This window comes from Meleagris gallopavo, chromosome 5 (genome assembly GCF_000146605.3).
Source record: "Meleagris gallopavo isolate NT-WF06-2002-E0010 breed Aviagen turkey brand Nicholas breeding stock chromosome 5, Turkey_5.1, whole genome shotgun sequence".
Classification (NCBI taxonomy): Eukaryota; Metazoa; Chordata; class Aves; order Galliformes; family Phasianidae; genus Meleagris; species Meleagris gallopavo.
Window position 1 is genome coordinate 44,505,990 of NC_015015.2, and position 72,089 is coordinate 44,578,078.

At 41.7% G+C, this 72,089-nt stretch overlaps 2 protein-coding genes and 1 long non-coding RNA gene across 3 annotated transcripts; 2 read left to right on the forward strand and 1 right to left on the reverse strand.

Annotated features, from left to right (window-relative positions):
* The first annotated feature begins 19,925 nt into the window (after positions 1-19,925).
* On the forward strand, positions 19,926-25,374 carry FAM181A (family with sequence similarity 181 member A). The gene has a single exon (XM_031553660.1). It carries the CDS (start codon positions 23,933-23,935, stop codon positions 24,797-24,799), a length of 867 nt encoding a protein of 288 aa, XP_031409520.1. The 5' UTR covers positions 19,926-23,932; the 3' UTR covers positions 24,800-25,374.
* Positions 25,375-27,516: 2,142 nt separating this feature from the next.
* On the reverse strand, positions 27,517-55,797 carry ASB2 (ankyrin repeat and SOCS box containing 2). Its single transcript, XM_031553659.1, has 10 exons — positions 55,402-55,797; positions 49,759-50,036; positions 47,766-47,864; positions 44,265-44,431; positions 43,488-43,643; positions 42,235-42,480; positions 39,667-39,838; positions 35,155-35,716; positions 31,915-32,068; positions 27,517-31,137 (listed from the first exon to the last, which is right to left on the reverse strand). The coding sequence occupies exons 2-10, from the start codon at positions 50,001-50,003 to the stop codon at positions 31,001-31,003; spliced, it is 1,938 nt and encodes a 645-aa protein (XP_031409519.1). The 5' UTR covers positions 50,004-50,036; positions 55,402-55,797; the 3' UTR covers positions 27,517-31,000.
* A 9,811-nt stretch (positions 55,798-65,608) lies between these two features.
* Positions 65,609-69,171, forward strand: LOC104911224. Its single transcript, XR_793746.3, has 3 exons — positions 65,609-66,535; positions 66,645-66,740; positions 68,002-69,171. It is a non-coding gene; the product is annotated as an uncharacterized LOC104911224 (long non-coding RNA).
* The last annotated feature ends 2,918 nt before the right edge of the window (positions 69,172-72,089 follow it).

Here is a 72,089-nt window from a genome sequence, read left to right on the forward strand (position 1 = left end):
ACCTCTTGCTTTGTTAAGTGCCTGTGTATAAATCTTTCTTCCTTGGTGAGGTTACTAAGAACAACTGGCTGAAGCAGAACTGCTGTTAGTTGAGATTCTTGCTGTCCTACAAACCTGTCAGCCGAGTTACAAAAGAAAGCATAGGGAATCAATAGTGTGTTTGGCAAGGCTACTTTTCATGCTCTGCATGATCAAGGCCTATCTCTTCTAAGTCAGTGTGTGGTGGGATGCTGGAGATGGGTGGATGGTTAGACTAGACAATTCTAGTGATGTCTTCCAACCCTAGTGATTCTATGATTTTAAGTTGTGATCCCATTACAATCTTGTAGATTGTTCAGCATAGGTAGAAGAGCAAGAGATCCGTAGAGCTGTGTCTTCCCTAACTTCTGTGAGTTAAGGACAAGCCTTCAGACATTCAAAGGTATAGGTGGGATTGGGTGAAAAGGCCCTTCTCATTCCTTTCTGGATTTAGTCCAGAAGTACCATTCTATAATTGTGGACTGTAGTGCCAGGCTATTCTATAGACATGGAAAACCTTGAACTGGTAAAGGAGCTGGTTTGCTAAGATTCAACACAGGTGAAAATTGAGGGAATGATGATACTCTCTTTATGCTAATATTTACAAGGCAAGAAGTCATAACATTGTTTCTTCTTTCCCTCCTTACATTTCTATCGCTAACCTTAAAGACAGTAAATAATACTGCATTTAACTGATGATGCTTTGCAGGTCTTTTGAATGCTTGCTTTTTCTTAAATCAACGGTGTTCCAAAACGTGATGCACCTCTACAAGATCCCAGACAGAGGTTGGTAGAGAAGGTACTTTGTAATTATTATTACCAATGCTAAATGCCGCCTTGTAAAACAATCTCATAATTTAACTTCATTAAGGATACTTTGTTAAATATCTTTAATTCATTAACTTTGGTATTGTCGGCGTGTCGCCACAATCAAATCCAACTTGCTCCATATTGTGCAATGAGAGCTGAGGGCAGGTCTCCTACTGGGCTGTCTTCTAAATGCATGAGAAGCACTCGTTGAATGTAATGACACTCTGCTTTCAACTTTCAGTGTAGGCATTTAGCAGGGAGAAAGAATGAGTGCATTGGAAAAGAGCATATATATGTCCAGGTGCTCAGCTTGGCATACCCAGGCCATTAATCCCAGCTTCATCTGAACTTAAATACCTGACAGATTTCTGAAAGCCCAGACTGATTTCACCCTTGAGCTGCAGCTAAACATGAAGTCATCATGGGGATGTTTAAATTTTGCTTACTTTGATTCTGTTTTCAGAGGAGGAGAGATCTGACATATAGGCTTTTCACAACATCTGCTGTACTTTTCAAATTGCAGATAATGACTGGATAATGCAAAATGACATAATTTGCATCAGAAAGATAACTGAAAAGCCTCCTACACATACTAGGGGGCATAATTTAGCCCTTTGATATGAGAAAAAAAACAAAAGCATATTAAAGGCAAGTTCTGCTTTGTTCAAGATGTGATGACCAAATAGCTGAAGTCAATGACACCCTGCAGGTCTTTGCCACCATTTTCAGGTTGGCCTACTGCTGATGTGCTCCCAAAGTCCCTTGCAAATACACGTGATACAATGAGCCCTGCACCCACTGTTTGGAAAAGGCAATTTCCTGAATTTAGCTAGTCAAAAGATCTGCTAAAGTCAAAACACCCTCTCAACTGTTACAAAGGGAGGGAAAACAATAAAATACACCCTCAGAAAACTCTTCTCAAACAAGAGTAATTGAACTGTTCAAAGCTATCCTGAGCTATTTACTTCTGCCTTGCAGACTACTGACCCATTTACTGAAGGTGATGATTACTGTGATTTACCAGCAGAAGCTCAATCAAATCTCTGGATGTAGGATTTTCTTCCAGACTGGACAACGTATCAGTACTGCTGTTATTTTATGATGTGTTTTTGTGGGATTTCAGCTTACCAGATGACTTCTAGTTGGTCTTCCCTTCAGTAGTCAGGTCACCCCATACTCCAGCTGGACACACTGGCCGGTTCTGTTCCTAACTTTCTACCCATTTTGCCAATATTTCAACGTGTCATGTCAGAAGAGCTATCATTTCTTCTATTATCTAAGCATGGGAGATAGCAGGGTGAGAGGAAAAGGCTATGTCTTGAAGGCTGTTGTGTGTTAAAGCAAGATAAAGTCATTTGCTGCCATGCAGTCACACAGAAGAACAAAACACAACATTTTCACCTCCATAAATCATGTTTTTGGATTTAAACTCTGCACCTTCACCATATTTCAGAAAAATTATAAAAGATCACTGAGGTTTCCATCAGCTGTTAGTCTTTGAAGACAAAAGATTAATTCCCTTTAAAAAAATAAAAATGCTTTTGCGTTTGTTTAAAAAATAGCAATTTAAAGGTGGTAGATTTTTATAAATTGCTATGACGCTTAGAGGAATCAAGAAACCCTTCTGATACCTACGATAACTCTTTCAGAACTTAAGATTTTTATCTGGCTTCTTGACATTAATTTTTTTTTACTGCATCTGAACCAACATGCTCTGTTAATAACAAGTCCAATTGCCTTTTCTGGGTGGTACCCATCTGGCACTTCTTTATTGACTTTGTTTTATGCCTGGCCAGAGTTGTCCCTTGAACAATCCCTCTAAGTATGCTTTACATTTTAATTGCATAAATTAATATTCCAAACTGCCTATCAGCTCTCAAAATTTCACCTGGAGGCCTAATGATATTTTCTTACTAGTGATTTGCATTGGCTAATGGGAAACACCCACTAAATCAACAGGAGCAGAATCTGGCCATATAGGGTGTCTATATTCATACAGAGACCAATTCTTCTCTTACTTCATGTGTTTTTAACTCCTGAAATTATTATGGCTTGGTAAAAATCAATCTGGATTTACACCTGTGTGAATGAAAGGAAAACCAGTCTCCAGAGAGAAAGACACAGAGGCTACTAAGTGGATTTTCTTGAGAGGCATAAGGTACTACACACAGTATGGTGGTGTCATTTTTGTTAATGAAAATTTATATCTTCTATGGTTTCTTTGATTTTATTAATGGCTCTCAGCCATATGTATCAATATCTTGGTCCCATGTCTTAAAATATTAGAAACAAAAGGAAACTAGGAGTGACCAGGGGCTGTCCAACTCTGCTGCAATGCTATATGAGCCCAGGTACAGTTTTACGTGTGGTCTCTGAGCAACCTAGGAGTTTTCTCCTGGTGGTTTCACTGGAAGCCTTTTCCACAAAGGGAAATACCTTCTGTTCTCCAGGCCTCTTCCTGCACTGATGAATAACACAATGTTCTGCAAACAAAATCGTAGTTCTCATTTTTTAAGATGACTTATTCATCTCATACTGCTTATCCTCTCCATTTCTTGATCAGGAATAATAATTTATGCAGAGAAGGTAACATAAAATCAATACCTAGAGATACCTAGAGGTAGGTACTGTCTTTTACTACCATAGTTTGATAAAATGCAGGTAAATCACAGATAAATCTTGCAATTTGAACTTGGGATGGGTTTAAAATATAAGTTATTGAGGTGTCTTGCTTATTCATGCCTATGGTGTGCACTGTGACATTATCAGCTGAATGCTCCTGAAATGTCAGGCCCCTCTGCTATCTTAGTGCTTCATCTTGTGTGCTTTGATAGTTCTTTGCTAACTTGTCTCAAGTAACACTGCAGCATGACTGCAGTTCCAGGTCTGTGTAAAGGATTTCAGAGTTTGTTCAAAGCTTTTCTTTCTTGCAAGAGCAAATAGAGTTAATACATCTTGGAGTACAATAGATTTATCTTGGTGTGGCTTTTTTAGTCACCAGGAATATGAACTGACTTGCTCTGGTGACAAAATTCATCTCACTTACCAGATCACTTCATTGAAAAGTAACAGAGCTAAATGAATATTTGCAATGAGCTGAAGCAGCATTGTGAGCCCAGAGGTTCAGCAATTTGTGGAGCCATAGAGGGAAACAAATTGATTTATTCTTTATTTATTCTCCCCCGTATCCACCACTTTGGTTCGAGTGTTGGTTTGGGACAAGACAGTACTGAGGTGGTAGTTGCTATTCTATTGAATGATTAATAGCTATTTCTATGTTAGTTTACTTATTTATTTAACAAGAAAAAACACATCATCAAAACAAGAAATCTGATGAAAATTTACTGCTTTGGAGAAAACCTTCACTGGTGGAATATGTTACTGAATGTAATGAAAACAAATGCCTGAGTGCTTTGGAAGCAGAGTCTCTGGTATGTATGCAAGATTATTTACCTTTGTTCCCTTCTAACGTTCACACTGGAGAAATGGGTATGGCTGGAAAGGAACACAGCTACTGGTTTTGCTTAAATTTCTCAGAGACAGAGAAATGCAAGTAGGTCCTGGGGGGAGACACATAGCAAACATTTGCAGCACAGCTACAGGGCTTCAAAAATGGAATAATTGACCTGGGTTCAGTGCAAGCCAGCATTAAACACCTTGCATATTTCTCTGCAAATGCATAAACCAGGCAGACCTAGAGGCAATGGTGATCCTTTAAATTGGTTGTTTGTTTTTGTGAAGTGGCTTTCCACTGTTTTATGGAACAAAAAATGTACAGACTGCAGCTGTTCTCAGTCAGTGTTTCTGAGATCTGTAATGTGGCGTGTCTCACTGCTCCTATGGATTAATCAGGCCCCTGCACGTTTTTATTTTAAAGTTCCTACATATGTTTTGGTTTTAGTCTGGGAAAATCCTTTCCTGGTTTTACATTGTTTCTTTTCCTGATGTCATTTTGTGGAGCTAAACAATGAAATAATTGTTTCCCATGTCATTTCTGTGCACTTTGCATTGGAAATTATTCCATGCAGCTTTGTACTTGTTCAAGCAGAAATGCTTAAAGTCCTTGGTAAGGGGTTTTGTTGTCAGAGGATAATCACTCCCCCACAGATGCAGAGTACAAGGTGTAGATGAATACCTGGGACTCTGAGAGCCAGTGTTACTTGCCACAGCCATGCTCCCAGAGCTGTCTTAGAGGTATTGAGCAAGGTCTTGTTTTTCCACATAAATCATCTAAATAAATTACTGTTGTGGCTAGAAAGTGCTGATGGATACTAAAATGTCTTAAATGAAGATAGAAAGATAAATTTTACAAGCACTTACCATCATGCCATATTCCATTAGCCCTCATTTAATTATAGTAAAGGGGCAGTGGCAGGGAGAGGTTGCTTGAGACTTCCTATTTTGAATATGAGGCAACCACGGCATGGACTGAGGGTCAAAATGGCATCACTGCACATCCAGAAGAGGCAAAGGGTCCCAGCATACCCACCCCACTGCCTGTCCTGTTCTGTAGGCGTACTCAAGGTGGCTTCAACCCTCATATGAGAAAAATCTGCCTGCATGTATGGATGTGTATACAAGCCAGTTATGCTGCTGTTTTTCCAGGACCTGGTGCTGCCGTTGCTGACCTCCCAGCCTTACTCTCTTCACAGCACAGGGCAGGTGTCAGTCTCTGCCATGACAGAAAGTTATTGTCTGGATCCATCCACCTGTGAAGTAGATTGTGGTGCCTGACGTGCATGGTGACTTCAGTCTGTCTGTTGCTGAGAAATGTGCATGTTCTTTTTAACTTACAGAAAAACAGTACTCCTTTCTTCCTGTCCTCTATGTTGCTGATAGGACAAGGATTTGGAGAAGTCTCTGTAAAGGCTTATATGCTGCTGGTTTGGAAGAAGATCAGTAGGGCACGTGGGGAGGGAGACCTGCTGTTCTTGAGATGACATTTTTGAGCAGATTGTTGTTAAGGAAAACATCAAACTACAGGTAACATGGCTTAGATTGCTCAAAATGTTCTGAAGTCAGAATCTCCCAGGTGCGGACTTGCACAGAACTCAACACTTAGCACTCCTGGCAGTGACTCACAATTTACAGCTGATAAAATTAGAGAGGAAGGCATGTTCTGTGATTCATGCTCCATGCTGCATCCATTGTGCTTACTCTAGCAAAACAGCTGGAAGCTGTACGTGACTGGAAATGTCCTTGCTGACAGCAGTGTGCACAGACCCTGCTGATGCTGCTCTAGCGATGTTTCTGTCAGTTCCCAGTATGATGTCCCAGCACAGCAGAGAGCACAACAGCATTATCTACACTGGATTAGCTGCTGCACAAAAACAGTCACAAAAAGCTGTTGAAGTGCCAGTGGAGCTGATCAGCCCTGCTGGACCTGCTCAGGTGCATCTCACATAGACGTTTTACTCTATTCTGGAGCATCCCAGAAGGGAACATATGCTCTCTGGTCATTGACTGGCTGAGGTGGGAACAGTGCTAGCGTGTTGGAAATGTGGCCCGGGCGAGAAGGGGCTGAAGTGTGCTGGAGTGCCAAAGAAGATGTGAAGTAATGGTGAGACTCTGCCACTGACATATGGGGAAACTCCATTCAGCCTTTACAGGCTGCAACACGGAGACAAAGCTCTATATCACAGAGAGACCTGTGCTGCAAGCAGGGTGCACATAACATCCTGTGGTTGGGGTGTAGTGAATCTTGGCAACTTGCATTTATCAACATACACACAACCTTTAAGGCTTGAAAAAGTCATTGCTTTTCCCAATCTTCTGAAAAAGAGCCCTTCATTATCTATGCAAAATTGTCTAATTTTCATATCTCAGTTTACATAAGGTTGGTGGATGGATGAACAAAGAGTCCTAGATGCAGCTCACAGCCTCCTGCTCCTGGTATGCGGTTGCGGAGCCAGCTGGAGTTGGGCTGATGGGCAAAGTCCTGCATCAGGGCAGTGTGAGTGGGACCAGACTGATTCCAGCCACCTCCCTGTCTGATATGCAAAATGAAACAGGAGAGCTCAGGATTATGCGCAGAAAAATGATTTCTCCGTGCATTTAAATGAAAGAGGATGCATGAATTCATTATGATCTGAAAGCTCTTCAAACATTGCCTAAGTAGGTACCGCAGCCTCGAGTGAGCCTCAGGACTGGTTTCTAATGCGTGTACTTAAGAAAATTTCTCTGGATTTTGCACAGTGCCTACTTAGAGTTGCAGAGCTCCAGTTTGTAACACACAGCCAGGAAAAAGGAGGTACGTTAAAGGAAACCAAAAGCTGTAAAAAATATCCTTAACCTAATTTAACTCTCAGCTGTGTGCCTGCAATTCTCAGGGCTTCCCATTCACTCTATAGACAGGAAATAAACCATGCCACGGCATAGGGCTTACTGGTGATAAAGATTATAATAATAAGATGCTATAGCAATGAGCAGGTATCCTAATGTTGCATGGAAAATTAACTTTATAGAGCATAATTTTGAAGCTTAAACGATTTGCTATGATTATAAGATTGCTATCATCATCTCGTCTGACTCCCTGGTTTTATTTTACTTTTTGTATCTTTGTAAAAGAGAGTTTTATCTTGCTATGATCTTGACAAGGCTGCCAGCAACAATCTTGGAAAGGAATCAGAATCAAAACCCTGTCTTGTTGTGTATGCTCCCTTATCATAGCTGGAAAGTTAGATGAACATATACTATCTCCATGCACCAAGGTACAAAGAAAATGTAGAAAAAACAAACAAAGAGGTAGAGGTGTTCAAGCTTCAGAAGTATGGTGGAACCCACACTTGGGCCCAGCTGATCTCCTCCAGCCAGTATTTTTCCTGCAAGTACCAGCCTGGGCTGCAGGGTGCCTTACTGCTCAGGGGTACAGCTCTCGCCCCTCACAGCCAAGCAAGATGGAAAGCACTACTGCTTTCCCATGATCCCTCACATATAATTTCTGACACTGAATGTGCACACCCCCAACCTCTCTCCCTTTACAGGACAAATTCTTCTTCCCAGACCAAGTTCCTGAGAAGTCCTTTCAAGTCCTTTCAAGTTTTTAAGAGCAGCTCAGTTCACTGCACATCCCCAGATGCAGCTGGTATACATTTTAAAGACAGTCCTTCATTTCTAGGAGGAAAAGGTCATGAATATCAGTCACTCAAATTCAAAAGGCTGCTTCTACCTAATCAGGGAGACAAAATGTCACAGGCTGTTCTCTGTAGCTAGCACTTTGCTTTGGGGGTGTCCAAGATGCTTAGTGGCAAAATGCATACCCCAAGTTGAGACTAGGTCTAATACAAGAAGTCCCATGCCCAGAGAAGACTTGCTCATATCTGCAATGTGGTACAGAGCTGGAGAAGAAAGTCCAAGAGAGGTGGGTATAAGGGACCTACCTCAGACTCTGTCCCTTCCAACACTTAGCAGTAATCACTCCTGCCCCTGCTATGCTGACAGGGGCTGAGTTGCCTCAGTGGAGCAGTACAAAGTGAGGAAGAGCCAGAGAGGTTAAACTGTTCACACTCAAGGGTTGATGAAGACCCTGCACTTGGGTCTCCCATGTGTTTCAGAGCATTCTCTACTTGCAATGAATATTTGTATAGAATAAGTACTTGGTGGATATGATGTCCAACTGGATCAACTTCAAGTTTAAAATTCAGGCTTGTCCAATATTTTCTCATTCAGCTTCTTGCCCTTGTCTGTGGGGGGAATGACCATGGCTTTAGAAAGCACATGGCTGTGCTGGAGAGATGAAGGTAAAGCACAGTGGTAAAGATTGCTTTCAGAACCAATGTGGATGCACCAGTTAAAATGCAAATGTTAAAATGTAAATCTTAAGCCATGGAAATCTGTAAGGTGTCCTGAAATCTTCTGCTTGGTCTGCAGAGTGGCTGCCCTGGATGTGCTGCTGGTGGATGTGTCAGTTCACAGTGGTGCTGCTGTAATTTGAGGATGTGAATAAATTACTTCATTTGTCTTTCTTTAGCCCAACCTGAGCTGGGCAACTTGTGATAATCAGATAACAGGGATCTCATGTTTGAGAATATGTAGATCTGTGGCCAGGACACTCTTATAAGTGAGTTAGCTCTGCCAGGTGAATCATAGAATTGTAGAATGGCTTGGCTTGGAAGAGACCCCAAGGATCATTAAGTTCCAACCCCCCTGCCACAGGCAGGACCACCAACTTCCAGATCTGTTACTAGACCAGGTTGCCCAGGGCCCCATCCAACCTAGTCTTAGACATCTCCAGGGACAGAGGTGAAGGTTTCTGGAACAGCTAAAGTGCAGCAGAATAGGTTATCATTTCATGAGGGAAGAGTGCAATGAGTATGAAATGGGTCAGGAGAGGCATTCTTCTCTGGTCATAGTCCTAGATGCTGGGAACAGCAAACCCACCCAGGTGGTTTTCTAAAAGAAAAGAATGTGTGGGAAGGTACTGCTGCTGAAATGAAGTGGGAGTAAGATAATGGCTGTCTGGGCCAGGTTCCTCCACCAGCAGCAGTGAGAGGAGGCATCCCTCAATGCCCTGGTAATGCTCATCTCCCAGAGGGCTAAGGAGGCCCAGCAAGGCATCATGTGTGGTCTAATGTCCCTGAGCACTGGCAGAGGCAGGGTGCTGGCAAGGGAAACCCTCTCCTTCTGCCAACCACTGTTACATTTGTCTTTGCTGCTATAGTTGGAGCCAACTGCTCCTGCTGCTTTCGTGCTTCACCCTTCTGGGCAGCCATTAACCATCTCATTTGCATGATGTTTCCAGCTGAGAGAAGGCAGCATCCTCTGGAACTCACAGCTCCCAGATATCAAAACATCATGAAATCAAATGGATGAATAAAAGGGCGTGGAAAGGAAAGGAATTCTGTCTTTTATGAACTTTGGTTTCCAATGTGCAAGGATATACACCCTTCTTTTCATCTGGGCACAGGAAAGAACTGAATCACAAACCAGCAAATATCTTTCTGTACTGAATTTTTTGTTTGAATAAAACTCTGCAGCATCCTCAGTATAAGATGCTTTCAGACTTTTTGCATTTTCCAGGCACTTAAAGGCACTGTAAATTACAATGTAATTGAAAAATGAGCTTGTTTCTTAGAAATGAAATGTAACCAATAGCCATGGTCTGCTGAGTTAATAGAGAAGCTTAACATCATTATATCTTTATTAATAACAAGGCCAGTCAGCTATTAGCAAGAGGAGTTCATTCACTGTGTGTCTCTGACACTTTCCAGGTTGCTTTTTTTCATGGTAAATGGGTGTTGCTTGTGCTCATTTTCAAATAATTCCCATTAGTGAGATAAATGCATGGGTGAAAGATCCTACTTCTCTCTACCTCTGAATAGACACTGTTAACAAGCTGATGGTAGATGGTAGGTGGAGTATCAATCTGTGACATTAAAATAGGAAGATGAGAATGGCTCATAGAGAGATTAGTCCTGGTGTAATAGAGCAAACGGAGATAAGAAAGAGGGACCAGCAACCCTGACAAAGAGGGGTTCAAGCTTTATGTTACTCCACATTTAGCTAAAAGAGACTTGCTAATGGAGAGCAGTGCTGGAGGGGCTGGGACATGTGGAGACAGCTGAACTCCCTGGATGCTTGTTATGTTTAGCTTTATTGAAAGCTCTTGGCCAAATCAATATTAGATACATGTATTCCAGCTGGTCTTTCAATCTGCCCCACAGTCTTGTTTTTAATAAACATCTCAGCGTTTGAGAGACAAGTCAGACAATATGGATATATTTCATAGACCAGCTGCACATAATATAATCCTCCTGATAGAGCACTGTGAAGGATCCATTCTGTTTTCCTCATCCCCAGCAGATGTGCACTCAACAAGTTAGATAACCTGCCTCAGAAATTCAGAGGTCCATTGAGCTCTAGGCATTGCCAATAAAGAAAAGACATCGGTTTAGTAATGTAATATATGTCCTCAGGGGGTATCTGTTAGTGTGGGCTGCAGGACTTCCTTGTGTCTCCTCTTGCTCCATTCACCTCTCCACAGGTACCAGGCATCCTTTACTGGTCAGCACTGTTGCTTAATCAAATATAACTAAATTAAACTCAGTGTGAAGTGTGATGCCTGTTTTAGATCTAAAGAACAATTTGCATGTTCAAAAGCTTACTTGCTTTTTCCAGCTGTATCAATTCCACTGATGAAATACATTTCTGCAATGTTTTGCCTTGATTCTATCTATCTAAAGAACAGTGTGAAGTCTGGTAGTCCTTAAGGGAAAAAAGCTATTTGCTTTCTGATCTAGTAGTTGGCAACCCTGCTCACAGCGGGGGTTGGACCTAGATAATCTTTAAAGTCCCTTCCAACCCAAACAATTCTGGGATTCTCTGAAAAAGTGGATACATTCAACCAAAGTGCAGTGTGCTCTCATGTAAAATACACTGCAATAAGAACTTATTTTTCTTACAAGCCTCCCTGGAAATGGATTATCTAAATCATCCTCCGAAATCAACGTTCCCACTACCAAGCAATCTTTCCAGAGCCAACAAGTGTTCAGCCTCTTAATGCTCACTGCAATTTCTAAACACTAGGCAGATACTGCTTTTGTAGTGATGATTAGGGCTGCCTGTGCGTCAGACAGCGTTAGTAAATATTTGTGAAAAATGCTGCTGGATTCATCCCTGTTCCTCAATCATACACTAGTTATTATTTCAGATATTTTTAGAAAATATTCCCCCCTCCTTTATAATTAAGGAGAAATAAGTGTTCGTGACTGAAATTTACCCTGTACAGGTCCTGAAATGTTAAAGTTTCTGTGTACTGCAGCTGAAAAATACTGCTGACTGGTTGTTGGGCATGCTCATGCATTAAAATACAAAAACTATCTTATAAAAAAAATGTTTTTTTTTTAAATAAGTTTTACTAGATTAGCCTATACCTCTGTTTTTCTTTATTTTTAATTTTTTTTTATTTTATTTTTTTTTTGCTAACAGTTACTTTTGGGAAAGTAGTTCAGATAACAAAATTAGACAAATTCCATTGGTGATATTAGTTAATTTGAAAATTATTTAAGAGTGGCTTTTAAAAACAATAAAAGACAAACAGATAACCATGCACTTAAACTTTTTATTTCCAGAAGTAAACTTCATAAATGGAGACTGTTTCATTCAGAGCATTTGGATAGGTCTGCAAGGACATTTTCAAACTTGGTTTATCGCCTGTGCAGCTGGCGTGCAACATTCAGCCATGGTGGCTGGCTGCACTGGCCTGAATGTATTCTTGTTTTGTAGTCAGTCACACAGAAAATTGAGAATTACTCTACTGTACGATCAGGATATTCATTACTTGCTGCATCCTACCTTAAAGGTTTTGTTCACCCAATCAAGAAACAAAGGTGACACAGTGTGACACAGCTGAACTGACACAAAATGAATTAACCCAGGAGCTGGATCCTGGGCTACCAAAATCGTAGCTGGATAATTAGGGAATAGTTCTTAGAAGGAAAAAGAGCTTTATTTGGTCCCAATGAATTTTTGACAAGTAAGCTTGCATGAATACGAATTAAAAGAATAGCAAGAGGAGAAGGAAGACACTAATGCATCTGCAACAAGGCAGAGAGGATCCCATGACAGAATTCTGTGGTATTATTCAGCACAGTTTGTCCAAAAGGTGGCTGCAGTGAAAATGCTAAGTCATGGATTGAACCAGTGATTGAGCACCTGGTGGGAAGGCAGGGCCAACCCAGGGGAGCTCAGGTGCATGCAATGCGAGTGACAGTAAGGGATGAAGCCAGGATCCACCTCTTCCCAGACCTCATTTAAGGGTTGGCAGTGGAGGTGAGGGTGTCTCTTGCTGGAGATCCCTGTCTACTTTGGCTCTTCTGAAGGTAAGCAGTTTTTCTTCTTTTGTTTCTGTATCTGTGATTGCACTATTTGGGCTTGTTTTCATTTGCTGCAGCCTAGGATTGTGCTACTCTGCTATTACTGCTGTATTTTCTATCACATTTAAGTATTGTAGTGGTACATAGTATTATTAGTGTTGGAAAAGACTACTCAGACTGCCTAGTCCAACTATCAAACTATCCCCACCGTACTGCTAACTATATTTCTCCAAGTTGTATCCACACGTTTCTACACATCTGTACTCCAGAAGCAATTATATCACCATCTTCCTGGGTAGCTGGTTCCATTGCCTCACCACTCTTTTTGAGAAGAATTTTTTTTTTCTCATATCCAACCTAAACAACAAAAGTTGCTTGTGGACAGTTTAATCCCTAGATATTTTGGGATCACACCATGCTTATAGGCCTTCTCATAGATCTATCACATCTTCCCTCAACATGTGTTCAGTAGCATCCTCAGTCTCGCTCAGTGTATTACACTGATACAAACCCTGTATGGGGAACTGGCCCATGGGTGGTACAGATGGCTGTTCTTATGTGCAGCAGTCCCATTTGGTGTGGAACACTCAGATATCTGTGCTGCTTTTCATAGACTGTATCTGAATGCAACTGCCACTAGAGTGCACAAAACATCAGGCATGTGTAAAACCTCAGAACAATCTATGTCAGAATGCATTTCCTTTTTGCTTTGTGACATTGTAGAATGACAGTCTTCAACAAATTGATGTTGAAAACAACAACAAAAAAAAACTCGTTACTAGCATCAAATCTCTATTAACCATAAGTAAATCAAAATCTTGAAGACCCTGGGAACTTCTCTGAAAAACAAAAGATTCTGCTGAAAGAAAATTCCTATTTGCAGCCTGCTTTAACCAAGTCTTGATTGCTTGTGCTAGTGAACAACCCTGGTGAACACTTCTCAACACCTCTATACCTGGAAGAACAATTGATAAATGTTTCCCTGACAGAGTCCTCCTAATGTTAAATTACTGTGCATTAGTTTATTGATATTTATTTCTTCTCTATTTTTAGAGAAAGCTGTATCATTGCATGCATAGCCAGTTCTTTCTCTTGTAACATTTGTCTTAAGAATCTTCTGAAGTTCAGCTGCATAAAAAGACAAGTATGTATGTTTGGAAGGAGATCTGACAGCATGTGAGTTATCAAGGCCTGAAAGGCTGCCAATTGGGTTTTAATGTTTGAAATGAATATTGCTTATTTCACTTCCAAATAAATCATTGCAAATGTTCTTGGAGCTGATAGGGAGCTATCTTATTTTGGACAATATTTCTCCTGTTTTCCCTTGCTTGTCATGATTTATATCTGCTTGATATTTCACCTCTGATATTTCTGGTTTCCATTTATTAGAAAACAGGGAAAGGTTGCTTTCCATGATATCTTTTTCATGTTTCGTAAGTTCGGGTCCCAAATGACTGATTTTTGGCTGAGTAAGAAATAGCAAATTCTCTACTGTCACAGTCTGCATTTTATGAGGCTGTGTTGAGCAGCTGCTGCCTTGTGTAGGGATTGCCCTGTTACAGCAATATCATGTCCTTAAACAGCTGCAGATTAGCAAATTCACAGCCTTACTGAGAATGCACCGTTGCATTTCCATTGGTAATGAGTAAAACATCTACAATACTTTCCATCTGAAATGAGCTTTACTCTAAGCTAAGGATACCAGCAAGTAAGAAAAAATGTCACTTGAGGTGGCCAGCAGCCTCCTGGAAACAGTATTGATATTTCTGCTACAGGAATGGGCCTCGTGGCAGAGTCTGGGTTGAAACATCCCCTCGAGTCAGCGAGTTTCAGGTCACATGCATGTCCCTGTAGATGGCTGTGGTTTGTCCTACCTCAGGCACAGATGGAGGAGTCCCCTAGGGGACAGCTGAACTGCTGGTGTACGTAAGAAATGTTGGATGTGAACGTTGAGATCCTATGCTCGCCTCCCACAAACTTATCCTGCATACAGGAATTAGTAGGGGAATTAAAAAATAACTGGGACATCTCTGTGCTTCTCTGGTCCTAGACTATTTTGGTACAAAAAGCTCCCAAATTGATTTGATTTCCTACAGGCTACAGTAATGTTGGTGTCAGTCAAAGAGCCTGAAGGAAGAGAGTATCATGATAACTCCTATCACTTCCTTACTCTCAAAACCCCCTTCTACAGATGCAGGGCTGGATGAATTGAGTAGTAGCAATATTGCTGATTCAAGACCCCACAGGTAATATTTAAGAAAAGGAATTCTGGCATGAGACATCTTTTCAACTATTTCTCAGTGCTGAAGTAATACAAATCACACTCCATTCCGTTCTTTTTGCAAAAAATATCTGTGGTGTTTATTTCAGAAAAATGGAGTGACCCTACAGCCAAACTTTGGGCTATGTAAACAACTCTCATTGCCCCGCTACCCAAGGATCAGAAGAGGAGAGGTAGCATTTGTTTTATTCATGACCCTTGTGAGCTAAAATGGGAGGTAGTAAAGCTGTGTCTGGATTTACATGAGCAAACCACCCACTGAAATGCAATCTTCAAAAATCCTGATTAAAAAGTTGGACTTCTCTTCCAGCTACAAGCTATCCTCTCACTCTTCTATTGGAAGAATTTTACATAAATTAAAATTAATGCATTTTTTCAACTAGGTCAGTGGAATGTAAATGTTCTGTTCCGGGGAGGATTATACATAGTAATTCAGTTAAGGGACGCACAGCACAGATCAATCCTGCTCATTTATCAAAGCAGAGCTGTTTGGAGCAGAAAGCAACCAGAGTTTTTCTAACATACACTTCAAACTGCAGTATTTGAAAGCTCATGAGGCTGAGGAAAGTATTTGCCTGACTTGAGAGAAACCATAAAATCATACAATCATGGAGTTGTGGGGTTGGAAGAGACTTGTGGGGATCATCTAGTCCAATTTCCTGCTAAAGAAGATTCCCTGCAGCAGGTTGCACAGGAAGGTGTCCAGGAAGTTCATGAATTTCTCCAGAGAAGGAGACTCCACAGCATCTCTGGGCAGTTTGTTCCAGTGCTCTGTTACCCTCACAGTAAAAAAATTTTTCCTCATGTTTTTATGGCCTCATTATGGTTTATAAGCTCCTTTTAGGTACTGGAAAACAGGAGGGAGACTGACTTTCTGATTGTGATAGCACAAAGGGAGAATGGGCTTTAACTAAAAGAGGGGAGATTCAGATTAGATATTAAGAGGAAATTCTTTATTCAGAGGGTGGTGAGGCACTAGCACTGCCCAGGTTAGCTGTGGATGGCGCATCATTCCTGGAGGCATTAGGGCCAGGTTGGATGAGGGATTGGACAGCCTGGTCTGGTGGGGGGCAGCCAGCCCATGGTAGGGAGTGGGAACTGGATGGTCTTTAAGGTCCCTTCCAACTCATTGTTCTATGATTTATGTATCACCCTGGCTTGGCTTTTCTCTTTGGGCATGGAGTGCACGTAAACACATATGCTGAAATAAATGGCTGCACTGATTTCCAGCCACAATAGGGAGACGCATCAGAGCTAAGCAGGCATGTGGCTGTTTTCAGAGCTGGACTGTGGTAGTTATTTTGACAGGCTGGAGAAAAGATGATGTGACTGAGACTGTGATACAGCAACTAATACAAAATCTTCTCAAAAAGGTAACATCTGTCTTCATGATGAATGGCACATTGAATTATGCTAGTCCTCCTTTGAGCAACCTAATATTTCTTCTAAAAACAATTCACAAGTAAATCTTCCAGAGTTTCAGACTTTCTTTTATGAGCATTGAAACATAATTGCTATGAATGCAGAATAGCCCCAAACAAACTTGTAAATAGTAGGTGGAAGGAAATTAGGCTTTGCTTTTCACAGAATTTCAGTGTATTCTTTCTGTGCCTCATGCTCCACAGTCTTACCCAGAATATATTTTACCATTCCTTATGGTAACGTGCTGTAGTGAATGAAATCAAATGTTTGTCTAGTCCATCTCAGATAATAGCCTATGTGGATATTGAAGGAAGGACACAAGGACAGGGGAAGTATTTGCATTTGATTTGTATTTGATGTTCTCTTTTGGCAATCAACAGCATCAGAAGTCCTTGAGCTACAGGTTGAAGGTGAATTATTCAGTTTCATCATGGTCCTCTATGGCATGACTTTCTCTAAGTCCTTCTTAAACTCATTAATACTTTGGCAGCAAGACCCACAGATTAATGTATCACATAGAAAATTCATTCCTTATGGTTTAGACCTAGTGCATGGTAATTTGATTTATTATCCCTAATTCCTGCACTGGAGAAACAGAGATTAACCTTTTCTTCATTACCTTCTCCATTCTGGTGATGATTGTATACGCTCGAATCATGCCCCCTCAGCTTGTTTTCTTTCCAAACTGTATTTCCAACCATAAAAATGCTTCCAGACTTATGACCATCCTGGCTAACTTTTTTATATCTATCTAAATCCAAAGTTATAAACTTTTGAGTAAGGAGAGCAAAATTGCAACTGTGTTCAAATGTGCACAAACAGTATAAACAGTGATTTAACTGCTGTTATCTGTTCTGCTTTATTCTCTCATTCAGTAATTTCAGCTATTCAGATTACCTTCTGATTGTTGCAGAGCAATAGATGAGGTTTTCAGATAACTCACACCTTTGTTTCAGTTACCTTCCAGATCTTTTGAGTGTTGCTATCCAGAGCTCAGCACTGCAGATGTGCAAGTAGTTGTTTTTTTTCCTAAGTGCCTTACATTGCACTTGTCAATACAGAATTTCATCTGGCACGTCACTGTCAGTTGGTATTATAAGTTCCTTCTGGAACAGTCAGCTTTAGCTTTGATTATTATGAATGATTTTGTATCATCTGTGAACTTTGCCCCTATTTTGTCTCTTTTACATGCAACGTACAGAGGAAGTGAACAGCATCAATGCCATCGTAAGTCTTTGAAGCACTCCTGAAGTACATCTGCCTCCAGTCCAGAGGAAATGATGCTGTATTCTGTTATTTGCACAACTACCTTTTCCATTAATCATCTTTGGTCCTTGGGATGGAGGCTGGTGTAAACTCTGTGTTGATAGCTCAGCGATTTCAAATTTGAGCTCCTTCAGCACACTTGGTTGAATGCCATCTCATTCTCATGGTCAATTCATCCAGAAGGATCTGTTTTCCAGAGGATATCAGTGCTTCTGTACTATCAAATGTGTTTCTGATGAGGACCCGTGGCATGGCTTAATAATCTCACTATCAAAACTCCAGCTCTGGGAACAGTGCAGGTACAATCACTTGTTTATCAGAAAATAACTATCTTATCCATCTTCTAGAAAAAACAGTCCCCTGTGGAAGAGGTCCTGTGTCTCTGAGTTAAGCTCTTAGACTAAGCATGATTCCTTCACCAGTTCATATCTGGGGATTCTCTCAGAATCTGAAGTTTAAATTCTATCCGTTAAACTGGGAAGATACTTTGAGTATGTTGCATTCCAAGCCTGGAGTGCTGGAATGAGCACTATACTTTGCATGTAATGCTGCAGAATAATGTATTTTTGTGAACTATTATCCAAAAAAAAAAAAAAGCATAGCAAACTCTGCTGCAACCCACCAACACTCACATATAGATCCCAGTGAACAGAAATATGGTGATATTTCAGACAAGTAGAGTGCTAATCTGCTCTAAGTAACCAGCTCTCGTGCTTTTAACAGAAAACTCCTGGGGGAACAGAATTTCGCACCTGTAGAAATCCATGCATAAATCAAATTTGGCTTCAGTGGGAGTAACGAACTCCGTAGAACTGCCGTAGCAAACACCAGTTTCAGAGAGACTGACTGATCACTGATGCTTCACTTCATATTAGTTTTGTGATTTATTCAGTTTCTTCACTGCAGTATGTACTGCAGATCCCATTTCAATCTGAAATACCTAATGGTTTATGGAGGAAAGACTGGGCACCTTTTTTTTTTGCTGCTTTTAAGAGATTAGCCTATTCACATGCTCACATTTATGTTTGTGTTTTTTAATCATTTTGCAGTGCTCATCAACAGAAGCTATTTGTATTTTTTGGCACTTTTCACTGATCTCAAAATACTTAATTATTTGAGAATTACATAAAGGAAACTATATTTGGCCCTGTTGCTGCTCAGTGCATACTTGATGCATGTGGAAGCAAGATTTAAATCTTGAGAAGGACCAAACCAAGACCAGGCTAATTTTTACACATTATCTGATTCACCAGGAAGAGAGGCAGTGAAAAGCAGGATGAGCTTTGATCATGTCTAATTACAGAATACATAGATATCACCATTGCCATGACCTTGCAATAGTGTTGTGTTTTTTTTTTTTTCTCCTTCCCAGAAAAATGAAAATTTCCTTAAAGAAACAGCTGTGTCCTGCCTGCAGCCTGAAGAAGAATGGCATTAGTCACATGCAGTTCAACACGTAGCACAGTTGTAAAGTTCACTCTATGAGACTGACAGGAGCTATTCACATCAGCCCCCTCCACCATCTGCCTGAATGGCAGCGGCTGTGGGGTGGTGACAGCCCCCCCCCGCCCAGTGCTTGGGGACAGACTCTGAGTAGGCCCCATGTGCCGTAAATCAGGGGTTGAAAGCAACAAGAGGATGTCACTCAGGTCAAAGCAGATTGTCAAGAGAAAGAAATAGAGAGGGAAGAGTCAAAGCTAGTGGGAGTACCAATTTGCTGTTCTCCTGGGGAAAGGTGTTGGCTCCAGTATGGTGAGAAGTAAAGAGAACAGCTTAGGGGCAAAATCCTATATCTCCCTCCTTCCTCACTTCCTGAACTTAGAGGACTTGGATTTGGGGACAGGCTCTGAGTTCAGAGGGCAACCTGCTGGAGGATTGAACGCGGTCAGTGTCCCCTCTTGGTATGCTTCAGGACCCCTCCTGTAGTCTAGGAAATTCAGACTGGATGAAGGAGTGAGGTTCGTTTTCATCCTGTCACCTGTTCTTTCTTCTCATTTCCAGATGGTGACTTCTCTCCTCAAAGCACAAATTCCTGCTATCAAACCCTGGGGCATGTAGCCCAGCATCCCTAAAATCCTTTCCTCTCCAATTGCAGTAACTCTTAAGGTCACCCAATTCTTGCAGTATGATGTTAAGCAACATCTCCCACTTTTATGCCACTGGCATATCATTAACATTACATCTCCTTTTTTCTCCTCACCTCTCCAAAACATAACAAACTGAAACCTTTGTTGAATTTCTAAAGAATTTTTTTTTTTTTTTTTACTAATTTCTAAGCTTTGTTTTTAAGTAAAAATCTGTTTACTACTTTTTTTTTTTTTAAATAAATGGAGGCTGCCTAGTTTTAACTTGCATAAGGAAAAGATGAGAAGAACAGTGCTTAGCATATGCACATATCCCAGACAAACGAATACTTGCCCCAAATCAGGGAGGGCAAGAAGCTTATTTCAACCCAGGCTAGGAAGTATACTGGCACTGCAGTATGCAGCACAGTTATACTGACAGCAGGGTGAGCCCTGTGACAGTGTTTATTACTCAAGCTAAGATGGAGAAAAAGTGCTCTTTTAGGAGAGAGAAATGCATTTTGTGCCTCAGCTAGTGCCAAACAGTGATTTTTGCATCACCTCCGTGCTACTCAGATTTGCATTAACTGCTCTTTGCTTTAGTGATCATTACAATAGTAGCAGTGATTTGGGTATTTGTGTTATCTCAACTGCTCAGTGTACTTACTGCACTGCCTCCTCTCTTAATGGTTTGCATTACTGGGTCTGCTCATGCAGTCCTGGGATGATGCTGATGTTGGAATATCTGTTCTGCATGAGTCCCTGAGTGTAGAAATAAGCTGGAAGAGGTTTTAGGGTAGAATTGGCTAAATCGTGACACCAGTTACAATGAGCGGCGTTTTTAAAACACTTCTTGGGTATTTCTGTGGAAGAAAATAATTTCTCAGAGTTTCTGCATGTTAGGAGAAGCATAACTGCATCCTTTTACTGAATGGGTTTATTCCTGTGCTTCACTTACAAAAAGGAGTTACAAAATTTCGCATACCAAAAATTTCCAAGAAGACAGCTGTCAGGGGGTGACATGTCAGATATGAAGTGGCTCTCCAGCTGGTCCCTGTCTGCATGCTGGGAAGGCATGTGGAGACATTTTTTCAATTGCTGTACTAGTTTGACACATTCACAGTGGAAAATGATGTATCATTCTTGAGCCTTTGGTTGGTGGACACTTCAAAGTGCACTGGATCCTCAGAGAGGAGTGCCCTATTGTTAATTGTTCCTTTCACATGTACATTGGGATGAACATGGTGAGAGCAGTGAGGAACAAAAGGGCTCCGGTGGTCTCTTAGGGAAAACCCTGTGCAGCTCAACCTGAGTCTGACCTTGAAAGGGTGGGTTGCTCTGCTTCTTAAATCCTGCTTGCTGGTTCATTCCTCTTCAGCTCCCTGCCGTTTCCCAGCTGCAGGAGAAAGGGATGCTGGAATGGCAAGTGTGGTGAGGCACGGGAAGCTGCCACGTGGTGGCCAAGGAGCTGTGACCAGGGCAAGTGGCCCTCCTGGAAGGCACAGGCTTAGATGGACACTAGGAGAGAGCTTCCCCATACACACAGCCATAAATCCTCTATCTTTCCTGTAAATCTATAATTGGATATTGGACTCACAGTATGTGACATGAGTTTCTTAGGCCTCTGAGGACATGGTTCATTAACACCCTGAGATGTTAATGAATGTGCTACCAGGCACCTGTCCCACATCTCTCTTTTTATCTTCCTTCCCTGGACACACCACTTGGGGATAAGTGTACATGTTGTCCAGAGTGTGGTCAAATGCTCTAACACAGCAGGAAATTTGTTCCTTCAAACAGAGATGTGAACCCTTGATGTGCATCTTGTCAAATGTGCTAGAAAACACTTCTCTGTAAACTCAGCTGCAGAAGAAGGACCTGTGTCAAGTCACAAAGAGGCCAGGCCCCAGCTAGTGTATCCCAAAATAGATGCTTGAGCAGGTGACTGGAAACTCTCCCCACTGAAGATCTTACTGGAGAAGATTGCACGTAGACATGTGTCATGATGGTGTGAGGCAGATGATGGAAAGTTAGCTGCACTAGGTCTCCTGGGGAGGAGCTGCTTTTGGAATAGAAACTGGGAGGAGATAAGCACCAGTGCCTCCAGCACTGTAAGTAAGGGCAAAGCTGCTCCTCACTCTGCCAATATAATCCCGTCTCAGATAGCACAGAGGTACCCTCAAGGCTTTCTGCCTTGCCATCACATTGCAACCCACTGCAGTAGTGCAAAGGCTCTGTAGCATCTTCTGCTGTGCAGTGTCCTGGCCCAAGGTCTCCCCAGATCTGCAGCACCTGAATGCTGGCACTGAAATATACAGCTTGGGTTGGACTGGGAAAAATGGTGTGAAAATGGGGTGGCAGCGCTGAGCACACTGGCATAGGAAGACTTGAGGAGTCCTCAGCCCAGCATACAGTGGTACAGTCTAGATCTTGTCCTTCTCTAAAGAAAACTGGACTAAAAGAAATAAATGCAAAATGTTGCATTTTTCAGCTCTCAGACCTTTGGTGCCTTATGTTAGCAAAGAAGACTTTACTTGCAAAATGAAAGGTAGCTGGGACTTCAGTCCCTGCTTTCCCAGGCCTGGCAGCCTCTCCCTGGCTGTAGGCATGCTTAGCCTGCCACTGTCCCTCTCCTCCCATCCCTGGGATGCTGCAGGCAGGGAAGCAGGAGCTACCTGTGGGAGGCAGTGGATCCCAGGCTGGTACATGGGGCTGCAGAGCTCCACATCACCCATGTATATCAAGGGCAGCCATCCTGCTCTCCTATTCCCCCAGCTCCCGGTTTTGCTTTGCTATTAAGTTATTGCCACCCCTCAGGGACAAGCCTGCACGAAGGCAGAGGGCTCACATAGCTATGCATCAGTAAAGGAAGCAGCTCAATTAGCATTTCACACGCCTTTTCTTCCCTCTCTTCTTACCTTCCCTGCAGCGGGCATGCTTTCCCCTTAAAGGATTGTCCTGTTTCTGCTCCTTGCCAGCGTTGGCAGGGTGACAGTAGTCGAGTGTGCAAACTTGTGCTATTGTCCCCAGGCCAGGGGGAGTCATGGAGACCCACTAATATGACACAGGAAAATGTTTGCTGATGGCAATTCTATGGGCTTTGTCTAACTCTTTCTCCATCATGACGACTCGATTTAAGTCTCTAACTGTTTGACTACAGATGCAAGAGTACTATCCAACTCCATCCTTTTGTCCGGGTAGTTTGAATGGGTAATTCAGCTTTTGTGTAACTCAATTGAGGGGGCAAACATAAAGACAAGATTCTTGAGCGCTCAAGCTCCCTTTCCATGGATATCTGCACATCTCTTTAGAGATTTGTTCCTTTCCTACCTTTTTCTGACATCATCCTCCCCTTAAAAAAAAAGTCTCTGATGGGGAACGGTTAAAAGTAGGCTAGCCTGTTTCCCCGTATTACATTGTCCTGTGCCAATGAAGCATGGTCAGTATCAGCCCCCAGACAGCTTCAGGGAGTGCATAGAAAAGGGTGCCTAAACTTTCCTAACTCATCGTCGGCACTTTTCCTTTGGATTGTGCCTTTAAAAAAGAAAGGCCTTGGTAGGGGTGAAGAGGATAGGGGAGAATGGTAGAAATCGCGGGGAAATGATTGTATTTATTAGCTGTCTTTCTGTGGCTGTCCCCATGGTGACAATTTGTGATGGCAAAGAATGTGAGAAGGGGAGGCTGATGCCTGATTGGGATGCTTTGTATTTGGCAAAGTGGCTCCTGATTGGTCTGAGAGAGCCCCGAACTCAGCAGAGTCGATATTCATTCAGCTTGCTCAAGTGCTCGCTCAACTGCCTCCACACACACCGGCTGCCTCCGTTGGGCCTGGCAGTGTGTAACCTGCCTAACAAGATTAGCAGGAAGGGGCTCTTCTTCACCAGCACCCACCGGAAAGCCCCAGCGTGCCGGGTGAGTGTCCGCGCTTGCTTGCAGGGACACGAGAGCAGCTGCCTTGGCTTCTTCTTCCCACCTATGCCTCACCTAATGAGATTAAGTGAGCAGCCCTGTGCCGGGGCAGTGCTGCGGGGCTGCAGGTGCATGGCAGCCTGCCTGCACAAAGGTGAGCTGGCGGACAACCTGTATGCTTAGCTGAGAAGTTTGACATCTTCTCTCCACCTCCTGCAGTGTTCTTGATGCTTTTTGAATGCAGGCTTCACACTCTGAGTCTGCCCACCGTGTCTTGCAGGTTGGCCAAGGCTTGCCTGAAACGGATTATAAACATTTAATGGGAAATTCTGCACAGCACATCTAGTGAAATGGCATCGGACAGCGAGGTAAAAACCCTGCTGAACTTTGTCAACCTGGCCTCTAGTGACATCAAGGCAGCCCTGGATAAATCTGCTCCCTGCCGCCGGTCGGTGGACCACAGGAAATATTTGCAGAAGCAGCTGAAGCGTTTTTCTCAGAAGTACTCACGGGTGCCACGGTGCCACCCTGCCAAGCCCCTGGAATGTGGCCCACGCCGTGGAGCAGAGGACAGGGCCCGCAGCTGCCAGCCTGAGATGCCCGACCCTGGCCCCCTCAGTGGGGCTGCCACTGAGAAGGTGCTGCAGGCAGCCGAGACGGAGGAGAGCCTGGTGGGGGAGCAGGCTGTGCCAGAGCAAAACCCTGAGGTCAACAGGCCAGACCAGGTGCCCATGAGGAAACGACAGCTTCCTGCCTCCTTCTGGGAAGAGCCGCGGCCGCCACAGAGCCTCCCTGCCAGGGGCTTCCACCCGGGCCCCGAGGGGCTACCAGTCCCCAGGGACCCTCCTCCCTTTGAGGGGAAGAAAAGCAAAAGGAACCAAGACAGTATTGGACCTGAGAGTCATGAGCCTGCCCTGAATGCAGGGGAGAAAGACGCCACTGGCGTACTCTCAGGCCAGGTGGGTGCCTGGACCTGCTGCCCCTTCCCCTGCCCTGGGCCAGCTGTTTACCAACCCCCTGGAACGCTGCATCCATCGCCTTTCCCAGGGCTAGGGCTGTGGAGGAAGGGCACTGCCACACTGCCAGCCGAGGCACAGCCCTTCTGCAAGGAGGCAGAGGGCACAGGACAGAAACTCTACAGGCCTGTGGTTTTGAAACCCATCCCTACCAAGCCTACCATCCCTCCACCGATTTTCAATGTTTTTGGCTACCTTTAGCCAGAGGAAAGGGCCAGAGTGTGTGACACTGGACAGAACAACCCCTTAGAGGGAGTTGAGCATCAGGTTGGCCAATGGGCACAAGGAGCTGGTCGTGTGCGGAAGGAGCTTCCATCCAGAGATGGTATTGGCCCCTGTACAGGCTGGAGTGAATTAGTAACTGTACAGCTTCCATCTTCTCCTCCCATGCAGGTAAAAATCAGGAATAAGCCCTATGAATCTGGTGGTATGGCATGTGTGGCAAATCAGACCTTTTTTATGGAAGCACACTGTTGGAGCCATGGCAAGCAGGGCTCAGCCACTCGCAATTTCGCTGCAATTGTAACACCTCGGAGACCTCTTCCATGTGGGAGCATCTTCCCGGGTTGCCCTGCAGGCACAGCACTGAAATGAAATGAATTAAACTCACTGAAACTGTTTTTATACATTTAAGTAATTCCGGAGAAGTCAAGATATTCAGGTCACTTCCTTTTGCGTGCAAGAGACTGGAAGGACAGTATTTAATGTGGAAACTACATTTGTGAATTGATTTAAGCTCTTCTTGTGTGTAAATACTAAGAGAATTGAAAGAAAAATAAAGGAAGGGAGGTAATTTTATTCTGGTGATTCTGCAAATGTAATGTGTTTACTTTTGCCCACTGAGTAGATGCGGGTTTAACTTGCAGCTGCTGGTTAGATATGACAGCTGAAATCTCTGCTTATTTAGAGTGATGTAATTCAGATTTAATCCTGGGGCTGGGAAATCAATGGGTGTTAAACTGGTGCAAATGGGAGCAGAATAATTTTCTGTTTCATAAATTGTTCCCCATCAACCAAAATAAAAATAATGTGTTATACATCAAATACAAAAACATAAAATATGATAGAGAAGTGTTTATAATAGCTTGCCCTCTTTTTTCTCTAGCAGGGATCTTTTCTTTTGTCTGATTTTAAGATACAGTCACAAGACCTGGCTACAAATGATCTGCCTATTGTTTTCTTAATTATTTTGGTGAAATGGCATGGTAAAAGCTAATAGGTGATAGTTTAAGCTAAGCTTCTCTTAAACCCATTGAGAAGGTGTTGCTAAGGCACAGAACATGAGACCTGAAAGGTTTAATATTGTGTGCCTCCATATTCAATTATACTGGAATAAATCACTGAGATCAAGAGACATGTTATGGGGGAAGGGAGGAAGAGGAAGGACAGATAATGCGCATCTGTGCCCTCTCTGGGCCTGAACCTGCTCTTCCTGGAGTGAATGGGAGCTTCTCTTGGGACTCGGCAAAAAGTGACCTTGATCTGGTTGGCCCCTGGCTATTGTAGTGCTCTATCACTCCTGATATCTCTACGAAGAGAAAAACAGGCCATGCTTCTTTCAAGCACACTGCAGTCATGAAAAAATTATCATCTTAAGCCACCAGAGTTTAATTTTGGATCTTCTGATGGGACTAGATGTTATGTAACCAGACTGCAACTGCAGTTAGGATATAAACTACTCTCAGGCTGAAAGTAGTTTATTCTTTCCCCAAACCTCTCAGTTTTAGCCACTGATGCTTATTTCAATGGAAATAATGGCTGTAGTATGTTAATCTTTCATTGTTTCATATATGTACCAAGCATGTGTAGACTGCTCTTTTAAGGAGACAGAGCGTGTACCTGCAACTCTGTGCAAGGTGCAAAGTGGTAAGGAGCTGGTCTAAGAATTCAAGGCATCAGATTCGCTCTTGATCCAAATATGAAGATGTCCTTCTGTTTTTGTCTTTTTGGGAAAAAGAATCCATGAGGAGACAGTGACCCTCTTTAATTTAGTGAACGGATAATTATGGATCTTAAATTGCAGAGCTGGAGGCAAGGAAATGTTGTATGTAATTAGAAGCACTTTCTCACATAAGCATATCTGTATCACTGTTGTAATCCACATGAAGCCAGATGCTGAATCTCATTGTTGCCAATGCAATGCACTCTCTTTGGCATTGCTCTTCATGTGGGTGACCAGAGAAGCTCAGGGAATGAACAATGGGTATTGCAGAGACTGCTGTGGACAAGTGTTCCTTCTGGAGTTCAGGGGGGAAATTTGAAAGTGGATTCCACTAGACTGTGGATTTCATCAGTATTAAAATACTTGGCAAAGTGAAGAGCTTCTGTAGAAATTTTATTTCTGAAGATACTCAGAAAAATAAGAGAGTTAAAATCAAGATTCTACCTTTTAGGTACTACATTTTTGTTTTTCTTTTTTAGTCTTTTTTTTAGTGTTTATTTGAATATGTTTTGCTGCATTTTTGATGTAGCAGCACAGCCTGCTTTTAAGTTAAGCTAAAGAATAGAACCAGCTTGTTCCAAGTGATCTCCAGCATGCTTATATTTATCAATTTACCCTCAGATTCAGGCCAATATTATGTTTTAAAATCCTTACATTCCACTGTGACATAGGGCTTCCTTCCCCCGCACAGGGCAGGAGGTGGCCCTTGGGGCTCTGAGCTGGAGCATGGAAAGAAAACATGAATGATCAGAAGCCAGTTGCTAAGTACATTCAAAATCATAGAATGTGGATGCATTAGACATTTCAAGAGGTGTGCAAAGAATAACAACTGTCTCTCTACCAATATTTACTATTCTCTCGCCCTTGAGACTGCCATCAAAATTATTAATTGTGCAAGCTTGGATCGATTCAGACTTTTCCTGGCTGTTCTACTGTTTAGTTGTTTAATTTTGCTATTCAGGACAGCTGATAACCCTTTAGAATCTAATTGTTTAATTCATACTTTGATGAAAAGATGGAAACATAACAATCAAGAGCTGCTGTTTACTACAACAGTGCAAATTTAAACTGTTAAAACTACAATAGCTTTCATAAATAATGGTAAATGAAAATCTTTCGTATAAAATAAAATAAAAACCAAAATAGTGCACACAAACATAAAGTGAATTGCACATGTTGCAGTAGGATAAAGTACAGTAACCTGGTCATGAAATATTCCTATATTATATCACAAAAAGTTATAATCTCTGAAGGAGCTGGAACTACTGATCTGCTTACAAAGCCTAGTTTGCTTGGGATGTTGGGTATTTATCATATCACAGTTTTAGACAGATGCAGTAAATGCTCATCACATTTGTACAGATTCAGCATCACACATTAAACACTGTGCCAGTGACTGGAGTGTAGGAGAGGTAGCTGGCTCCATTTCAGTGCAAATAAATGTAAACTGGATGAGTGAAGGTTTGTAGTAAAGATCAAGCAGAAAGGGCATAATAATGTAATTACTAGGCTCTCCCTCTAACATACATCTCTCCTCAGTAGCTGTGCACACTGTGCCCTTATCCATCTCACAGCTGGTCAGTGGCTGCTGCTCAGGACAGACAGCTGAGAGCAACCAGGATATGAGTCTCTCAGCAAATATGAAGGTCTCTTGGCGGAAAGAAGAAATGGACTTTCTGTATTTGCTCCACCCAAGACCAGTTTCATCTTGTCCAAGGACATAAAAAGAAGTTGTTATTCATGAGACTTTTGTGTACATAACGATGGTTCAGAGAAAATTCCCAGTTTGGGATGGTTCATGAAATCTCATCCCTGCAGCTGGTGATTTCAAATCCTTCTGTCAGCTAGCAGTCTCCAGAGCTGACACCGCACACCAAACAAATGCTTACATAAATGGTCTCCACCAGGCCACGCTCAGTATCTACCACCTGCAACTCTGTTCTATTACACTTATTTAATTTTAACAATATTTCTTCTGATTTATATAAATGTGAGTAAGACCCGGACCTTCACTGCTCAGCCCCATTAGCTAAGGGATGCAATAATTCCACAGATGACTTTCCACTTCTCAAACTATCACAATTGTGTAGTCTAATTTTTGGGCAGTGTGGAGCTAGGAGTTGTACTCAATGATCCATATGAGTCATGTCCAACTTCGGATATTCAGTCGTTCTGCGATTATAATTACAGCTCCTTCACTGGTAGTACAGACTCCCAAAGGCTGGAGGAGTGCTTCAGAGGGCTGCTTAGCCAGCTCTTCTCCGTATGGCCAGCCGTGGTGGCCAGCTCCTAACTGGTGTCATGAAGAGGCTCCATCTTCTGAATGGCCCTACTGTGTAGGTGACACTGTACCCCCAGAGACCTCACTCCTCCTGTAAGAATGGTGGAGTTCACATTTCAGGAAAAGGAGGCAGACCCTGATAGTAATGGAATTTCATCTTATTTTATAAAGCTTTGCAAGAAGATCACAGTTCAGTGAGAATTGAAACTTGTTTTTTTCAACTGCTTTTGTATTTGGGAAGAGGACAGCTATGGACAGTGCCCTTAGCTGTGACCATTTCTGCTTCCACTTACATCCTATCCCATGAGTGCTGAATGCATTTCACACAAAACCATCACAGAATCTGGACTTTTGTGCCCAGATAGGCCTGTGTGTGTGCAACACACTTTTAGTGCTGTGTTAAGTTGTGAAACCACATACAAAGTCAGTCCAGTGCATTTTCCCTACTTATACTTCTATCTCATTCCATAGTATGCAGGCCAACAAACAAAAACAGATCTGTCAAGTCTCTGGTGGGGAATCAAAACAATCCCTACTTCACAGCTCTTATGTCACCTAAGGTAAGAATGGGTATGCTTCTAGAATAAGATCTGCCAAGACATGATTCCAAAATTAGGCTCTTCCATCCTTACTTAGGCGCCTGATCAGGACCAAGGCATTCATTAAATTTCAGTGGTTCAGCAAGTCACACCTGTCAAGTGAGCTGTAGTCACTGCCAATAACCATTCGTGGGCTCCTCAGCCTCCCCAGCTGTGAGGGAATGTGACTTGTTAAAAACTTCAATAAAAGAATTTCACGGACAATTATAGCAGTTCAGCTGATAGATGGCAACTTGTTAAGCTGCCATAAATCAGTTGTGTATCTGAGCTGTAAATAGGTGACCTAATTTTCAAAGAAGCTGAGATAATAACTTTCGTCAATGTCAAAAGAACTAATAGATACTTCTAACTTCCAAAGTCAAGAAAGTCAAGGTTAAATCGCAGGACTTATTCTGCCTCAATAATATCTGACACCAGAATTGTCCCACTGGCTTCAATGTAACTACACCTGGCACAAGAATCTTGGCACCATTTGGGCATCTGAATAAAGATTTAGAGCTAAATTCTGGGCATTTGTTTTCATAAATCTTGAAGTTTCATCATCTTGAAACACCCTCTTTTTCTTTCAGTCATAGCATTGTTATAGTCAGAAGTCAAGGAAGTAAGAGAGGCTGAGTTTCATAGGGACAAGATCCTCTAGTGGAACAACTGATAAAGTTAGTTTAGCAGTGTTGCTGTTCCCTGTGTATCTTGCCTTTCTTCTTCATCACTGCCCATGCTCCTCTAGGGCTTTGTTCTGTTCAGACACCAGCTTCATGACAGACCATAGCTACTGTTTATAATACAGCTACTTCTAATTTACAGAAAAGATTTTATATATATATATATATATATGAGTTGCTTTCAAATCCCCAGTATAGAAAATCAGAAAATACAGAAAGTTATCTCAAGCAGAATTTCACTAATTTCACTGCCTTCTTATGTAATACAACTTGAACTGTATTTGCTAGGTGTAAATACAGTTCTTACATCCTCCTTCAATAAAGCTTTCCTGTGCTTTTAAAGGAGTCTGCACATCTCAGTATAGTTAAAAGTTCTGAGCTTTGAATGTTCAGAAATCAAGTACTCAACTGAGAAAGGTCCAAAAAATTGTTAGCAAGACAGTGTCAAACTATCAGAGAATTAGCAACCAGCACACTGAACAGAAATCCAAAAGACAGAGTAGAAACTAAAATAAAAATCTCAGTCAGTGAATGAAATGTAGTTGTTTTCCCAAATATTTTGACTCTAACAGCTTCTGAATTGTGATCACAGCAAGGATGCTAAGCTCCACCAGACCCCAGGTCAATGAGTACCCTCACTGGTACTTGCTTCAGCACTACTCATTTTTAAGCTTTGGCTTTCACTTCTTGTTCTTTGCTGACCAAGCTCTGAGGTGGATAACGTGTACTTCCTCCTGTAAAACCTGATGCTTAGATGTCCACTCCTTTCTCTTCTCACTTTCGCTCCAGAAGCATATTTCTTGTAGATTAGTCATTGGAAGACTCTTCACCAAGCCAGCAGCATGGTGTGTGCCACTGTCATGCTGATGACTCTGAGTGCCATGCCAGGAAGCTGCTGAAAGTCTACCATGCTTGAGGTCACTGTGTGTAATCATGCTGTAAGTATCGAATCAGTCTGTATGGAAGAGGCAATGTGTCAATAAGTTTAATGCGGTTTCTTCCAATCAAGCTTCGTACCTTGACACGGCAAAGATGGGCAAGAGGTCGTGGAGGCTCTGTAAGAGAGGCAGGTCAAAAATGTGAACTGAGCAGGTTTAAACTTGGGAGGGACATCCATGTCTGTGGCAAGAGGAGAATGGGAGGAGGAGGAGTAAAAACAGAGGCTTTGTCTGCAATGGTGATGTGATGTGTCTGCTCATTCATTCTGAGGCATGACATAGGGAAGGAAGTGGGGCTGGAGGATGGGGTGCTGTATCCCATGACAGCCTAGCAGTGGGCTTTCTAGGAGGATTTAAGAAAGATGCGTCACAGTACTCAGCCTCACCACTGAAAATAAATGTAGTACATTCCCAGTTCATCTTCATGCTGGACAACTAATTCTGATAATACCTGTGAAAGTCTTTGGGTCTTGTGAGAAAGGGTATTTTGGGAGAGCCATGGGTGCTTGCTGGCCTGCTGTGGAGGTGGTCACCTTGTCCACTTGCCCTGATCTGCCTATATCACAGGTGCAGACAAATGAGCCTTCCTGCTCTGGCAAGACTTATTTCCAGTGGGCCAGACCTACAACTGGGGTAAATTCAACATCATAAAGTCAACATACTCCAGCAATTTCTAGTGCCTAATACTTGGTTGAAAAATTTAATTCAATCTCAGTAGGGAAATCCTACTGAATTTAGGGGATGGATACTGACTGAATGATTCTGCAGAGGTCACGTTAAAAACCTACAGGGCTTTTCAATAGAAAAAATGGAAATGTAAGAGGAAATGGTGACTGACATTTTGAATCCAACAGTGGAAATATTTATGACAGATTCTTTTCTGAGTAACCATACCTGCTTTTTCTTTAATGACAGCCCAGTCCTCATAGCTGTCTATATGCTCCTTGAGCCGGGAACAGAGCTGGACGTTACCCACATAATCCAGGAGAACATCAATAATTGGCCCAGCCCAGCGACTTATCTCTGGAGTAGACACCATATCACAAAACTTCAAGAAAAAAACAAATTTGCAACAGTCAGTGAAAGATGAATGCACCTGTAGAAATTATAACAGCAAAAATAACCCTGACTACTTTTGTGGTCTTTCTATCAACTGTAGAGGCAATTTCCAGTTTTACCTCAGAAATTTTTTTACTAAAACCCTGTTTAATCTTCCTTATTTGGGTGTGGACCAGGCACAGCCTCTCTTGCCCATAGAGCAAGCTGCAGAGCACTCTGAGCTTTAGCATGGAGAGCTACGGAGATTCTCAAGGAGTGATCTGACTTTAAGTAGTTTCATTTCAAAACATTTGCCTTCCCACTTTAATCTAAATGCGTGCCATACCAGACAGCTTCATCTATCTCTATTAGGGTGATACATATGTTGAAGATATCTGTGGATTTGTCTACATGTGAGCAGTTAAATAAGTTAAGGTGAACTAAATCATGCTGTGCAGATAAGAGCTCAGACACATGGCCGAACTCAATTGAACGATGGTCACTTATGCACTATACATCATCTTAGTCACTGAGACTGTCTACAGGCGCCCTCCAAGTCCACTCCAGACAGGAGAGATAATGCACCAGCTTGAATCTCTTTCAGTTTAAGCTCATGTAATTAGATCACGTATGATCATACATGTATGAGCCCTAACTCATAATGAATTAAGCTCTTGCGTGGATACTCTTATCCAAAAATAAAATATTATCACATCTGTGAAGAATAAAACTACAGAAAATTGTAAGGTCTCTTCATTCAAGGTCAAAGCATTCACAGAAGCATCTACTACTCTTCTGACTTTGCTTCTCTGAGCATTCCCAGAAAAATGAGATATAATGATTTGGGAAGACCCCAGAATCCAATGGGCAATCCAGAGTTTCCTACCTGAATTGTTCATAGGAAATGTTGCTTGGGATATCTGACATTCTCCAGTGCCTACTCCTATGCCATTGCCATGCAGTTGCATATACAACATGCAAACTGAGGATCTTCACTACACCTACAAAGAGTAAATCCACTTTGTCAGAGCTTAAATGAGGATACAGTTTCAGAGTAATAAAGCACTGTATCTTACTGTTCTCTTTTTGACTCCAACCAGGGAGGTTGCCTTTTATTTTCCTTCCTCATTCAAAAGCTCAATCTAAAAATATATTTTCCAGACTAACAATGTTCCCAAACAGATCACAGGAAAAGACAGCGAACAAAATGAAGCAGAAGGCAAACCTGCAACAACAGGCCTTGGGATAGTCTCAGGAGCGAAGTAGCTCTGGTTTTGGGATGCACCGCCTGAAGTCTCGGCAGGCCCCTGAATGCCCTCTCGTGGCAGAAAGATGCTTCATTTCCTCCGCTCACGGTTTTGGCACCGCAATTTGGGAACTGGGTGCTGAGACAGCGAGCATTTTTCTGCATTCACTTTCATAGGAAATGCTAATTCAGTAGAATCAGTAATTATTTGTAGTTATGTATTTTTCAAACCAACTTCGAAGAGCTCATAGTGTTACCGTATAAAGACTAATTCTGATTTATTTTCCTTAAGTAATTTGATATAGGAAGATAAGAAATGTGCATCTTATGCATAGAAAAAGCTAAAGATTCATGAGACTCGCTATATTTTTTGGAATACAAACCATATCACAGCCATATCTTGAAGCTATCCCAGACAAGCCTTAGTTTTGTTAGCCAGAAACCTAGCATTAAGAAGCAAATTTAAAATGATACTGGAGGGAAGACACCACTTTTCCTACTCTGTGTGCAGAAACAGTCTCTCTATGAGAGACTCATAGAGACTCATCAGTTCCTCTATGCACAGATATTATCTTATACAGCTTCTGCTGCTTATGTCTCTGACCTTTCAGGTGATGATTCTGTTTTGTGTGTGACCAATTATTTTTTTAGAAATTGAAAATATGGTTAGGTGAGATTCAGAGGGAAATATTGCATCTAGCTAAGTAGGAATACCTGTTTTTGTGTGGCTGAATTATCACATAGAGTACATACAAATATTCTCTCTTTGCCTTGGATTTTCAGCCCTCTTCTACTCCACATCCAAAAGCATCATGTTTCCAGAATTAGAGATAATTCAATTTAATGCCAATCATTTATTTGGCTTAAATAACACTTTCTTTTGAATTAAACAAAAGTACACCTCAGCTTAATAGGAGTTGACTTATTGCTTCCCTAATGCTTTCCAAAAGAGAAAGAGGTCTTTGTTTTGCTGCGAGTTGAAGGATAGTAAATTTTGACAGGAAGGTCAGATTTACTTTAAGATATTTTGGAAGGAGTCAACAAGCAGAGATTACACACACACACACAAACACCCCAACAAAAAAAAAACAACAAGAAAATGTGCACTCTGCAATTCTGCAAAGTCATTTAGGGAATTGAGAATCCAATTCCAGCCCAATTGAAGCAGTAGCTGAGCTTTGAAATGGACTGTAGATATACATGCATAAGACATGATCACCTAAAACGTGTAATTGGCTTTGAAAATATGAAACCATGGATCGAAATCTCCTGGTCTCTTCTGAAAGCCTCAAATATTATGAACAGTCATATAGCTAATGTAATAATTTATGCACTCTCTCCAGGGCTGCTTATCCAGATTTGGAAACAGATGTTTACATTCACTACTTTACCCTCATAAGGTGAAGGACTATACAATTTTAATTTAACCAAGTGCTTAAATTTGCAGATAAATTATCAGATAAAACAATCATTACAGGGTAAATAACACAAACAGGTTTCTACTGCCCATTTGACACTGTCTGACAAGAAAATATCTTTCAGTTCTGGCACCTCATGTCCAGAGGAAAAGAGTACTGTGGATCTGACAATAAAAGCTGTCAAGATGGCTATCGTTCATCTGAAATTCAGGGTTGGACATCAGCAGCTTTTGCCTGTGCCCACATTGTTAATGAATGTGCAGTTGGAACACTCACTGAATCTTACAAAGTCTTATTTTTATGTAAATAAATTTGTTAAAAAAAAGGATCTTCTCTTGCAGGAAAGGTGGGAGAAGAAATAAGTGAAGTTATCAAGATACATGGCTGAGAGGTGTTCCCAAAAGTACTAAAGATAGCGTAAGGAGTGCTTACCTGCGTTATGGTTGGTTCTTTGGGCAGCTGAGGATCATTAAATCTGTCCCGCCTGTAATTTAAAGCAGGGTGTGGGCAGTTTCCATACTGGCATTGAAAACAGGAAACTGCATCACAGCCAAGATCCAGGAGATACTTCAGCACAGAAAGGTACTTCATTGAAAACATGATAGTAGCTGGAAATGTGGTGGGATGGCTTGAAATATAGGCATCAATGTTTGCTCCATGATCGAGAAGCAGTTTCATTGTCTTCAGGCAACCATGGCGTATGGAGATAAGCAGCGGGTTGATGAGGTCAATGTTAGGGTTGGCTCCAGCTTGCAACAGGAGCTCTGTGGCGTAGATATTGTTGTTATAAACAGCAAAATAGAGAGGTGTGGTGCGTCTGTCCTCGTAAAGGCAGGACCGTTCATTGGAGAGGGTGGTGTTCACCTCATAGCCAGCATCAATTAGCTCTTCCAAGATGTCGTCATTGTTGCGTTCAGCTGCTAAATGCAGGGGACTGATGCCACTGCGCTTGACACGGATGCGACTAGTCACAGGAATCAGCATGGAGACAATCCTGTCAAGTGGAGAGTCAGTGAGCAATGGTGAGTTCTAGGGGATCTACTGCAAATCCTAGCTGTATAGTAGTAACTGTAAGAGCCCACTAACTTGAGCATAGGGATGATTTGCTCTGAGAAGAATCAGTGTGAACTTGAAAACTATCTTCAACTCCCAATGCTTTTGCATTGCCAAAAATGTGATGTGTGTTATGGAGGTGTAAGTTTTTTGAAATCATCACCCAGTTTTTTGAGATAATACCAGCCACAGGGGCAATTACAATGGAAGAAACAATGTGCTTACTCCTTGCCTATCCTGCTCTAACTCATGAATAGCACAAATGGCAGACACCCAGTCAGGCTTTTCCAAGCATTCTGCACCTCTGCCATCACTCTGTGGTAGCACTGGAGGAACTGGTGCAGGTCAGAGGAACTTAATGAGGAAGCAGGGGATCCATCATGATTGCTCTGTGGTGAAGTATTTCATAGGTCACAGCCACAGCAAGAGGCTTGAGACCAGAAAGGGAATGAAACCTCCACTTCTATGGGATTGAGCTGGGATAAACTATGTATTTGGTTCCCAGACCTCCATGTCAGATTTTACAGTTCACTTTCTACTCTGGATTGAGCCCCATACTAGAGGCCCTCTGCACAGCTTTTGGCTTTGGTAAATCTGTGGGGCTATCAACATCCATCCCAAATGTTGGGAGCTAGAATGACAATTAAGAAAGGGCAGAAAAAGAAATAAAAATATTTTCCAGGCTGTTTGCCATGCTTTAGCCCAGGGAGGAAAAAAAAAGTACAGCCAAGTCCTAAACTCCAGTAATGAGGGATTGCTATTGGAAAGTGTGATGCAGCCTTAAGCACAGCAATATAAATTGAGCTGCTCTCATTACGTAATCGGAAGTTCAAACATACAGTGTACAAGGCCCCAGCTATCGTAAATCCATGAGCATTTTTATGTCTCCATAGGCACCACTGGAGCTGCATAATCAAACCCATAGGTTAAACTCTCATTTCCTGCTAATGAAGTTAGATGTTTTAGCTGAGGCACTAGCTTGCTTCTATACAGATAAGGCACCTTAAGAAATAGAATGAGACTAGAAACTGTCAAACCAAAGTCTACCTCCAGCCTATCCGTGAAAGCAATTGTCTAGCAGTGAGTTAAGACATCACTTCTTCCTCTTCCTATGCAGAAGACTCTATCTAGCAGTCAAGAGCTCTTCTAACATATAAACATGCAAAGCACATAAGTGCATCTCTTTTAAGATGCTGTACTTCTTCAGCTTGACGGCAATGCTCTTAAAACTTACATTTACATAATGAACTAAGCACAATTTAAGCTAGCCTCAGAGAAACCTTTGCCAGTGATGTGCTGAATGATCCTGTGAAAGACTGAGTCTCCACACTCCCAGCGATGAAAGAAAAGTTGAAGATGCATGACACTTAACAGGGTTATGGTGCCATTTGCATGGTGGATAGCTGATGTTTCCAAAGTCCTTTTACTTCTCATTTTTGAAACAAAGATTTTTTAATTTTTTTTTTAACGTTAAATAAATGTCTTATGAGAATAAGTGCCTTTTTTCTCCTTTCTTTTTTCTTTCTTTTTTTTTTTTCTTTAAGCAGCATCACTACTCTTATAGCACCTTAAGTCTCACCAGGGAGCAGGAATTGGGTGCTGGTGAGCTGGCAACTTTCCATTATTATCAAATGCTCTATAAGAGATGAAATAGCAAGAAGGGAGGAGAGTACTGTGAGGACACCATGCCAAGTGCCAATATTTAGTCATCCCATGATCAACTGTTTGAAGATTTAAGAGTCTGTTTTGTTCTTTCCCTCCAGGATATGTGCCTCAGTCAGCTCTTCACATCTGAATTAAAGATGTTCTGCCTCATTTCTGTCCGTGGGGTCCTGAACCTCTCTGCAGTGATGGCACACTGAGGCTTTATATCCAAATTCTGCAGTGTCCCAGACCTCAGTACAACCCCTCAGATTTTGCTGGGAGGAAAGGCTGGAAATTCTATCAGAGTCTAACCTGTTTTCTTCATCCTTCAAAGCATTTTAGTTCAGAAATGTGGCATCTCCACCACCACACTTTCCTATCTGGAGGGAGGAAGAATGTAGATAAGTGAAGATAGTCAAGACTGGACAGACAAGGCCACTGACAGTGTCTGTCACAGGGCTGTGACTCATATGCAGTTTTGAAATATTGCTGAGTTTCTCCTTACACCTGAAACCTGCTTTTGTGATTTCTGTTTGTTGGAAATTAAAGGAAGGAGGCAGAGCATCCTTAATATGAATGTGCCAAGAGATGATTGACTTGCATTTACATAATAAATCTGCCTACACTTCACAAAGTCTTCTTAGCTCCCCAGTTCCAAGGGTGAAGGAATTAAATGACAGCTTACAATTGTCTTAGAGCTGATGAGAGGACCTTTATGAACTTCATGTCAGTACTGACAAAGTGTCGTTTAAAATAAACAAACACCAAGCAACAAGAATTGACAGTTGAGCCTTGGAATCGCATTCTTGGCTTTTTGATGGTAGGGGACTTTGTGCTCTGGCAAAAAGTTGAAGTGTGGAATTCCAGCAGAATTACGTATTAAATCTTCAGGAATACAAAGAGAGGTCATTTTGAAGGGTGTTATTTTACTGAATACCAGTGGAATTAACAATAATCAGTCAATTGGGCTATAGCTTCATCATTTAGATAAATATTTATAGGAGAATATCTTTTTTCTTCCTCGTGTACTTCAGTTCATAGCAGTTGGGAAGTTGGACACAAAAAATTGTGCTCAATCTTTTACAAGTAAATAAACTCAGAGTTTGGGCTGACTTCTTATCTCATGTATGCTGCTGAGTGTTGGCAATAATAGACATGACCTCCAAATCAGGTTGGCTATTTCTGTTATAACATAGGGATGCACTCAGATTGCTGAATTTCCATGTAGATTTGTTTTCAGATTGGGCTATCTATCTACTGAGGGAAAGAACAGAATCAGAGAACGGGTCCAGATTCTATTTAGAGACTGGATTCAGATCAATTTACCATACTGTCAGATTAACTATTCTGGAAGCAAACAATTAGAGCTGGGTTTTTCTCTGGCAGCTATCTGATCTAAAATGTGTTTGTTGTCAAAAAACTCTTTCTAAGTCAAACCCTAGAGAAAATTTTGAATCATGCCTGTGTTAGTCTATGCAAGATATTTATGTATGTGCTAGAAGTATATAAACCTTTTATATAAATTCACACTGAGCCGCCCCCTGAACATATAGCTTCCACAAAACAAACCTACTCCAATTACAGAAAATAAATATTCTTATGTCTATGAAAGTGATTTCAGAAGTGTAATTGGGCTTCCCAAATGGACTCAAATGCTAGGATAAAAGATGCTATAGGAAGGTGTAGTGCTGTCAAAAGTTTTAATTCTTCAGACATTGTGAAATATATGAGAATCTTTTGTAGCAGTTTGCAAAAACAGCTGTACTATCTAGAAATAACCTTTGCATTTGGATAACTATTTCTTGAAGGGTTTTGATAGAAATTGTGGTAATGGAGTCCTCTACAGTCACCAAAAGGTTCACTGACTGCAATTAGAAGTATGATTGTATTCTGCAAAAATAGCTGTGGGCTGTGGCAAGGAGATTAAAGTGAGTGCTAACTTCATATACAGATGCTTTTTTTCATTCCACCTCAAGTATATTTTGTGGAGTTCTGCTTAGCCTGCTTTCAAGATACATGTGGTTGTTTAGTTGTGTGATTTCTGGGCAAAGCTAATGTGATCTTTCACCCCGTATTTCTGCTCACACATCCTATTCATCCTATCCTGCAAACTCATTTTGTTCAGGTTAATGCAATCTCCCTAATTTGCAGTGCTCATAATTAGATCTAGGACATGAAGTCCTTATGAAAAGGAGAACTTAGGATTTTTACCTAAAAGGTGAAACTATAAAGTAAACTAAAACTTACTCGCAAATTCCCTTTCTGGCTGCTATGTGAAGAGGTAGGAGGCCATCCTTATTGGCTTTGTTAGCGTCAGCTCCTTGGGACAAAAGAAACTCTACAATATGTACATGTCCATTTTTACAGGCTTCATAAAGAGCAGAAGCACTATCACTGGCTTGAGTATTTATATCAGCACCTAGGAAGGAAGAAAAAAAAAATTATAGGACCAAAGGGTTGAATCAGATGGGGCAACATGCACTGAATGGACACGTAAGTCTCCATGACACTAGAGCTACACCATATGCAGAAAGGTGATGTGAACAAAATCTGATTGTAGCAAAATGAAAATGTTATACAGTTACTTTATAGATCTCCAATGGGTTTTACCATGATGTTAATTTTATGAGGGAGAGTTTATATGGGCAATCATTTTCTCATTGAGAGATTGCTGGGGAAAGTAGAATGATAAAGTGATAATGCACTCAAAAAAAGGAGAAATTTACTCAGGATAAAACAGTGGGTATCACCCATCAGCTCCCAGTCATGAATCCAGGCTCCACTCATTTGTATTTCATAGATAAACATTTTAAAATGTGCTTGTTCTTTATTCAATATGTACTTTTCTTTAGACACAACAATTCCATAAGTACTTACGTATTTACACTATATATATAGATATAGATATTGATATGTATAAAATATTCCTGAACAAGGCTGGGGACTACAAGACTTTAATACATGCTCTCTTAAGTAAATTGCTTTATGGTTATATATTTATGATTTATTTATTTAGGCTTATTAATATTGCTTATAATCTCTATATTCAAACTATAAGTTAATTTAGACTATTTATACTATATTTTAATTTTAGTGCATATCTAGGATGAAATTGGATTTTATAACAAGACATCTACATAGTAACCAGAAATAATTCTACTTTCATTTGAACAAGACTTAGTCAACGAATATTTCATTTCAAAACTCAGTACCTAAGGACCTAGTTTTTTTTCATCAGGCTTCTATTTTGGGTCCAAGTGGTAAATGTTAGCTAAGAAAGGATGAATATTTTTAATGAGGTTGTAGTATATTTTTTCTTGTACTCTAGTGGATGCTTGTTTTAATAAACAACAAGCAAAAATAAAACAAGCCCTAATACTCTTTGACCACAGACAATCTGAAATCTTGATTTTTTTTTCTGTGCTAGATATTTAAGGTCTGAAATACTGGGTTTTGACTGCAATATACTGCAATATGCAATGTAACTATGCTGTCCTTAGAAAGGCTGTTTTATATGTATCCTAAATGGTATGACAGTTCACTGGAGTTTTGCTTTTAAACTCCAATAAAGGAACCAATCAGTCTTCCATCAGATTGTGAAAACTCCCTGCCAAAGAGAATATTTCCTTTTGCTCTCACTCCAAAATGAAACATCTGTGTTATGTTTGGCCCTTTGAAAATGTTGTAGCTGGAAGCATCAAGAGAATTGCAGTGACAAAGCATAACATAGGACTATGTTCTTAATGAAAAAGAAATGAAAAAGAAACCCTTCTTATGATGAACATTGCTCATCGTAAACAATGCAGTGATATAATTTCTGGTATTCTCAGAGGAGTTTTAGCAGGCTTGAAACAATTGAACAGTTTTATTGGATTTTCTCTTGTGTATTTTTCTCAAAATTGAACCTTAAGGAAATCATAATGTCTAAGTTGAAACACAGATCACATTCCAGTGTAATTGCTAAAATTGTAGGCAGTTTGATGGACTAAATGGTCATACAGAACTGACTTGACAATGTTAGCTGAACAGCAGATTACTTTTTTTTTTGTTGTTGTTCCCTGTCTTTCATATCTTTCTTAGCCATAATAACTGCTTTAGAAGTTTTTCATATATTTATTGCCATTTAGCTCTCCTTTCATAAGTGCAGGATCCAATTCTTACGTACACTGAAGTATTAGTCCACTGCAGGGATAAAATATGCTTCAGAATGGTAGTAAAATCTATGCCCTTATTTACACAACTGGAGCCGTAAAAGGTAGGTTTGGTGTAAATAAAAATCAAATTCACTTTATGTTTGATTCTATATGTTTGAATATGTACACATGAGAGAAACTGAAATTGCTTCTCCTTGGTGTAAATCCATTAACTATACGATAGGATTTTGTTTTCAGCAGTATTCATTACTGGAGGAGAGCTAACCTTGTCCACTGGTGGCACATGTTTGTGAGCAGATGGGATTGGCTAATGTTCAACTTCTTCCATCTCTTACTACCTACAGTTTTCTTTTATGACTGGATTTAGACTACATGTGCACAACAATATAGGTTTTAAAAGCTGTAAGGCAATTCAATTAGAGAGCACCATATTATTTCCCAACGTAGGTGGCCTCGAATGTTCAAGAAGTACATGTGTACAGACTATGCTCTCTAAAAGACTCTGCACAAACTGCTAACTGGAGCAAAAGGGTTTCAGCAGCTCTACAGGCTAGTACTTATCTACAAAGATAGAAAAGCTGAGACAGGGAAAATTAATGAGACCTTTGAAATATCAAGAATGAAACAAGCAATGGCGTATCAGTGGCACAACTCTACTCACCACATTTTGCCAGGTATCTCAGAGCTTCCAACTGCCCACTCTCAGCTGCCACAAATAAAGAAGTGATCCCATAGGAATTTGTAGACTCAATCTTGGCACCTCCTTTCACCAGGATATCCATAATCTCAAGGTCATTTCTAGAGACAGCCTCATGGAGAGCAGTCCATCCTCGATTGCAGCGGTGGTTGGTATCAGCATTGTACTGTACCAGAAGTCTTGCAGCCTCTGCATTCTTGCGCTCACAGGCTGTTTTGAAGAAAAGGGAAGTGAATAGTACAAGCTTATGGAAAGAATCTGGGTGTTCTGGGTATTCCTTTCACAGAGCACAAGCAATAGAACACAGGTTGGCCACACTGAATAAGCCAATAGATTCATCTTGTTCAATACAAGGGGTAATGCTGCTGGCAAAGGACACTATATGCGACTTGCACAGGATGCAGCAATGAAGTCAGATTTCATTCTGGGCCTGTAGGAGACTGTGTCATTTGCAGGGCATGTGCCAAGCATAGTTCTGAGGAAGATCAAGCCCAGCTTTGTACTAGCCGGACATCACAGTGACAAAGGGAGATGACAAGGGACAGAATATAAATTATGAAGGAAGAACGTAAAATGACATAGAAATAGCATGACCTGAACATTTTATTTGCAAATTCTGAGCAAAGTTACTCTGGATCTTATTGTTCTGAACTACAAGTAAATTTCTATATAGATAAGAAAATGAAAAAAAAGGAGTCAGCAGAAAAAGATCCTTACTAAATATTAACAAGGGGAATCTATAGAACTCTGTCAGCCTGCAATTCACAGCTCAGGACCATCTTCAGACAATAGTATTTTCTTGATAATTTTTATTCTATCGGTTTGTTCGCTGCTCCTTGAAGCCCAGTCTGTCAGGCTTCCTATACATTTTTACTGTGGCATCCCAAACCAAAGGCACTTGAAATAAGCAGCTACATTTACAATTAGGTTTTGTTGTACTATGTGCAGACAGGTAGGATAGCACATTTCATAGTAGTTGTTGCCCAGGGAGACAGCAGGGCCAACTTCCCTCAAGGTGTTTCTGAAATATGTGGACGTGGCACTGAGGGACATGGTTTAGTGGTATACTGGTGATGGGTTGATGGTTGGACTGTGGTGTTCTCCAAACTTAATGATTCTATGATTCTGTGATTCTATGCCTGAGGTGAGCAAGGTAGGGTCAATACTGTGAGATCTCTCCTGGTGGAGCTCATTGTCCTGGAAGATCTGGACCTCACCTTTGTAGAGGGGAGTTTCTCTGGCCTTGTTGGAGATGTCAGGCTCAGCCCCAGCCTGCAGCAGGGCAAGCAAGCAGTCCAGATTGCCCCGACTGGTGGCCAGGAAGAGAGCTGTCTCCTCATTGAGAGTGCGCTGGTCAATCGTGCCAGGGTATGCTGTGAAGAAATCATAAGCCTGAAGACATTATGGTGTAGTGCTGTACAAATATCTGTAGCACCTTCAATCCTTATGGTTTTAGATGAGCTTTTGTTCATTCTTTTTTTCAGTAAACAAAGTAAAGAATATACAATGAATTGTTATCAATCAAATTAATCACTGACTCAGATTAAAATGTTCATCTGTGCCCAGTAGTAATGCAGAAAGTTGTTGAGTAACTGCACTTCAGCAGCAGTTTGAAAACAATTTGCAGTAATTAAACACCTTCAGTCACTGGCAAGGAAGTTCTGGTTTCGATCTTCAGCTAGTAGGACACTGATGCCAACTGTGGATTCCAAGTAGCCCACAATAGCCAAGATTCAAGCTACAGGGTTTTACTGGGAGAAGTCTGGAGCTTGACAAAATCTATCCAAACATCACTTTCTCCTGAAGTTCCTAACTTTTAAGGCTTACCTCTGGAAGCCTATCCTCAAAGAGAAAGTGAAATTAATATGCAGTCATAGAAGCTGAATAATGCTTCAGACATAGTATCAGACAAGGACTAGTATGATACTAATTCTGCTATTTGGCTTACTCGTATTCTTCTTCCTTCTTTTGTAATCAGTTTTAATTTCACTGACCTTTTTGCAACAGACGCAGGCAACCCACTTGGCCATAGTATGCAGCTTCATGGAGGGGTAACCAGCCATCCTTATTAGGTTCAGAAAGGTCTTTTCCTGATTTCATCATGTTGCAGATCTCTTTTTCATCTCCATCCCTGATTGCTGCTACCACAGGGTCAAGTTCTCTTTAAAACAGCATTAAAACCTGATTACTGCTTCCTTCATTACTGAGAGGTCTTTTGCAGCAATATCATTTTATCATTTGAACAAAACAATGAACTCCTATAGCCCATATGCTAAGAATTTATACCTAGCTACAGGGCCTCTGGAGGTGAAATTTATCTATCTGCTCTAATTAGGTTATTCACAACAGATCAGAATAATCTCTGTCTGGAGGTGCTGATCTCTTTCCATAGAATATAAGGAAGATGTGACTAAACTTTGACATAAATATTATTATTTTAGATATCTGTAGTTGAGTAAGTCCAGTTCTACATTGTCCATGGTTGTGATAATTACATCACCTTGCCATTTGCTGACCCAAATGGCAAGACATTTCCATATATCTCAAAACCAAGTTCAGTTTAGAGAAGAATTGCCCCTTTCTACCACTGAAGATAATTTTAGTTTCGATTTGCAGGTGGCTTAGCCTTAAAGAAGAAGTTTTTAGTTAATCTTGTTCTTGTGTTGTAGAGGTACTTCTCATTTCCCTTGAGAAAGTCTGTTTTCAGAAGCTGGCTGAGCCAGACATCTTTTTTGATGTTACCTAATTCTGAACCTTTTAGGAACTTAGCAAGAGGCTCACTGATAATCTAGAAAAAGCATGGAGTACTGCATGCCACCAAGAAGTGAAGCATGATGAGCACCCTGCAGGTGGACTTCTCTCTGACAAGCCTTTCCTTTGCTAACCTGCATCCTGCACAGACCCAGAGGTGATCTGTGCCTTCCAGAACCAACAGGCTCTCTGGCTGTGCCAAGAGAATGCAGCCACTGCTTCCTTACTTTGAGGCAGCAAATTGCCAAGATCCAGGGCAGTAAATATCCCAAGGGAAAAAGTATTCTTCCAGTTCTAATGGCCACTTGCAAAGAAATCCACATGGGTTATATTTTCAGAGAGAAAATGTAAGGATGTTGAAAACCTAGGAAAGCCTGTGGTTTGGGGAGGGATGTGTGTGTCTCAGGAAGAGCATTAGCACTGCCATGGTAGGAATACAATAAGCAATGAAGGCTGTGAATGACAGCAATAGTGGGAACGTCCAGAAACTTTGATTCTAGACAGGAGATCTAGAATGCCATTGCAGGGTGAGATCAGAGACAGAAAAATATGGGTAGCTCAGTATGCATGTGAGTTCCCAAAAACCCACGTCATTGGTACAATCTCTGCATTTAGTGCAGGTTGCAGGAGCAGCACGCCAAGGAATAGAGAAAGATACCATACCCTTGGTGCCACTTGTTTTCTCTTTATATCTGGAAGCAGCAATCTCAGGACAGCAGAGTCATAAAAATAGCTACACTTGAATAAGGGGAAGATACTGGACAAAGCCAAGCATGGTACCTGATAAGATAACAGCTAGAGCACATAGCTGCTCACATAGCTGCTGTCCTGGACACAGCTGGCCAGAAGGAATCTCTTTATAGCTGAAGTGCTGATGCCCTGGGGACTCTGCTGCATCTTCATACTACCAAAAGTACCCTGAGGACTACAACTAAAATTTCTTAAAATCCCTTCTAAGGGATAAGTAATTTTTATATAGGTGCTTGAAATCCAGCATTTTGCTGCAATCAGACATCATCAGCAATTGGTGTGTTTGGGAGAAAAGGAGGTGGGGATCTTTAGCAACCTCTGGCACAAGGAGGCTGAAGCCATCTGTTATTCTGTGCAAAGGTTCACATTATATAGGCTGGGTTGCTCACCACGACTTTGCAACTGGGCATGTGATGGAGTTACCAGCACTGAATGAGTCACTGCATGCAAGGTCAGTATGGCAGAAACCCCTGGGTGGTGCTGGCACACAGCAAATGCAAGGTGAGTCACATTAGCTGAGACCTCAGTGAAAGCAGACTTATCGGTGATAGGGTTAAAAATGTGTGAAGAATCAGTTATTATTCTGCCTGAGCCCTCAGATGTTGAATGAAGTAAACTTCTGTTGAGATCCTTGACTTTAAATGATTTCTAAGTAAGAGGGGTTTGCTGGACGAGGCTGTGGATGCTGTAGCCAAGTAAATTTCAGATCAGTATAGAAAGTTTAATGAATCTCCATCTGAAATTCTTGTTTTTTGCCTAGCTCATATAGCAAATAACTGACACGTTCTGCTGCTTGGATTTCATCAGAAATAGAAAAAAAAATAGCATTAGAATGATGGAATGAGTCTGAAGTTCTGATGAAATCTTAACCTTAAGGGCCTTATCAAAAGAATTACTACATTTCAAAGGCCAGTAGCCAAGCTCATAAATACTTATTGCAGAAGAGATGTATAGCAGGGTCAGTTCTGAGTGCTGAAGAGGTTCAGAGGAGCACAGAAGGGTTCAGAAGCTCCTCCTTTTACCGGCAGCCTGATGAGATGCAGGCAGCAGGAAGGAACACCATCTCTCCAGGTGAACTCAGCTATCAGCTGTGACTGCCTCTGAGACTAGGGCCCTAAGATTGCCTTGCCAGCATGCTCCCCTGTGGCTTTCCAGCTACACTTCTGCTCTCACAGAGGAGGACTGGTTTATCAGTGTAGTCCCAGCCTTCACTGTAGACCAAAATCTGTTGAACCATGTGATGCAGGAAAAGCCATCAGCCTTCCAGTCATCACACCCAGAAGAGTACGATAAGGTATGCCAGGAGTGCAGAGCATTTCAGTTCATGAGAGGGTGCAATTTTTGTGGTACCAAGGGGAGGTGGTAGGAGATGAGGATAAGGGGGGACCCAAGTTCCAGCAGAGAGGTTTTCACAAATGTCAGGGAGGGCAAAGTCAGCAGAGAGAGGAGACAGAGCCTGGTTCAGCCCAGGTGCAAGGAAAGATGGGGGAGAATATAGAGAGGGGAGACAGATGGAAGGAAGAAGACTGGTAGAGCAGTAGTCACTGCAACCATCCATCCATGGAGGGTCTTGAATAGAATAAATAGTTCCAAACTGAGAGATAGAAAAGCTAGAAAGGAGTTTTCTGCAGGGCACAGAAAAATGCTGCTGCAACTGTTTGGTACAGCAGGTGTCTGTATCTACTCTGTCTTGAAAAGGGCTGAAATAATCCTGTCATGGTCTGGACAGTTCCACTATACCCAGACACTGGATAGGGCCACCCCCATGCAAATGGACATAGCATTCAGCAGCATTTATAAAACATCACTTTGAGAACCTGGACTTTCCCACCTTGTTTATATACTGTGGTAGAAGATTGCTTTTCACACTTTTCCCCAGAGCTGCCAAATGACCCAGAGTCCCCAGGATATGTGCACTGGAGGGATGAAGAGTTATGAAGGGAGAAAAGAGAGCAAGGGAGATGTGGAACAGGAGAAGGAGGGGAGGCACTTACATGGGCTGGGCTGTGCTGCAGAGGCTGCCGTCGTACCTTCGTCTGACTGCCCAGGCTGCCCCTGCGTTGGGCGGCTGAATGCGGCCTCTGGCTGCCAATCTGGAGTGGTGATGACATGAATGAAATGAAGAGAAATACTCTGAATAAGAGAAACAGGTCATGTTGAAGCAGAAACAGAGACACGCATCTGCAGAGGCAGAGAGAGAAAGCGTGCCGGTCAGGGCTTTGAATAAAAGCAGATGGCCACAGCTTGCTCTGTGCTGGATTCAGCTGCTCTCTCAGCTCGAGATTATTTTTGGCCCTCTGAGGAAGCGTCAGGGGATTCAAATGACCATATAAGACTACAGTGAGGTTAACCCTGCTGCCACCACACAGGAAGCAGACATACAGCAAGGCAACATTCATCAGCTCCCCAAGTGTCATGCAAGTACATCTGAGCAGGTGCTGGAGGAGGACATGTCTCTACCAAGTGGTTGAAGGACTCAGCAGCACTACAGATCTGGAGTTACAGTGCTGCAACGGCTCTGCTGGGAGGTTGAACGCTGCTGGCCTGAGGCAAAGGCAGGGGATGCAGAGAGCAGAAGATGCAGTTTTGTGCTAAAAGCAAGGACTCTTGAGGAGGACAAGACTAAATGGCCAGGGAAGTTCTTATTATCACAGAATCACAGAATTGTAGGGGTTGGAAGGGACCTCTAGAGATCATCGAGACCAACCCCCCTGCCAAAGCAGGTTCCCTACACCAGGTCGCACAGGTAGGCGTCCAGGCGAGACTTGAATATCTCCAGAGAAGGAGACTCCACAACCTCCCTGGGCAGCCTGTTCCAGTGCTCCGTCACCCTCACCATAAAGAAGTTCTTACGCACATTCGTGCGAAACTTCCTATGCTGCAGCTTATGTCCGTTTCCCCTCGTCCTGTCTCCACGTACCACTGAAAAGAGACTGGCCTCACCACTCTGCCCTCCACACCTCAGATATTTATAAACCTGGATCAGGTCCCCTCTCAGTCTTCTTTTCTCAAGGCTAAACAGACCCAGTTCACTTAGCCTTTCTTCATAGGGGAGGTGCACAGCACCAGGTCCACACAGAAGAGCTGACATTGCAAATGCACTGCAATGACCCCAAGAAGCCACAAACTTCAGCTGGAGCAGGAGTGCACTCTGTAAAGCATCCCTGTTCTGCAGCTAAGTACGCTTCCAGCTCCTCATATTGCCCCACATTTCCCAGATTTGGGATCCAAGCAAGAGCAGCAGAGTTGAGAGAAAGGAGGAGGAACAAATCTGCATTTTCTTCAGGCTTATTACAAAAATACTTCAAAGGATATTTTTGTATCTTCCTTGATTATGGAGAGATTTTCTACCCTCTTTCACCCTCTTCTAGCCCTCCTTCCCTTTTCTAACCTCCTTCCCCTTGAGAAATCAGCCTTTAAAGAAAAAAAAAGGAGAAGGATGCCTGCTTTGGCAGCAGGTTTCCACAGTTGCCACGTGGCTACATAGTGCCTGCATGGCTGGATGCCTGGAGCTGTGCTTGGCAGGGGCAGTGTGCCTGCAACCAGACCTGGACCTGAAATAACCACATCCCCCACAGCATCTAAAAGGTGGCCAGATCACACTGTTTTATACGCTGGTTTTTGGCCTCTCTCCTATGTTTTCCCATAACAAACACTGTGCTCCCTCTCTGGCAAAGCTGCAGCCTGGAGTGCAGCATGGCAGAAGAGAGTTCCTGGTTTCCGCAAGGGCTTCTTTACTTCAGGAAAACACACAGCAGTGCCCCTTTCTGGTTTAATTTATTGCTTAAACCAGACAGCTTCAGGCTGATTTTCATTTCACTGTGAGGGCGTAAATTGTTGACCTCACTGGATTTATAGCAGGCTCTGACTTTTAAACTAATGACAGACTCTCAGACCAAGCGCACGAAGCTGCTTGGCAAAGCTAATTAGAAGGGCACGTGTTTTGACAGAGGAAGCTGGCAGGCAGCACATTTGTTGCTCACTCACCTTTGCCAAGGGTAGAGGTGGTAGGGAGGGTTGTGGCTGTTGGCACGGCTGGGGGCAGCTGCCTCGCTGGGACCCCCTCCCAGTGGCTTTGGGTGTCCTTGGGCCGCTGCCTGGCCTACGGGATCCTCCCCCAGGCTCTGCTGGATGGCCATGTTGATCAGCTCGTCCTCACTCATGCTGCCGTACAGACTGTATTCCTCGCAGCCTATTGTTTGTCTTTGGGTATTTGCAGCCGTTGTAGCCATTTTTGGTCTTTTATTTTTCTTTTTTTTGCTGTCCTGTAAAAGGAAATTGTGGTGATCGAAATGTGGAAAATGAGCGAAATTCAAACATCTTGTTCTTTGTTCATCTCTGCCTCGAGTGGACCGAGTAACAAATCTTTCAGAAATCCTTCACCAGGGAGAGAACATTATCAGTCAAATCTGCACATGAACTTAGCGAACAAACTCCTTCCTGTCACGTACAAACACCTGATGCACTTGTTGATTAAAAAGGGAAGAGAGCTGCTGCACGCAAGGCAGGTTCTTATCTACTCCTGGTTACCACAGCTCAAGAGAAAAATAGGCAAAGGAAATCCTCATCAGATTAAAGAGAAACAATTCTGAAGTGAATTTATTTTGGACAACACCAATGAACATCTTTTTGTGTATATTTTGTAGTTGTTTTATTTCTTGCTGTGATGGCAGAAAATTATGGGACAGTTTGTTTGTCTGCAGGTTTTCTGCAAGGGCAGGTTCACTGCCACTGTAAAGCAACTCAGTAATTTCTTCTACCCTGTCTGGGGATCACTTTAGCAACATGCAAAGCTATTCTTTGAAGTGACTTTCTTTGTTTCACTCATCTAGCAGAGCAATGTGACAATGCTCAGTTTCAATTCTGATTTTTTGCTGTTCACAGAGAAAGTTCAAGGTCATTAGCCTTAAGACTTAAGGTAAGACCCTCTGAAAACTGGTGTTGAGAGCTGGAAAGGAGAGAAGGGGAAAACACCAGGGAACACTCAGAAATCACAGAATGAGTGCATACCTTCACCATCAAACAGACTCAAAAAAGGCAAATTACTACTGAATTTCCAGCAGTGATAGGGATGTATCAATACCATGTTGTGTGCACAGCAAATGCATACATTATGATGTTCTAGCAGGATCTTCTTCAGATGCCCAAGGGCATTCTGGCCATCAGTGTCCATGAGACAAGGGCTTATATCATGAGAGATGGTGGAAAATCTTGGCTCTTTAAGATGACAGTCCCAACCTGGGGAAAATGGTAACTCCCCATATAGAGCAGACAGCTATGTACATTAGGACACTCACACTCATTTTTTTAACCAAAACTAAGAAAATAATATAGAGTTTAAAGCATTACAAGAACTTGAATCAAGACAGAAAAAACTCCACCCTTAGATTTAAGTATTTCACCTCGGAAACAGTAATGTTTGCCACATTCACAGCTCCCTCAGGCTCCAAGCATACATCAGAGGAAGTGGGAAAGGGAAGCCCAGCAGATTTTGGATTAGTGTTATGACTCTTTGCAGGGAAGAATCTATTTTGCAGTCATGAAAACTGCCAAAATCTTCAGTTCAGATAAATAATGCAATTCGTTTTTGTCGGCTTTTGTTTTGTTTTTGTCCAGCCTTCCAAGGCTACCCCAGTGCAAGTGGATCTCAGCTCTACTCTGACCCCTTCCTGTCCCAAGGAACAGAGCCCAGGCATCAAACCACTGATAACTCCCATACAAGAGCTGCTGCTGCCCCATGCCCCAGCTGCTTTGGTGCCTGTCCTTGGCTGCACTACAACCCACAGCTGGCCCAAACCCATGACACAGCCTTGTTTTCCAGCAGCTTCTGCTGCTGCTTGGCTTGCTCAGCTCCTGCCATGCTGGGCAGCACACTTACAATCCCACAGCCTAAATACTTACCTAGTAAGTGGTGTTCTGTGGCTGTGTGAAACCCACGGGCTGGAGTCAGCGAGCTTGTTTGCAGCATTCAGTGCTGCAGTGCCCAGATGTAGGGGCCTGGCCCAGATGGTGACTCAGAGACTTCAAGTAAGCTGTCACTTAAGAGGGCAGGACCTTATCCAAAGCTCCCAATGCAGGTGGTGCACAGTGATTCTTAGGAGGAGGCAAGAACGGAGCTTAAGTGTTGTTCTCTGAGGGGAACCTGCACTGGAGGAGTTTAGGGCAGATCTCTCTCTGCATCCTCTCCAGCCCCACCACCAGCATCCTGACTGTCCAGCAGTGGCAAACTGAATTAGGTAACCCTCTAAAACACCATTGTATCTAGGTATAAAAGACATTTCTGGACATCTTACTCCCTCTCTTTGTCTTTCCTGGCTTGCTGAGGCACATTTTAATTTCACTAAATTAAAAGAACATTTTTGAATTTGGGGATTGTTCCTTTTTCACTCTTACTTTTGTACAGGTTAACTGGGATCCATCCACTCGAAGAGGAAAGGGAGAAGCTCCCCTATGTGTTGGTGATCCTCACTAGTCTAAATATTTTGACAGGAGCCCCATGCAGAAACAACAGTGCTGGCAGCAGCTCCCTCTACTGACTCATCCTGTAGGCAGAATGTTGTGGGGCCCAAAATAGAGAAAACTTTCAGTGTTGCTCATCTGACACACAACCTTGGTGTGGGTGTCAGGGTCACATGTAAAGGCCACAGGAACTTTCAGGCCCATCCAGACAGCCAAGCATGGCCTCGGCTACCCTGATCCATATCAGTTCAAGTTGGATTTGAAGCCATTCTCTGTTGAGATTCTTCAGTGAATGGCTGTGAAACCTCAGAGCTCTGATGTGAGTTCATTTCTGTTAGAAGCTGCTGAGATCCAGGAGAGCTGTGGCAGCCATCCATGTGTGTACCATCTTTTCCCTCTGGGCTGGGCACAGTCACCTGGTGCAGCCCTGCCCATTTGGGCAGCAGTGAACCACCAACCACCACCTTATGAAAGCCCATGAGAAAAATGAGCTACAGGTGCTTACCACCTGCAGTAAAGGTGCAAAAAAAAGATCAATCCTTCTTGCTACAAATGGATGAACAAATTCAGTTAAGCAAGGTATGGTCAAAGTAGTCTCCCTGAATTCATCTTGGATCTGCTTGTTTGCTTCCATACTGCCTATTGTAAATTTGAAATATTGGAGCAGGATATAGAAATGAAATGCTGGGTTAACTGTTTCTCTAACCCAGGTTTTTTTAGGAGGATTTCATGTCAGGTTGTCCTCTGCATTTCTCTGGCAGCCCAAGAATCTGTCCTCACACGTGAGCAGCACATTGCATCACTTGTACTTCAAGAGCAGAACCTGATTTTTAAAGCTGTGGTTGTAGTGCCTGTGTTAGTAATTAACACCTTGCCTTCAGGTCTGAATTGCCTCATTAGTGATCTGCCTTGTTAGAGACACATCACAGGATATTACTGCCTGTGCAACCATTTAATAGCTCAGTCTGACAAGACCTTCTGGATCTAAATTCATCATTATTTCCAGCACAGGCCTGACCCTGCTCTCCTAACACAAACAGCAGCCCCACCTGATTTGTAACTTTGCTCTCCTGGTTTCAGTTTAATTGGCTTGAGTTTAATTTAAGTGTAGCACTCAGGTCTGTTTCATACAGAGGAACTGTGGGTGCAGGTAAGGCCTAACAGTGGTCTCAGCAGGGAGGTGCTGGGCAGCCACGCTCTGCCTGGCACCATGAGCAGCTGTACCTGGCTCTGGAACCAGAGGTGCTGCTCACAGGGTGACTACTGAAGCCACTCACCTTGTGGTAAAAGCCACAGACAAACTCAATTAGGATTTGATTGTTTGTTATATTTGTACAGCGGGCTCTGTCAACATCCAGCATTTGGGAGAATGGGTTTCTGATCCTTGATGCAACATAAATAAACAATGAGGTTTACAGCTGGCTTTGAACAAGGAGGACAGCACTGTTTGACACTATTAGCATCTGGAACAACAGATCCATATAGACAGCATTTCTTTAGAAAAAAGCTTAGCAAGGCTGCCTGTTCTCCTTCATAGGACTGTAGAATGGCTTGGGTTGGAAGGGACCCCAAGGATCATCAAGTTCCAACACCACTGCCACAGGCAGGGCCACCGACCTCCAGATCTGTTACTAGACCAGGTTGCCTAAGGCATCATCCAACCTGGTCTTGAACACTTCCAGAGATGAAGCATCCACAGCCTCTCTAGGCAGCCTGTTCCAGCATCTCACCACTCTCTCTGTGAAGAACTTCCCCCTGATGTCCAATCTAAACCTTCCCTCATTAAGCTTAAAACCTTCAGTAGAGCCCAGGCAGTAGAATTATCAGAATTGCTTCTTGCCATCATAGAAGGGTAGCAGGTGAGTGAGAAGTCATCAGGGAGCAGAGCCAGGCACTCTGCCTACCACCACTCTTCATTTACCCCAGTCAACTTGTAACTCTATACAGATCCTCAGCATTTATGGCATATGGTGTGATAAACTACATCTCTAAAAACAAAATCAAGACTTTGAGAGGCTGTAAGAGGGAGAGAAGAAGAGTGGTTTGCTTGTTTTGCCTTTTGCAAGGTGCGATTGAGCCCCGGGTTCTGTGGATATCACTCCCTATGTTTGCCTTTACTTCTGGAAGCAGCAGGAGTATACAAAGGGAAGGTAAACACAGTTGGAAGTCTTTCCATAAAACTAAGCCTACACTTCAGCCCTTACTGCTACATCTTTCAGGCCAGATCTCTGCTGACAATGGAAACTAGACCAATTTACAGCATTTAAAGCATTCACATTTTTGCTTAATTTTAGGGCTGTTTCTAGCCAAATCTCTGGTATTTTTGAAGTGTATTTGTTAACTACTGCCAGAAGACAAATGATGTTTCAAAAACAGACACATTTTCAGTGCCCATCATATCTGTCAGAGCCGGAGCACTAGAAGAACAACACCTCATGCTGTCCAGCTGTGGTAACAGGCAAAAACATTTTGTAACGACAGCTTATGCAAACCGGTCAAGTTACAGCTCTGTGCTGGAGAGCAAAGCCAGGCATCCCAAAGGAATCCTCTGAGCAAACAAGTCCCTCGTTCGGCCCCAGCTGTCAAAACAGGTCACCTATCAGTCTGGCATGTGTTATGATGCCATGAAGTTCTGATTCTGTGCAAATTCTTTACTGGAAATGAATACACCTGCATGCTTTTATTTCTTCTCAGAAAGCATTAATTCATACAGTAATCACTGCAATAATAACTTTGTGTTGTATCAACCAGAAATTTATAACTGAAATAAATAATTTGCTGATGTCATCTTTCTTCTTTCACTGTGTCTTGCATGCTATCATACCTTACAATGTAATTACGACAACAACAATTATTTCTGAGTAAGTTTTCTAAGCAACAAAGATAAAAGCACTACTGATAAGTAGAAGAAAAATGAGGAAATGACAGAGCTACAGTTCTGCTGAACTCCAGTGAGAGTTTTACAGCTTGTGTGGAAAGAACAACAAAGAAAAAAATCAATACAACCACAACAACAAAAATAAACGACAAACAAAAGGAAATGACAAACTCAGAAGATTTTGTTAGGGTGTTTGGTTACGAACAGTACAAACTGCTATAAGTATTTGCATAGACATAGCAAACTGACATTGAAAATGCTAAGTAAATTCAAAACATGCATATCTGTGTTACCTTTTAGTTCTCAAATAAAAGAGTTACGATATTATTGAAATGAATTATCTTCTTGATATAGTCTTAATTCAGAAAATCCTTGTTGGTATTCATCTCCCTGTCTTGTCTGGATGTTTCGATCAACTGCAGGACAGCTTTGAAACACTCTCGCTTTGAAGCCTGGAGTTTATTTCTGGATCACCCCATGATCAGCGAATACAAGCCAAAATATAAGTTGTTCTGAATCTCAGATTTCCTGCTTGAAGATGCACTGCAGAAACTTTTACCCATTATAAAGTTCTTCTTTGTTGCATTAATGCGAGGAACTTCACTTCATCAAGCATCCTGTAGCTAAATGACACAAAGTTGACCTTTCTATTACATCATTATTTATTGTCCCTGACAAGTAGACCATATAAGGACATGTTTCTGGAACCTAAAGAAAAAAAGAAATTTCCATATAATTTTGAAGTGAAATAAGTTGTCCTGTAGAATTTTATTTACTTGGGGAAAAGGAAGTTCAATTTACTTTCACTTTAGCTTCTACTTGTTAAATGAATTAGGTAAACAGTACTGTGGGCATTATGTTTTACAGTGGCTCATGTATTTTCAAGGTTACAAGTTCAAGACTCCAGAATTCCAGAAATGGCAAAAACAGCTGTGAGCTTGTTTCTAGAAGTATTTATTAGAGCTTATTACTGGAGCAGAACTGCTCTTAAAACACTTAAATGTGGAAGATGTCCCTCTGTCAGACTGCTTGAAGTTGTAATTTTAAAATGGTAGACATTGTCCCTAGGTCTGTATAAGGCAAACTGTCTGAGGAAGAGATAACCTTTTCCCAAGGAAACTGTCAGGCACATACAGGAGAGCTGACACTGTTGGATTAGCTGAAACATGAGGATAATCCTCAATTTGGGACAGTTACTTTGGAACACAGCTAATACTGTGAATAAAGTATAACAAATATAATACAGAATCAAAACAATATCTATCCTTTTTAGTTGAGCTAGTTCACTAATTCCTGTGGCAAAACATTGCCTATAAAGAGAACAAAACCTAGATCACAGCAGGTCTTGTTTCCTTTCAGAATACCTTGTTGAGCCTCAGCTGTACTCTCCCCATCACTGTGTAAACAACCCCATCTGTGGCTTAGCAAGAGCAATCTGGAAGGGAACCAATTTAGCAAGACCACATCATTTGCTCATGTGATCTCTTCCCAGCCACTCTTTTTGCATTTAAGGCCTTTCAGGACCAGCATCGTTCCATCTCCATGCTGCTTCTTAATCTGACATACTCCAGCACAAGATAATCGCCATTACATGACACATTCCCTTTCTCTGCTGCCCACTAAATGGTCTGCCCCTCACCTCAGTGTGAGGCAATTACTTTATCCAAAGAACATTCAGCAGTTACTGAGGCAAAGTGGACCTGGATGATGACAGCAAGAGAGTGAAACTCCATCCTAACAGCATGCCAACCAACCCTCTATGACTTTTAAACAAAATCCAGCACTTTTTTTTTTGATATTACTTTAAGATTGTCTTGGTTTAAAACCAAGATTGAGTACCTCCCAGATTTAACCCTTCTGCCTGCCTCTGAGCAGGCTCTCATCAGATCCACACCCTTGGCATTCCTACGGCCTGCATGATTACTCACTGAACTCAAGGAAAAATGTTGATACTTCACTGTCATTTCAACTTGGCAAAGGCATGGGTGCCTGAATCTTCCAGTATGGGATGTTTGATTAGAAAAAAGACACTGGGTTCAAGGTCTCAGCAGCTATGAACACTGCAGGTGGTTCCCCATTCACACCTAGCACTCTGCAATTCTCTCTTTCATGCTCCTGGGTTTCCTTGTAATGTCCATGCACTCTTCTCTCACAGAATCTCTGTGAAACATACTCTGAATCCTGAAACAAATAAGAAATGATGACTATGTCATAAGTATGGTTCATGCCTTGCTTTTCTTCAGTTTTAACCAGATCACACCCTTCAAGTTGTGGGGCACATCAGATATATGTGTATGTGGAGAGAGACATGCAGGACATACTGCATGAAGCTGGGTGTCTCTTATACCTACCCAGCAAGGAACAGGGCTGTAGCCTCTTCCCCACTACTTGTTTCAGCAAGCCAAAAACCACAGGCTGGTAGATCATGGATCAGGACTGCCAGATCTAGCTGACAAGTGAGACAGAAGCTCCAGCACGGAGGAACAACCATGCAGGAACTTCTTGCATGTGTGTCTCACTCAGTGCATGATTCTGGAAAGACCAGGCAGCATTAAAGTGCCTATTGCTGGAGGAATGCAGCACTGTGGGCACAGGGATTTGATACATTTGGAGCACCTATGAATGCTGCCGGACCATTTTCCAATAAAATCACACGACTCTGCTTCAGAAGTTCTATTTTCAGATACCATTAACTCCCCATTTTGTCTTTAGTAAATCATTTAAGTCCTCTGAGTCTCATCTGCATTACTGGAGTGGAACAGTCAAACACACTAACTTTAGAGATGAGTCCAGAAATTCTCACAAAGAGGAAGCCAGTGAGACTACTTATATGGATAGAGATTGACAAATCTCTACCTGTGAAATACTTCAGTATCCTCAGAAGAAGACCTCATAGAAGTTTGAAATATTGCTACAGAAATATTATTATGCAGTCATGAAATCATACATTTGGAAGTTGATATTTTTTCCAATAAAACAATTTTGTATCTTTATTACAACATATCCAAAACATGATAGTAACTATCATTATGATTTATTAGCATTGCAGCAGATTTGTTAATATTTCCACTGGGACTCACTTGGTTATGAATCTGCATTTTCAGCTTTACCCCAAGACATTCCAAGAGATTACAAAACATCACCTGCAAAAATAAATACATAAAAGCATGCCATTTTTTGGGACACACTTCAAACTCAGACACTGCATATTAGTTCTGTTTGCTTTCTCTTTAAATAGAAAATGGTGGAAATAGCCAACTCATGCTGACGGGGGAGTCAGCTGGGGTCTCAGAAACAGGGAGCAATAAAAAAGAGTTCAATCTGAGAGAAGACAAAGAACAACCACGTAAAAATAGAAAATGACTAAATGAACAACAACGTTCTCTTTATTCTTCATGTTTCCTAAAAATAGACAGCAGAAATCAGGTTAGGAAAGTACATTTAATATGTTATATTTTTGGATATTTTCACAGCCCCCACCTCCATTAGCAGACCTAAGTTCTTCTAAGAGCTGCTTTGTATTAAAACACAGATGAATAAAGCAACTAAAGTTGGTGAAAAAACAAAGTTCATTTGTCCATCTGAGGAGATCAACAATCCTGTTACAGACTTATTCTGTGTGCAAAGCTGGCAGTACATTTGGCACCGCCTGAAGAAATGCAGGTAAGAACGGACATCAGCACTAATTATTTTCATCCTTATTATTCTCATCCTTAGCCTGTAACTTGTAACAATGACCAACTCTGCTGCACCCAAACATTTGACTCATGGATGTCTGCTCTGAGAGCAAGAAAATATTGACTAGCTGTGAGAATAAGAATCCCTGGGCAGAGAGCATGTTTCCAGTAGATAACCGTTTTGTTTCTGCCTGTCATTCATACATAATGTTTTGAGCATGTGAGGATAGTAACTGTGGATCTACACACAGATATGATCCAGCCAAGCAGACCTCTTGCATTATGCAGCTGAATAGCAGCTACCTGATTAGGTTCCTGTTAAAATTACTTTCTTGTGTTTAAAGCAAAGCAATCCCCACAATATACTTTGCCAAAGAACAGCATAAAGAACAGCATACTGATACATGTGTTAGGTACTCTGGGACCTTTCCTTGTCCCGGATAACTTGTCTGAGCTTTTTCACTGTAGAAGGGCAGTGAGGTATTTTGGATGGTATATTTCATTGTGATTACAGACCTAGGATTCACATTTCTATATCTTTCATAATCATATTCCAGAAAGCAGAGCTTTGCTTTTCATTCATTGTTGCCATGCTGTGCTTCCATCTGACGCTCCCAAAGATCAAGTGCAAATGCCAGAAGCAAAAGCAGCTTCTCCATACCTCCTGCTATACAACTCATGTTCAAATAACAAGGAGACAGAAACTCCCACAGGGGAAGACAGTTTCCATTTCAATTTCCTTTGCAAGAACTAATGATTGCTTTGGCCACAGTACCTTGAGAGAGACAAGGAGCCAGAGGCACTTGTATGGGAAAAGGTGCAAAGTGCCACACATGCCCAGGGATAGGAAATACAATATGTAGTATTCCTTGCTGACTCTGCTGCCTCAGTACTTCACTGCTGCAAATATTTACTCTAAGAACAAAACTGCCTTTTCAGGAGGGAATTAACCCACTCCAATGGCTCCTGACTCTCACCTGTAAGTCAGGGTGCAATTCTGCACAGTGTACAACTGCCTCTTCACAGAAAGCTTTATCGTCTCAGAAAATAAAAACAGAGCCATCAATTCTCTAGAAACATGTTATGATCACAAGGGGAACATGCCATACTAGGGCCCCAAACCCCATTTGAGATATCTGATGGCTCAGCACAGAAACTGCCCTGACAGAGAGCTTTGGAAGAACCCTAAGCCATCGAAGTCACTGCCTCTCTGCAAATGTCATCGTAAGGTCACATCCGCTGACTCAAACTGAAAGAGCAACCAGTCAGAAGAGAACAAGAAATCCTCATGCAGTGTGAATGCAACCTGAAGACTGCACAAACAAATACATGTTCCTTGGAGGAAGGGGGAAAGCATAAACATTGTCTTTTAGTTAACCTTTGCTGTGCAAATATCATTTATGTTATGTTCTAATGCATGTTAGTAAGAATTCTAATGAAAGTCTTCTCTTTTTCTTGACCTTTACAAAATCCATAAAATTCAGAGATGTTGCTGCAACCCCTTTGCTCTGAGGCTTTTGCAGAGCAACAAGAGAACAAGAATGGCAACATGAAGCACAAGCAAGGTCCTGCAATAACAATGACTCTGAAACAGCAATGGTGGAAAAGTCAAAGAGATTTTGATGGGAAACTAGCTTTCTACATTTTTTAAAAGTAATATGTGGAAATATACAGTGGGAGCTCTCCATTTTATCTCATAGACTAATTTCAGAACAAAATCTCCCTCAGCTCATTCATGGTATTTGATGATTTTTGATTGATTTTTTGATTGATTTTTCTGGTAGCATCTGATTCCTTGAAGACTGATGGTTTCCAACTACTGTGACTGCTGTATATGACCTGAGAACAGGGTAGATACAGATCTGCCTATATTTTACTATTTTCTTACACATAAAAAGCCCTTGAAAACCAGAAGATGGCCCTATCTAAATTCAGCAACTTGCAAAATATACATACCTTTCAGCATGGTGAGGTTCAAGGAATTCATTTATGACTTTTCATGTGCCAGGCTACTGGAGTGGAGGCAGAGTGAGACCCTGCTGTGCACAGCTGCAGGAGAAGTGGGAAGCTTTGGTTCTTTAGGATGAGCTCCAGCTTGGACTGGGACAAATGATGGCAGTGTGTCCACCATCATCAGGCTCAGCAACTCGAAGGAAGGGACAAGCTGTCATCCCTGCTGACTCCTACCATGTAACACTGGCCTGCTCCCCTGCATAAGCTGACCTAGCAAGGGAATCATTTCTTGCTTTGCAGACGAGAGCAGCCAAAGAACCAGAATAGACTGTGCTAAAGGACACTGCACCATGATCTCTATTTACCTAGTGCTGTTTTTGAAGTGCAGTCAAATTCAAATGTAATAATTACAGTGTTTAAAGCCCTGATAAAATTATCTCTACTCTATACTGTCATTGAAATAGTTTAGCTGTCCTGCACTGACTGCTTTGAGCACACATGAGAGATTTCTTCTTCCTTTAAGTTCAAATCACAATGCAACAGGTTTGTTTTGCAGGGTTGACATTTAATTATTTGCCCTACTTCTTTCAGGTTAAATTTAGAGCTAAATTTAGGACAAGTGTCTGGACAGAATGTCATATGACACCAGCGTATATCTCTCTTGCACAACATGCCATCCAAACATGTAGCATTCAATTCAGTTAAAAATAACCATACACTTACCTAATTCAGCAGGCTGCTGGACTCTGCTGAGGTGGTAAGCAGACAGGGCAATAAGAAACCACCAGTATTTTGAGAGAAGAGACATCACTACAGGCAAGAAGACAGAATAAATCCTTTCCTGTGTTAGCTCTCTTTTCAAGCAGTATTCACTGTCCCGTAGTCACTTATGCATTACAGACTAGGTTATCTTAAGAAGAGTGTGAGCAAATAAATTACAGTGGAATTTTGGAATTCTTTTCCCACCAAAGTGAGAGATCTTTGATTCCTCAAGAGCAGTATTAACTGCCAGCTCAACCTCCCACCCTAAGCGTAGAAGAGGGCAGATCCCTTCACCATTAAGAAATGTCTTCCTAGTACAGTCTCCCAAAACACAACAGGGCTTGATAATGCCACTCAGCACAGCTGAGGCAGGGAGACCCAGATCTCCAACTTAAGCATAATCAGCTCTTGAGTTGTGTTTGGAGATCACAGCTCCAGGGAAAACCTGAGCATGTGATAAAAATAAACTGTGGAAAATCTGTTTAATACCTTTTCAGATAAGATGAGAGCAAGCATGACAGCAGAGAAGAATGCTGGAGTAATGAGCTGAATTTCAGCCAAGTTGCCTTGTTGTTGATAAGAGCTGTGAAGACATGTAGGATGCATTTTCTCCACTCAAGCTGCTGTTGTGCTTTGGTCCTTGGGCATTTATGTAGTCCCAACCCACCAATAATGGCTGGTTAAGGTGTTTTTTTCTGAGTGTCGGGGTTGCAGGCATTGCTGTCTATGGGTGATGGCCACAAATGACCTTTACCTTGGCACTGGGAATGCCAAGGGCAGCTTGCACTGCTGCCCAGCAAGCAGGGAACTGATGTGCTCCTGTGGGAGCTGAAAATGGAGAGAATTTAGTTTCAAGAGATTAGAAATGGGATACAAGCAGCTCCCCAGGTCACTAGACCAAAGCTGGTCCAGCCCAGCCAGAGGAGATTTATGCACAGCAGTTGTCCAGTAGTTGACGTGCATGTGTGGACTTCTGGGCTGCGTGGATGTGGTCCTGGGCAGCCTGCTCTGGGTGGCCCTACTTGAGCTGGGGGTTGGACTTGGTTGACCCAGAGGTCCCATCTGGACTCAGTCACTCTTTGATTCTGTGATGGGCTGCAGAAGTGTCCACTCTCCACAGCCAAAAGCTCTTATCCCCAGGTGGAACAGTCTCTTGGGACCAGAGTGAGGCATATTACCATGTCAGTGTAGGAACGTCTGTCCATCCACTTTGTGCTTAATCTCCAGCACTTTGCTATTCAGGGCATGCCAGCACAGCACCTTTTAGAAGTGCTTAAACCATGTTTATTATTTTTTTTTCCCTTAACTAGTGATTTTCTTTTGACCTGAGATTGTGAGACAAATTCAGACATCTTATCCTCATGTTCTGTATCTGTGTATGTAAGTACAACATTGTGTTAAAGACAATTTTATTTAAATACTGGAAGGAATGAGTCATTTCTTCCTTGGCACTTCCTATTTTTCATGACAATGGTTTTGTTTTCTCTGCTGTAACTGTACATCATGTGTCACTTTTGTTATTTTCACAGTTATATGCCATAGATAAATATCTGATTTAATAATATTTTCTTGTGCTCAGTACCTAAAAATCAATCTGGCCAGTGGTCTGCTTAACTAGACCCAATGGCCTGACTGACAGCGGCAGTTTAGGAAGATTTGCAAAAAACATCTGTCAGAATAGATTGTTTCTGTCAGACAAGATATAGTAGTTCATAGACTGGTTTAAATCTTCAAAACTTGGAACTCTGCAGCCCTTCCAAATGTTTTTTTGATTATTTACTTGTGAGCAACTCTGTTTTCATGTGGCACTGAGCCCAAAACTGAATCTTGCTTAATTCTTTATCTCCATGACATTGTGAAGTGATGACCCAGAGACCCAAATAGCACTGGGGCTATAAAACTTGTGACAACCTCTTGCTTTGTACCAATAGAGACCCGCACATGACTTGAAACACCAGGAACAGGGACCTCCATCTCTGATGAATGCTGATACCATGAGCCAGACATTAGAGGAAGCAAGGCTGCATGCACTATGTTAGCTTTTGACACATTGGGGAACAGAAATGACACTGAGGCATGTTTTGAACATCAAGCTCAAGTTGCATAGCAAACTTTGTAGAAAGCTTTAAAAAAAAAAACAGCCTCATACATGAATCAAAACTTCACCTTTGCAGACTGCAGCCCTTGGTGAATTTGCAGGCACACTCATCAGGGTGTGCAACACAGAACACCACAGGATATCCTTGTCTGCCTAGAGTCAAAATACTTGCATCATAAAAAGGCAATGAAAAGTCAGTGTAAATTTTCACCAGTGTTAAGAAATGTCTCCGGCTATTCATTTGCTGCTCATAATCATTTTATTTGCTTTTAACATACTAAAAGAAAAGGAGAAAAAGATTTACTAGAAATTGCTGGAGCAATAGCAGTTGGATAGTACTGTCCTCATTACTGATCTTTGCAGCCACAATCTATAGCAAATATTTGGCCTCCCGTTCACATTTTTCCTGCTCTACATCAGATCTCTATAACAAAGTATGAGAGCCAACGCTCGTCTAGTGGTATGCTCAGGTAAGCTGGTCTAGGACCAGTGAAACAGATAGTGTTACTCTATAGTAAGTGAGGACAGGGCAAACAGTCAAATCTCACTGAGGTCTCACAGAAAGAAAGAATGGATCAACCAGTCTTTTCTTTCCTCAGTATAGTTATACTTTATTTTTTATAACAAATTATTATAATTTTGCTGACTCTCCTATCACTCATGCTTGAATAAGAACTCATTCTCTCTCTTCACATATTTATGTGCATATTAAACATATTTACTAGAAATCTGCTATGCTTGGGTTAAATCCCTATCTTGAGATATTAATCACAGGTAACAATTAGTGTAGCGAGAGAGTAGTTGGATTAAATATTGCAGAAGGTGTGAACTTTCATCCAACTTTTTTTCTAATTAAAAATTCCTTTACAAACTTTGCTTTCAGATACTTTCCATCCATCTTTTACGTTCCTCACTATATGCTGCAAATTGGAAAGACCTCCCCAGGAATGTCAGCCTTTTGCATTTATTTATGTTAAAAAATAAGCAGATCTTTTCCTGGTAGTGATCAGTATAACTTTGTTTATTTTATTGGAACTGTGCTTGTTTGTTTCTAAGCAAGACACACCTTAGATCAAGGAACACAAGCAGCACTTCAGGGATTTGTGTTGCTTCCATCCAGAGATTTTTAAAAGAGTGCCTCAGGTCCACAAAATAATATGACATGCAAATTGCATTCACTGACTTGCCGTGTGAAGTTCTCACAACATTTTAGTCCCTCCTTTCAAGCTTCAGACTGATATCTACATCTGTTAAGAAGAAGACAATGCGATTTCAGGGTCTTTGGAGATGAGTGAAAGGCTCTCTGACAGTTCCATATGGTTTAGGGTAATTTGCTAAAACAGAATGACAACCACAGTTGCAAATAGACCTGGGAAAGACCTGATGATATGCTTACGCATAGAGCTTACTGCTCTGAGGAGAGCATCAGTGAAATACAAAACACAGGTGTGCATTATGCAGACAGACTGGAGATTTGCATCCATCTTGAATTTCTATTGCACGAAATTGTATTTTGCTATAATTAAAACAAAGTGGATTGGCTTGTGTTGATGCTGGCAGAAGCCATTACAAACTCTTCTAATTGAGAGAAAAGTCAGAAGTTATCCAAATACACATTTCTTGATATATAAAGGAATATGAGTCAGGAAAGGCTCCAGCTGCACACCCAGTGCATTGTGCACAACTGGGAGTCACCATTAGTCTGTCATGAAGCATTTGCTGCAGCTGCAGAACAGCAAAAGAAATGTTTTGCTGATGCAGTTGGGTAAATACAGGTAGGTATCTTCATTTCAAACCCTGACATATCCCTGAAATTGTAAGGAATCTTTATGGGGAATATACTAGCTGGGGATTCTCAGAAGTAGAAGTGTTTCTGAAGAGTTTAGGAGAAATAGGAATGACTGAGAAGTAGTTTTCCTGTATATATACATGTGGAAGAACTCCTTGTGTAAACTTAGTGCTGTGCATTTCAGAGTGGCATTTCAGAAAATAAAAACCAAACTGGGAGGATGTCATTAGGCATCCACTGTTTATTAGGAGTTTGTTACATTTCTATGCATATTCATGCTAACTGAATTTACATCTGTCTTGCAACATGGAAAAGACATTGCAGAAGGCAGTGAGATGATTAATCATTTCAAACTCAGAATTCATAGCAGGTAATATGGAGTCAGTATAAATAAAAGGACAGACCAACACCATGCATAATACGATATATGTGCATGACTGGTTGATTCAGCCCCAGAAAAGCTTAGGAGAGGTCTGGGAAACTCTGTGTGTGCAGCTGCTACTCATGTGTGGATCCTCCTAATCCGCTCCTTCGCTGTAACATGCCCACCACTGTGCTATCTGTTTACACACCTCAGACTCCAACGCATACATGTGTTGACCTGCTTGATCTGAATTACAATCTGAACCTACTTGCCCAACTGGCCTTACATCTAGGTGACTTGTTTGTGGAACTTCTTAAAATGGCAAAATAAATAAATAAATAAATAAATAAATAAATAATCCATGCGGTACTATCCTCCCAGTGTGTTCCTCATTTTTTCATCTCTTATATGCCAGGCTTATTCTCTGGCCAGCAAAAAATTAGTAACTAGGACCATATCTCATTTTCCCATTTGTAGAACCCCCCAAACCATCCAGGTACTTTCCCGGAGACTCCAGCAGTTGTGACCAGTGTATTGATCTCTGCAGAGGTGGTATATGGGAACTGTTGAGTCAGCCTGAACTACTGATTGAGCACCTGGGGAAAGGACTAGGACAGCCCTGGGAGCACAGGTGAAGGCAATTCAGCTGCATGACCAGAAGGGTTGGAGCCTGGTTCCATCTCTCTTAGACCTCATTTAAGGGCTGACTGCCACTGGGGAAGGATCTCTGGTTAGAGATCATCTTTGTGGAGTCATTTCTGTGAGCCTAGGCTTTTGGAGATGGGTGAGCACCTTTACTTTTCCTGTGAAATGTCATCCTATCTATGCTGGTCCCTTTGCTGTTACATTCCTGTATCACCCTTCCACCATGTTAATCTTTCCATTTGTAACAGGTGGTAAGACGAACATTTCACCTGAAGGAAATCCTCAGAAGCTGTTAACACCACTAACAGAGAAGGATTTGAGACATCAGACACTGAATTATACTGGTAAATATGTGTGATTCTTGCCTGTCGTTATTTAAGCTTTTGGATTTATAACAATTTAAGTTATCAGATTTTAAAAAAGATTTTAAACTTAGATTTGTTACACAAAGGTTGCCCTGCTGGTATTTGGGGGTTGAACCTTCCTATTGGAAAACTTGTCTAATTCCTGAATGCCTTTCTTCATTGTGCATTACTATACAATTTGTTTGCTTCCTGACCACTCTGTGCAGTACTAAAATATAACTTTGGCACCAAATTGTCAAGAAGCTGCACAGATCTGTTTTATATTCAGAATACAGTAATCTCTCTGTATATCGAGACTTAAAACCCCTTCGTCACTAAAAGAATCATAAACTCATAGACTCATTAAAGTTGTAAAGGACCTCTGAAAGCCATCTCCCTTGCAATGAACAGGGACACCACAGCTACATCAGGTTTCCCAGGGCCTGATGCAGCCTCACCTTAAAAGTCTCCAGGCATTTTCTTTTCTTTGCCTCTGTACAGCCCTTTTCCATTCTTACTATCATGCGAAACAAAGAACAAACATGTGCCATAGCATGTAATTACTGTTATTAGGGTTAGGCCAAGTATTATGAAAGTCATCTCTACAAGCTGATATTTCTCAAACAAGGTCTGATTCCAGGAGCAAACTCTTGATGTGTTTGTAAACATGCAGAATAAACTTTTTTAATAAAAAAAGCAACAACAAAATCTAATAAAATACACCAGATTTCCTGTTGCATTTCCATTTAACTTGATCTTAAATCTAAAAGAAAAGCTGGAATATAAAAGCCCACTGAAATGACCTTGCATCATAAAGTAAAATTTCTCAAGTAGTGCAATTGCTTTTGAAACCAACCAAGCATTATAGAAATCACAATATTAAACTTCACTTGTCAGCCATTCATATTTTTTTAATGAGCTGTTTATAAACAATCACTGAATTCTGTCTTTTGATGTCAAATCTACTAGGATGCATCTCATTGTCTCTATCCTCAGCTCCTCTAACTTACATTAGCACCAATGAACACCATTGGTTCTCTTTTAATTTACATCAGCATCACTGAGCTTATGACTTGGGCAAAAAAAGTAAATGATTGTATTCTAACAAATTCAATAACTGGAAATATTATCCAACAGAAGTTGATGTAATCTGTTGCTTGATCAGTCTCTGGCAAATAAGTGATGGTAATTTTTTTTAAAAAAAAAAAAACCTAAGTTCAGTGATTTCTCCTGGTTGGTACAAACATCTTGTCCCATGCAGGTGGTGTTACTGCCAGTAAAGACAGTCCAAGTCTGGAATGAAGATAAAACCAAGGGTACCTACAATGGCTGGGTGATAACATCAACAGTATTAACACCTGCTCAGTCTTCTACTCTGGTCTCCAGGAAAAGGAAAGAGAAATGGTCACTCTCAGCCTGCGTGTTTTAAGGCAAGAAGACTAGGTCCTCCTTTCCTCACTCCTCACATGTTGGGGTATGAGGCCAGAAAGCCTGGCAGCCCTGCATGATGTTCAGATTTTTCTGCGTGCTCTTGGGTGATGCTATGCTTTATCAGCTTTATAGAGAGGGTCTGTTATGAAGCCTGTCCTAAGGGCAAAATGCCTCTTGAAGCAGAGCCATTTCACAACATACAGATAAGTAAACAGTGAGTAAGAAATTAATGATCTGGATAAAGCTATGGTTGATTTGATTGTTGTGTATTTTCCCAGGGAAGAAGAGAACAAATGTGTCACTCACATCCCCATCATCCATGAAGTTGGATAAATCTTTCATCCCATTCATATGTCAGAGAACCTCAGCAAACTGCATTATCTCCTTAAATCAAAGCAACTGTTAACTCTTAAATTAAATGCTGCCTTCTCAGTGTATGGTACATGTGTTGGCCAAGGTCACCCAGATATTCCCATCCATTTGCCTGTTGTTATTTGGCTCCATGTTCAGGCCCCTACAGAGGTGAATGTGTTTCATTCTGCTCATCAGGAAAATTACCTCAGCATGGTGTATTGACACCGGAGGCATGGCAGGAATCCAAAGATGCAGTAGATTAAAAGTGCCTGATCAAATTTGGAACAAGTCTCATTTCTATCTGGGGGCTTCCTTCTGAGAAAATTGTACATCAAGATATTTTGTTTTTATAAATTGTTTTTATACACAGAGTGACTTGAGCAGTTATTGATTATGAGAGTAAGGTAGCAACCCAGTAATAAAATCAAAGAAGAAAAATATACTGTGTTGAGGATCTAAAGCATAGTTCCTAATTTCAGTACTAATGTTACCAATTATGGACCACTCCTGTTTGTTCTGTGGCATGTTTCTGGTCCTACCTCAGGACCAAAATGGGATGCACCTTGGTGCCTGCCTTGCTTCCCCCTCACATGAAAAGATACTGACCAGTGCTTCATGATCTTACTGCCTGCACTCCCTAAATCATGAGAGAGAAGTGATAACTCCATGGGCAGTGCAGAGCTTGAGTAGACCTCACTGATCTCTCAGGATATTTATTTTTTGTTCATCAGCTTTAAAGTTGATTAATCCTGTAATTCTGGCATCTATTTTAAATATCTAGAGCTTGCCAGGATGCTCTATGTACATTAAAAACCCCACGTAAACTTAAATCATGGTGGATCCTAGCATGGCCCAAAGATGTGTTGTGGTTTAATTTGACTAATGGGAACTTCTTAAAGCTATTACACTTCTGTTCTTGTTTGGGGTCACCACATAAGATAATGCCTGTACTGTGAGGGGATAGATTTGGATAGATTTTGGTCAGCTTTAAGACAAAAGGTCATTACACACTAACTTGGCTCTGCATGTCCAAGGGAGTTTGCTGTGTGACTTTTCTGACTTGCAAGCCAGCCTTCTTGGTAGGCTCCCAGTGAGATACTGAACAGCAGTACAAACATGTTCCAGAAGGCTGTTTCTAAAGAGTGAGCTCAAAGCCAACCGTGTCACAGCAGAGCTTATTGCCAAGAAGCAAGAAATTAAAGAGAGGGTGCTGTGTCCCAGCAGAGAACAAGTGCCAAGCACTAAGATGTGAAACATCTTTTCCCACTCTGTGCTAGGAGAGGAGCTCCAGTATCAGAGTTTGGTCCTGGTTTGGACCCTCGGTGTTCTCTCTTTTCCTTCTTTTCTCACAGGTACACACTCTGAATACAGCAGTATGAGTGACTTTCATATTTTACCATGATCGGTCACTGCTGCAGCCTCCACAGACTGAAGCTTACGTCTTTCCCTGTGCTGCAAAGTGTATTGTATTGGGTTCAGCAGTGACCCTGGGGACAGTCCTCACATGAGCCTCTCCCCCTTTGCTCTGTTCTCAGTGTAGGCATGTCAATTGTTTGGGACTTGATCTGCTGGAAGCTAATAAGACTATCCAGGATATTAGATAATCTGGCAACACTTCACCCAAGTCCCTGAATACAGTGCCTTATTCACCTTTTAAATTGATGATTTCATTTCTCTTGTGCCAAATCAGAAACTGAGCTTTTAAGTTTGAGAAGTTTTTTTAAGAATGGTGACATGAAGAGAAGAAAAGCAATCCAAAGTACCAGACAGAAGTAGAATTGAACGAAATGATAGAGGGAGAAAGCAATAAACTATAATACAGCTTGAAAAATTGCTCAGCCTGAGCAGTGCTGGACATATGGAGTTGCAGAGCTTGCAGTGCCCAGAAGACCTTCAGTGCCTGCAGGCTGTGATGTAGGCATCTCCAGTCTTGGAGGGCACTCAGAAGTGTGTACCCGGCAATGATGGTGCACAAAGGAACCATTGGTGGCACACACATCCCTAGCCCCAGCTACCATATAATAAGAAGAGAGAGACCTTGGACAATAAATACATCATCCAAGGTCTCTCACTTCTACTAGAAACTTTCTTCTAACTGATTTATGGCCCTTTATTTCTTTTGCTGCCGACTCTGCTGTTTAGCTTAACTGGCTCCTCTTTCTCTCTAGTGCTATTACCTTGCTTTATTTATAGAAAGTAGAGGTATCCATCCTGGGACATGCTCTCGCTAGCACTAAGCCAAATTTCCCTTGCCCCAAAGGAGCTCTTAGTTTGCCCGCTCTGGTCAGCTCTCCCTGCCTGCACCTGTCTGGTTCAAGTTGGTCCTTCCTGAACATTGCATACAATGTCTAGGAGCAGATCTCATTAGTGTCTAGTACCACAGGACATTAGTACTTATCATTATTAAGTATTATGATTATTATCATTGCAATTATTTCAGGAGGCCATTGGGAAACTAAATTGTGTAGCTTCACGGTGTGAGCTAGGAGCACTTGCTTCTCTAGTCAACATTGGTGCAAGAGACAAGGATACTTGTAGCACAACAGCTATGCTTGGAAGCACTAAGTCGGGACTGCATTATGTAGCTGTCAGGCATTGCAGCAGTGTTTTTGTGATGTCAGGAATTGATTTAGGCCAAGATATCATTAAGTTGCTGAAGGGGTTCACAAAATATTTGTTTAATTTCTACCTTGCTGATCTTGTCGCTATTGAAAGCTCTTGCACGGAACTCTTCGATCTGCAAACTCCAACCATGTAAATTGGTCAGAAAAGATGCTGTGCATGAGGAGGATGCAGTGAGGTTGGATGGCTCCACCATACCACCACTGCAAGCAAAGGCCATGAGTGGTTATGAGCACCCTGGGCATCCTGATCCTGTTCTTTCCATTTCTGTCATTGGTTGATGCTGTTGACTCTATACAACCCTACAACATTTGGATAGAGTCAATCCTGAGAATCTACATAGACAAGCTAGAGCCCCCTGACCTTTCTTAGGACTTTTCTCAGAACACACAGAAACATCCTTGGCCCTCAGGTTTTAGATATTTGTCCCCTCTCCCTCCAGACAATTGTGGAACTTGCCCTAAAGTGGTTTAGGGGCACATGCTTGCATCAGAGCAGTATGGATGGGAGACATCTCCAAATTTGTGCATCTTCCATTTTGTGAGTTATTTATCAGAGAATTAAAGTTGCAGTAAAAGAGGCTCCATACTGTTTTATAGCTCAGTATTTTTCAACAAATTTGTTGTGACCCCTATAGCACCACGCAAGGCAACCAAGAGGACTGTGATATGTTGAAATATTTATTACACCATAGAATAAACTAAGTTCTGCTCCTTGGCCCTCCCCAACATGTCTAAGGTCAGCTATGCTCTGTCAGCTTCTCCAAACAAGCAAGTTGACCCAACAAGCTTTGATAGTTTCTTCTTTTGCTTTTATAACAAACATACTAGGGTCAAGGGAATATTTGTGTTAGCAAGAGGGGGTCCACCATGCAGTGAATGCTGTAAAACATTTGGTGCATTTGTTGTAGCTTGACCCATCTGCTTTCTAGTACTGTGTTTT

Excerpts from the sequence above, each read along its gene's own strand:
- FAM181A (XM_031553660.1), top strand. The coding sequence starts at position 23,933 with ATGGCATCGGACAGCGAGGTAAAAACCCTGCTGAACTTTGTCAACCTG.
- ASB2 (XM_031553659.1), bottom strand. The coding sequence starts at position 50,003 with ATGGCTACAACGGCTGCAAATACCCAAAGACAAACAATAGGCTGCGAG. Across the intron at positions 44,432-47,765 it reads TGCAGCACAGCCCAGCCCAT|AGAACTTGACCCTGTGGTAG; the intron begins GTAAGTGCCTCC and ends GCTGTTTTAAAG. Across the intron at positions 39,839-42,234 it reads GAGATACCTGGCAAAATGTG|GTGCTGATATAAATACTCAA; the intron begins GTGAGTAGAGTT and ends CTTCCTTCCTAG.